The sequence below is a fragment of the Acipenser ruthenus genome, chromosome 15 (assembly GCF_902713425.1).
Source record: "Acipenser ruthenus chromosome 15, fAciRut3.2 maternal haplotype, whole genome shotgun sequence".
Lineage (NCBI taxonomy): Eukaryota > Metazoa > Chordata > Actinopteri > Acipenseriformes > Acipenseridae > Acipenser > Acipenser ruthenus.
The window spans coordinates 8,655,840-8,727,928 of record NC_081203.1 but is presented as its reverse complement, the minus strand read 5'-3'; the positions used below and the strand labels follow the sequence as shown (position 1 = coordinate 8,727,928).

The window sequence follows — 72,089 nt, the reverse complement described above, 5'->3', positions numbered from 1 at the left end:
ATTATACACTATGTCAACAGTGATTTTACCTGTAAAGATCCCATAAATAGGGTTGTTACCTGCCTCCCTGGAGAAAAAGTAAAGGATATTGAATCAAGAGTGATTCACAAAAGAGAGTCTGTGGTCATTGTACATGCTGGTACAAATGGCAGGATACTTTAACCTGAATTTTTCACACCTCTTTAGATTCCCTCCCCTCCCCAGTTCCTAGTTAAAATACCCTGCAAGGTGATGTTTGATGTTATCAGCTAGCCTGCTTGCTCCTGACCTATTTAGGTGCAGTCCATCTTTCCAATAATATCTATTTCTTTTCCAAAAACAAATTGTTTAATTGTTTGCCAATTTGGGGATGGCCACATGTATAAAAGAGGAGCTGGGAGACAGCTGCCTGGGTTAGTTAAGCCCCTCACACTGGCACTCCTACCGGGTCCAGACTCGGGTTCTGGCTACCCGGGTTGCAATCCTGTATAGTGTAAAACCATGTACCTTGATGTGGTCGACCCGCTTTGACCCGGTCGAGCGAGAGAAAATGCATGATGGGCGGACGAAGTAACAAACAGCCACGCCTGCGTGACAGTTTCACTTCCACAAGGAACATTTCTGTTTTTTCTGTTCAGCCATATTTCTGTTGATTGAGACACATCAAGAAACCTTGGCTGTAATCAACATTTGGGCAAACGATTTAATCCAGAGAAGGTTGGATGGACGCGTCCCTAACAAGCTGCTTCAGTGGCATTGCGTACGCTTTCATCTGTCACCCAGGTCAACCCTGCTTCTTCAAAAAGAAGTGTGAAATTGCATAGCCGACTCACATAACATGACCCAGGTAGAGCATGCCAGTGTGAAAGAGGCTTTAGTTTAGGGAAAGGACTGGGAGCAGCAGGTTGTGTTCCCTGTCTCTGCACTGTGATAGCACAGCTTGGATGCTGTTTTGTATTGGATTTGTTTGTTTAAATGTTCGTTTTGTTTACTTTGTTGTTTAATAGAAGTCTGTGAGAAGCACTTACACTGCAGTCTTCTGCCTCCGTGTTTGCTATTCCTGCCGCTACAGCCTTGACCACAACACTACCCTGGCAATGCTGTACAACACTTTTAGAAGGTGCTGTAAATGGTGCGTTTCCTGTTTTTAGCTTTGGTTTCTGGTTTAGGGTTCATAATTGTTATTACCGGTGCGTCACTTTTAAAAACACGCACTTGACACTGATTGTCTAGTGTTTCCTGTCAGATTTATATCTAATCACAGAGATGTGTAGCTCATCAACAATTGGGGAGGTGCGCAGTAAAAAAAAACTGATACATTGACAAAATAAAGATTGACCGCACTCTCAGACAAAGTCTAAAAATGTATTTGATCATTTCAGCTTTAGAAAACAAAACAATGACATTCTGACCGCTTGTTTTGTTTTCTAAAGCTGAAATAATCAAATACATTTCTGGACTTTGTCTGATATTTATATCTAATCAAATAATTATATTCTAGTGCTTGTTTAAAACTGCACGTTAGACCAATGTAGCAAATGGAAGCACACAGCTGATCAAGTTTATGGAATTAATTAATTAGCTAGAAACACCTTTAAGACCACACCCATGCTTGCATTGCTGTTTTCTGGACCAGAGTCTGCTGAGGTAATTTTTCAATGTTGAACATATGACTGTCCTGCATGTCTTGATGCAATGGGGAAACAGTGTATGTCTCTGCAGTACTGCTGGTCTTGTTATCCCCCAATGGGGATGAAATCCTGGGTGAAGGGGATATAGTGGAGGCGATCATATGCATGTGTATCACACGTCACATGTTTCCATACATCAGGAGAACCACTTATCCAATTAAGGGAATAACATTTTATCATATGTTATTGATAGTATCAGATTCAGGGGATAGATCAGAGTGTTTTTCTATACATCTGTATGTCACATGTACATTTCTGCTTTTTATACTGAAGAACCACTTATCCAATTGTCATGAAACTTGGGAATAACATTATTTATCATGTGTTATTGAGACTATCAGATTCAGGGGATAATGGAGGTGTCTGTCTGTCCGTTTACTCACCTGTTTGCATGTTTTTAGATTTTTACATCTGGAAAATCACTTGTTAAATTGTATTAAACATTGTATTGCTTATTTTCATTCTATACTATTCTGTACATATTGTTGATATATGTCATGGCCATCAACTTTTTCATCATTGTCACAAGATGGCTTGGTGGTGACGTCAGACCAGGAAATAGACAGACACAGTACTGTGGGATCAAGCATTGGTGCGCTGATTTATTAATAAATAAACAGTTTGCACAAAACACAATGACCCAAAACAAAAGGCACGATGGCCAAAATAAAACAGACAATAAAAAAACAAGTACCGTGCTGATCGAAATCCAGCATTCATAGCAACTGTAGTTATTTAAATCTATTTTTCACTCATGTCTCTCTCCAGTTGATCCTCCCTGAACACCCAACCAAGACTGAGAGATTCTTGCCTCTTTTATACAGCTGTGCCTGAGCTCTATTGCTTGTTAATCATTCAATAGGGACCAGGCACATTCTACAGTGAAGTGGGAGCCGAACCTCGGGAGGCGACAGTGGTAGCCGACCCTCGGGAGCCGACTCTCGGGAGGTGACCCTCTGGAGGTGACGGCGGTAGCCGACCCTTGGGAGGCGACTCTCGGGAGACGACGGCGGGATCCGACCCTCGGTAGATGACGGCGGGATCTGACCCTAGGGAGGCGACCCTCAGTAGACGACGGCGGGAGCCGACCCTCGGTAGACGATGGCGGGAGCCGACCCTCAGGAGGCGATGGCGGGTGCCGACCCTCGGGAGGTGACCCTCGGGAGACGATGTCGGGAGGCTACCCTTGGGAGTATAAACAGTATAAACACAAAATACACACAGGGGCGTGGTGTACCCCGCCACAATCATACTGATGTTGAATTTACTACTGTGGCAGGGGATTTGTATTTTTTTTAAATAGATGCCAACAGGAGAAAGGAATCCAGGGAAAAGATATTTAATCAAAAACATTTGTTTTGTTTGGCAAAAACAGATTTATTTAGCTAGGGTTCCCATTTTGAAGAAGTGGTTTACCTGCTGTTTGTCTTTAATTTTCACACCCACCTTTTTCTTTTTTCTCAATCCATCCTTGTCAATGCCATCTCAGGGCATGTGTGTTATTTCTGCTTACAACTATATAAAATACAATATTATGACAGTGGAAACAGTACTTTTCAGTTCTGGTACATTGGTTTCCCATTAAATTGAACATTAACTTTGCATACAGAGTTGAAGTATCTGCAAGGAGTGTTTCATACATATTGTTCTCTAACAGCTTCAAATAAATTACCATTAAAAAAAATCACTCACCTATCTGAGACCTACAAAATATTGGTAATAAATGATAGGCAACATGTACTGGAATTATTTAGTCAGCTCCATGTATTTTAACTACTAAACACTGCTGCTGTCTGTCAGATGTTAATGGACATATTGGTTAAATAGCAAAAGGAGACACTATAAAGCAAGCAGCTTCAAATGGCATTATTTTTAACCTTCCCTGACCTTTTTATAACAGTTGCAATTGTTTTGATTAGTTCCGAGAGCTGTTGGTCAAATATTAAGTTTCATTAATTCAACCTTAGAAGTATGACCTTCTGTGACAGAGAGCGAATGATTCATGGTGTTAGCTCTCCCTCCCGACAATGCGGGGATGCTGTGTAAAGGGAACAGAGTACCCTGGACTAAATGGCACGAGAGTTTATTCCCAGGGTTAGGTGGAAGTCGGCCATCTAGAAAGGGGGCGGAGCTACGGTACATGGAACCAATGACCCGGATGGGAAACGGCGTGGCATCCGCGGATTGGAGGAGCGGATGCGCTCATTGACCAAGGGGTCATGGGTGACGTTATAAAAAGGGGACGTAGTGATGTGAACCAGAAAGAACCTTATTGTCTATCGTGAGTGTTTTGTTTGTTTTGTCGTGTCTAATTATACTTGTTTGTTATTAGATGGCTAGCACGATCTGGAGCTGTAACTACAGGTCAGCACAAAATCCGGACAACACTGCACTTGTTTCATGATAAATTATATTTACACCACGAGCACTACAGCATTCACTTTGGACTTGTGACTGTGTTTATATATTGTGTGTGTCTTAAATACCGTGTTTATTATTTCGGGACTGAAACCGGTGGGTTTTTACTGAGCAATACACATCGCTGTGTATTGCCAGTTAACATTATTGTTTACTGTTGTCAAGTAACTTTGGATTACAAATAAACCATAATTTCACCAATAACGTTGTTGTTGTCATTCTCTTAAGCACTGCATCACTTCTACACCTGCACACTGCAAACCACTTTGCCACATAGGGCCTCTCGAGTTCTTATCTATAAATTGTAATGAACTACTGAAGCAAGGGAACATTTTAGTTAGAGAGAGAAGCCAAGTCTGTTGAGCACACAATTATAAATGAAATGAGTTTATTAAAACACACTGAGAAGTATGCTTTTACTGTTGATAAGGAAATAGATTTTAGACCAAGGCTGGAATAATTAAAAAGAGCTGGTGTTATATATTAAAATCATCTCTCTCTTGATATATATAATTGTATTTTAATAAGTTATAATAACTTTGTGACACTGGGAAATATGTTATCAGTCTGAAGATTACCTCATATATTTTAGAGATTAGAGAGGTAGAGAACATGAGATTATATACAATTAATTTTAAAGGAGTTGCTGGGACTTTTAAAATATATTATTCACTTAAAGATAAGAGCTGCCAAAATAGACCAAATGTCTAGTTTTAATGAAGTCTTCTGAAGCACAAAGTGGAGGAAAAGTTCTATAAAAGCCGAGGCAAGACTACAGTCAAGTATCATTCAGCTTGGTAACACAAGCTGTTTGGTCCATTCTCTGAAGATCTCTGAAAAAGCTGGTTGCTGTTTGGCCGTAATCAAGAAGCCTCTGTGTTCGAAGACAGCTCTTATCCTTACTTATAATCTACACACAACATCCATATGTTCAGTTGACAGCTCCAGCCACATTCCCACGTGTGTTTGCAGGGGGGATTTTAACTCCCTTTGCCACCCAAGACCCCCCACACAACACACACACACATGCTCTGGCAGGGTTTTCACCCTGCCATGCTGCCATGTAATTATATAGGTAATTATGGAAAATCTATGGAAAACTAAAGAAATCTACAGAAGCTAAACATGTATAATGTATAGAAATCCATTCCTCATATAAAAAATATATATTTATAGAAATCTCCAGAAATATGTCTGTCATAGAATTCTATAGAAATGTTGACTGCATAAAGCTATAAAAATATGCTAATTGTAGAAATACTTTCCTATATATTTGTGTGGAACAATAAAGATATGTTCATAGATTTAGAGTAATATATACATTCCAATAGATTTCTACTGGGATGTGCCGATACTCATGTTTTCAGAGTAATGAAGTTGTTAGTATAAATGGAATAAAACCTGTTAATTACTCAACACAAAACAATGAAGCTGCTTCCAATCTGCTTTTAAAACACTCAGTGTAGAAGTTAATTGCCATTGATTTTGGTACTCAGTTGTAAAGGTCATGGAAGCTTAAATTCAATTTGAATTAGCCAAACACAACAGCACATTTTCAAATACTCTTCAGTTCGCTCTTTTTTGGCTGCAGTTTTGCCCAATGTGCCGGCTTCTCTCATCTTTTTCAATGAAATCTTCCTTTAATAACATGTCATCACTGAAAGTCTTTTTTATGCAAATAAATGTAACTCCAGGTGGTTTTCATTAACAATACATATGGAATTTTATATTTCCTTTTTCAATATTTACAAAAAGGTTGAATTATAAATATTTACTTTTGGCTTTTTCATCCTCTGATAAAACAGATCTATTCCTACAGTTGAAACCTGAAATGAAGACAAAGTTGTTAAAGTCAAACAGGTTTGTATTTGTTTTGCCCTCATTTTATCAGAGGTTTCAAGACAACACAAATGACAACATGTATAAATTTATTTCATTTAGTTCCACAAGATTGGAAACACTTAAAAATAATATTAAAGCACTGTGGCAATGTGCCCCACCCCTGTGTGTATTTTTGTGTTTTATGTTGTATGTTGCGTGTGTTAATGTTGGTGTATTGTAGTTGGTACACGGGATATAATGTGGATAATGAGCACGAGTGTTTAAAATATATAGTTGTATTTAGGCACGGGGGATTGCACAATCACTTCACGTGCATTTAAAGTATTTAATAATATGTGGACACAGGGTTGCACAAATTAGTTCACGTGCTGGGATTCAAGTGAATAATTAATTAGTAATTGAATCCCGGCACAACAGTATATATAGATGCACGTTTTACTCACTCGGGGTTGTGTGTTCGGTGAGTGGAGAACGGGTGTGGAGAAGGAGAAAATAAAAAGTAAAATAAAGTAAATATAAGTTGCTTAGACTCATCGTGTTTGTTTGTCTGTTCATTCACTGTCTGTTTACTGTTTTGTCGTTTTGTTCGTGTATTTATTTTGGCCCAAAGTGCCATGTTCTGACTTGTTCAACCTTTTATTTTTGTTTGTTTAATAAACATACTGAGTGCTGCCATTGCGTCTCAGTTTCAACCAGAGTACTGCCTGCTTGTGTGATTCTTTCTGGCCTGATGTCACCCCTACAGCTAGCCTGTTCACAAGCACAAATAGTTTTTGTCAGTGTATTCTTGCAAAAATCAAAATGCAATCAAAACTGAAGTTGTTCTTTCTGTGGTACAATTTAACAGTTGCCGATATGCTGGGTGCTGGTAATGCTTTCCAGAAATGAAGTCATCTTTGTCGTGTTCTGTCTCACTTTGACCGCACATCACATGAAAAAAAAAAATGCTTTCTGGGTGGACTGGTTTTAGTTTTACTGCCACAGAAAGATAAAACATATTGTATGTCTCTTTTGTTTTTAAAAAATCAAGAATACATTGAAGGTTTTTGTATTACAACATGCTTACAGTTTCATATAACCTATAAAGGTTTTGAATGTTGATTTCAAGTAATTTTACTTCCAATTAACCTGTTATGTTTAATGTTGCATTACAGCAGTGGTTCTGAACTGCTATCACTTTGAGAACTGTCGCATCAGAAAACACTGCAGCTTAAAGTCTAACAGCTGCGTGTCTTTTTCTGATAACAAGCTGAACTTGGAACAGCTGATTCAAATTTGCTGCCGTTCGGAGCCAGCAGCAAACAGAAAACAAACAAAAGCCAGCCAGTGTTCACTGCGACACTTTTCACAATATATCCAAGCATCTTGTTGGCCTTTTTTTATAGCTTCCCCACATTGTCTAGATGAAGATATTTCTGAGCTTATTGATCCCAGAATCTCATCAAGCAGCTTCTTGAAGGATCCCAGGGTGTCAGCTTCAACAACATTACTGGGGAGTTGGTTCCAGACCCTCATAATTCTCTGTGTAAAAAAGTGCCTCCTATTTTCTCTTCTGAATGCCCCTTTATCTAATCTCCATTTGTGACCCCTGGTCCTTGTTTCTTTTTTTCAGGTCAAAAAAGTCCCCTGGGTCAACATTGTCTATACCTTTTAGGATTTTGAATGCTTGAATCAGATCACAGCGTAGTCTTCTTTGTTCAAGACTGAATAGATTCAATAGCTTCCCCACATTGTCTAGATGAAGATATTTCTGAGTCAACATAAACTCCTAGGTCTTTTTCATAGATTCCTTCTTCAATTTCAGTATCTGCCATATGATATTTATAATGCACATTTGTATTGCCTGCGTGCAGTAACTTACACTTTTCTTTATTAAATGTAATTTGCCATGTGTCTGCCCAGTTCTGAATTATGTCTACATCATTTTGAATTGCCTTTGCTGCTGCAACAGTGTTTGCCACTCCTATTTTTGTGTCGTCTGCAAATTTAACAAGTTTGCTTACTATACCAGAATCTAAATCATTAATGTAGATTAGGAATAGCAGAGGACCTAATACTGATCCCTGTGGTACACCACTGGTTACCTCGCTCCATTTTGAGGTTTCTCCTCTAATCAATAATTTCCGTTTTCTACATGTTAACCACTCCCTAATCCATGTGCATGCATTTCCTTGAATCCCTACTGCATTCAGTTTGAGAATTAATCTTTTATGCGGGACTTTATCAGAAACTTTCTGGAAATCTAAATAAACCATGTCATATGCTTTGCAATTATTCATTGTCTATGTTGCATCCTCAAAAAAATCAAGCAGGTTAGTTAGACACGATATAGGTAATTTTCCATTTTGGATCTTATTATTGTTTACATATAAATGTAAATTTAAAATTGCTGCTTTTGTATTATGTGTATACTGTTATTTTTTAAATGGGTTATTTAAATGGTCTGACTGTGGCAGTTGTATATGTGACATACTATGCAAATGTATTGTGGTTTGTTATTTTTTCTGTTATGTACTGTACAGTGCTTTGCGATACTTTTGTATAAAAAGCGCTATATAAATGCAATAAATAAATACATAAATAAATAAACAAATAAATAAAAAGAAACCCGTAGGAGAAACCAATCTCCACTTATCAGTCCGTGTTTCTTTGACGTTTCCAGCATAATTTATCTTTTGCTTGTTACAGTATCTGCATTATACAGCATCATACTCAACATGAACCGGAACCTGAACTTGAACAAACAGCAGCTTGAACTTGAATTACAATATACGGCATCATACTCAACATGAACCAGAACAGGAACTTGAACTTGAAAGCAAGATGTGAATGTGTTGAAACGAAAAGTGTACATTACTGTAAATTACAGTTAAAGCCAAAAGAGTCAACATGGAAGCGAAAAATAAAAAAAGTAAACCCAAAATGTTTCTTACCCTGGAGCAACGTGCTAAAGCAGTATCACAGATAGAAGCCGGGACCAGCTTCTGTCAAGTTGCTGAACAGTTCGGAGTTAGAAAAACACAAATCCAAACCCTGTTACGGCAGAAGGCAGAAATCCTTGCCGATTGTGAGTCAAATTAAAATGATTCAATGAAAATTAAACGTGCCAAAACTGGAAACGAAGAAGTCAACTTGCTCACTTCCGAGTGGTTTAAATCCACTGTCGCTCATCATGTAAATGCCTCTGGTCCAATGTTAAAAGCACAAACCATGAATTTAACATAAATACTACTGCATTAATAAACCCACCAAGGGATATATGTATGTAACTGTGATGTATTTTGCAAATGGCACTGAATTTAATTTATAGAAGGATAATACCAGAGTGTGCCTGCAGGTGGTGCTAATAGTCATACCTGCCTTTCTTTTTTAAAAGAACAATACAACAATCAAAAAGCAAGGCTGTGTTTTTATTCACAAACCCAAAATAAAGTAAATAATAAAAGGGTTAAAGAAACGAGGATGGGATTACTAAAGGCTTTTAATCCAGCTATAGTGGACTTTGTGGTTTATATTGAACAAATGGAACAGTTTTTCATAGCGAATGAAATTAAAGAAGAAAAGCAGGCCTCCGTGTTCCTGACTGTCTTTGGAATGAAAAACTACACTCTACTGAGAACCCCAGAACAGTCAGCAGATAAAAGCTTTACAGATCTTATGGAGATTTTGAGAAAATATTTCAATCCGAGACCAGCAGTCATTGCAGAAAGATTAGAGTTTCACCGAAGTTTCAACCAGCTGGAGTTGGTTTCCCGGTTGAGGAAATTAGTGGAGCATTGTGATTTTACTTGAATGAAGCGCTGCAGGATCGTTAAGTGTGTGGTTTAAGAAACAAAATAATTCAGCGCAAACTGTTAGCAGAGCAAGAGCTGACAATTAAAAGGGTGTTTAATATTGCTCAAGGAATTGAGGCCGAGGAGAAACAGGCTGGAGATATGCAGAAGTTAACTTAATGAATATTCTGTGTCAAACCTGATACCATTGCAATGGAAAAGGGCATAGTTCAGAAAACTGCATGTGGAAAACAGCTGATTGTCGCAATAGTGGAAAAGGGGACACAGAGCGAGCGTGCAGATCAAAGACTGGTCAAAGTAAAGGGTCGTTCAGAAGCACACACAGACAGGCCACATATGAAAGCTTACCACAGTCAGCAGAACAAGACGCACTACTTAGAAACAAAATGCAAAAACAATGCGATACTTGGGCATCTGTCTCCATTGCTTCAGAGAATACATGGGAGAGAATGTTCAAGAAACCCCCATTAGAGAAAACCTTCCTTCAGCTGAGCACCTACACTAGTGAGTGTCAAAATACTGGGCAAGATGTCAGTTCAGGCTAAATATGAAGATCAGACTGCACAGCTACCCCTGATCATTGTAAAAGTGGATCACCCATCTCTAATGGGTAGAAACTGGCTAAAAGTCATTCGACTGGACTGTAACAAAATAAATAAAGTGCATGGCAACCATAGTTTGCAGTCGCTGGTAGACAAGCATGCTGAAGTCTTCAAGGATGGTCTAGGAGCAATCAAAATCATTGAAGCAAACTTTGCTGTAAGACTGATGCCTCTCCAAGATTTTACAAACCATGCTCAGTCCCCTACTCAATGCGACAAAGAAGAGAGAACAGGAGTTAGAACGCCTTGAAAAGTTCCAGATAATTAAAAAAGTTGATTATACAGATTGGGCAGCTCCCATTGTCCCATGTCACAAAGACGGCCAGAGTGGGTGGCGTCAGACCAGAAGCAGGAAGGAATACAGAGACAGTGGTTGTGATGAGCTGAGTGCAATGGCTGCACTCAGCGTTTATTAACAAATAAAAAGGTTTTAAACGGTACACAAAACAGGACACGGCACTTGCGCCAAAATAAAGAGACAGACAAAACGGACTAACACTAAACAAACGGTGCACGGAGACAAACAAACACGGTGAGAACAAACAACTATTATATTTACTTCTAATGATTTTAACTCTCCTCTCTCTCACCCGTTCTCCTCTTCCGAACACCCAACCCCCAGTGAGTGAAAACATGCAGCTTTTATGCAGTTGTACCGAGATTCGATTGCTAGTCAATCATTCAATTGGAATCTCGGTACAACTGCACGTGAATTAATTAAAGTGCAATTCCCCGTGCTCACATATTACTTTTTACTTGCACGTGATGTGATGTGCCATCCCCGTGCCTAACTACAAATATACAATTTACACACACGTGAAACACAGACCGCTTATATCCCGTGTACCAATGCCTATACACCAACATTTACACACAACACGTAACATATAACATACACAGGGGGGGCACTTTGCCACACCCAGTAGTGGTGACTACAAAGTCACAATTAACCTCTTCTTGGAAGTGCATCGTATGTGTTACCAAGAATTGAAGATTTGTTTGCAGCTTTGAATGGAGGTGAATTATTGTAACAGGGCGAGGTGCCCTGTACATTGTTTTGTTTATTTTATTTTAGATCGGAGTCCCCCTCCGCCCCTGTGCAGTGGATTTTGTATTTATTTTGTATTATGATTTAGTATTGTATTTTATATGACGGCAAGGCGCCGCAGGTTTTGTTTTTGTATTTATTATTATTATTATTATTATTATTATTATTATTATGTGTAGATGACGGCGTAGCTGTTTGTTTATTATTTGGTGACGTGGATGGGAAGCCCCATACACATAGTAATTAATAAACTTGTGCAGATTGTGGCCGAGGGGTAATAGGATAATTACTAACTAGTTAAACCCCTCGGCCACGATATAAAAAGCCTGCAGCACTCTCAGTTCATGGTGGGTGTTAGAAAGGAGAGAGCGAGCAGAGAGACGGCGATTAAAAAGAGAAACAAAACATAAATAACATAGGAACAGTGAAGGCAATCTGCCCAGCCTGACCAGTGTTGTATTATTATTTATTTCTGTGTTCGAGTTTCTTTTTGTTTAAATATTTTATTTATTTTATTTACTTAATAAAAACGGCAAACGCCACCTTAACTGCAGTACTTCCCTGGTGTCAGTTTCCTTCCTGCTTCTGCCTGACGTCAGACCACCAGTCACCCTGTCACAATTATTCACAAAGCTTGACCTCTCCCAGGCATTTTTGCAAATGCAGCTGAGTGCAGATTCCAGATTTGGAATCGCGTCATCACCAGCTTTGTTTCAGCAGACCATGGACAAAATCCTGCCTCTCAGGTTTAATCTGTTTTCAAGCTGACATGCTCATTACTGGAAAAGACCTCCCAAGTCATTTAGAGAACCTAACCAGAGTTCTGGGAAGACTGAAACAGTATGGCATTCTCTGTAAGAAATCCAAATGCTCATTCCTGAAGCTCTCAGTAGAATAGCTAGGACACATTGCTGACAAAACTGGCCTCTCAATCTCACCCAGTAAGATAGAAGCAGTAGTCAATGCACCAGAGTCTAGAAATGTAAAAGAGCTTTGTTCATTTTTATGACTTGTAAATTACAACGGCAAGCTTAGCCACCCTGGCAGCACCACTGAACAGTCTCCTGAGGAAAGACGTACAATGGAACTGGTCTCCAGCCTGTCAGGAGAGGTTCAAGAAGCTCAAGCAAGAGCTCACTTCTGCTAAATTCCTGGCACATTTCAATGAAAACTTGCCCATCAGTCTGGCATGTGACGCATCTGGATACAGCATTGGAGCCATCATCTCACAGACATTTCCTGATGGTAGCGAAAGGCCCATAGCTTACGCATCACACACATTGTCCAGGGCAGAGCAGAATTATGCCCACATAGAAAAGGAAGCCCTTGGACTCATATAAGGAGTTGAAAAGTTTCATCAGTATCTTTATGGGTGTACATTCACACTGATTACAGACCACAAGCAGCTGACTTGGTCGCTGAGCCCAAAGTCTCAAGTCCCGACACTTGCCGCTGCATGCCTTCAAAGGTGGGCACTGATCTTATCTGTTTATCAGTATGAAATAGAGTTTCGTTCTACAGACAACCACGGAAATGCAGATGCACTTTCACGGCTGCCATTAGAACACAGTTCCACAGCCGATGTGAAGTCACTACCAGGGCTGGATTAAAGGACATGGGGGTCGTACGCTAATGCATATTTTGAGGGCCCTATGCCCTATGCATATTATGGCGAATGGTGTTATTGGCATATTTGTTAATCCGGGGGGCCACCTATACTCGTCCACAACAACCAGGGTACTCAAGGTATGATCATTTTAATTTACGTTCAAACATCTGTGGGAACATATAACACAAAATGATGCAATGTGTATCACAGACAAAAAAAAGCTTCAGTCCCAGGCAGTAAAGTACAAAAGCATTAGCAAGTGCATAATATAACATCCACTGAGGTTAATGGGGCAGTAGTTTTGTTGGTTTACCAGAAAGTCCAGCAGCTATTATTAAGGCCCTGTAAAAATCGTGGATTAAAAACAGAAAAAAAATGTAATTCACGTCAGTGTCACAGGTAAAATATCATTATTCGCAGATTGTGCATTATTTTATAAATTATGTGTAAAGATTTACTAGAATCGACTTGCTGGATCCAGACTTGAAAGGAAAGATTGGCTCTAAGCAACTGGATCAGCAAATGTCACATGACTCAAATAAACCAGCTCGTGAGTTTGATCTGGATCAGTCTGTCTGGGTCAGGAACTACAGTGGAAACCCAAAGTGACTCCTGGGAAGAATAATCAAGCATTGAGAACCACTGACTTATGATGTTGAGACCTCCAGTGGAATCTGGAAAAGAGACACTGACCAGATTAGAGATGCCAAAAATAAAGAACCAAACTTCCAGCACTTTTCAAACACGGAAGACGATTTTTGGGAGATGACTCCCAGTTGGAAGAGAACCCTAATCTGATACTACCCAAGAACCTGAACCTGAAGCTGTTGAGCCAGAAAATAAGCTGCTAAAACATCAGAACAGTACTCTTCAAAGTCAGCTAGCCAAAGCCAGCACTCCTTCTAGCCAAAACAAAACCACTCCTGACTGATTTGTTCCTGACTAAAGGGGAGAAGATGTGATGTATTTTGCATATAGCACTGAATTTCATTTATTAAGGACAATACTGGAGTTTGCCTGTAGGTGGCGCTAATAGTCATAGCTACCTTTTTTGTAAAAGAACAATAAAACAATCAGGGTAGTTTCCTGTTTCAAAGAGCAAGGCTGTGTTTTTATTCATGAATCCAAAATAAAGTAAATAATAAAAAGGATAAAGAAACACCACAGCGTTCATTTAAAAGCCGAATAAATGAAACACCGGTAACAATAGTAGCCTTTCTGTGCATCCTAAAAATGTCCATTTTACAGATGACCTTTGAAGACAGACCACCTCTTACAAGTGACCTCTTTTGCTAACTCCTTGAGTGGTCACTCTTAGCAGGTTTTAGTGTACTTTCAATCTTCAGTCGCAATTGTTTCTCTTTTTGATGCTTGAGTGTCATTGATTATTTGTGTTTGGAAACTGTAAGGTGGCTGGCTTTTTATTCATGCATTTTTTTTATGATGCTCCAACTTGAAGCATTCATACATAAAGACACAACAAAACAATAAAAGGGAATTCCCATGGCTTAATCTTTCAAAATACAGAGGAACAAAACTGGGGGAATATTACAAGTGCCCACGCAAATGTAATTTGGCACAGAACAGGTTAAACAGATAGTGCCAAAACCCTATCAAACAACAGCATTCTTTACCCATGGATTTCCAACAAACTTTCATTTTTTCTTCACTAGTAAAGGAGTTTTTGTTGCATCTCCACCCACTACGTGGTGTCTAAACAAAGAGTATCTGTACTGGCATTGAACTGATAAAAAAGTGTTTGTCAAAATTAGTTTCAGCTTGTTGAGGCTGCCATTGCATAACTTACCTTTCCTGGAAAATAACAATTTTCACCAGCAAGTATTTGGACAAACAAAAATAGATTATAAAGGCGACATTGGTTGATATTTTCACAAACAAATAATTCAGGCCAAAAGGCAGTAAAGAGATTGTGGGTACAAGCACATTTATTTTAGTAGTCAAATGCTTCAGACCATACATAGCCTAGTTCCACAGTTCCATTTTATAGCAGACATGTCACAGAGTCAGGTATTATTGAGCCCCTAGTTAACCCGCTTGTTACTCCAGATGCATCCGAGGCACGTCTACACAGCTCTCTGCCCTCCACGCAACTGAGAGATACTCCACAGTACAACCCAGTAGGGTATACGTTACCAAAGAGTAAAGGGTCATTATATACCAGTGGTGGCCAATACGTGGATCTCGATCCACTAGTGGATCTGGAGAGATTTTTGGTGGATCTTGGGGCAAATCTGAACAAGTACATCAACACATAAGCAGGGCATAATTTTAACAGGGTTGATTGTGTATTTAAAAATATAATTCCTGACAATGAACACATACAAAGAAAAATGACAGTAGATCCAAACAGTAGATGGCACTAATAACTGTACTCTGGCGTCCATACCTCAGTAACCTGAGCAACAAGCTTCCTCAATGCGTTTCGTAGTGTATAGTTGTGAGTTTGTGTTTGGTGGCAATGGATTGCTTTATGGTGTGAGTTATAAAGGGGGAGGGGGAGCCTTCTTTGCCTTCCAGTAGTACATTTAGATGAAAATATCCCAGTTTCAGAAGGCAAAGCTGCCCCCAACGCGCAACATTAACGAAAGGTGGGAGCTGGAATTTGCAATTATTTTTGGCTCCACGTGCAGCTGTGGGAGACTACGTTTTCAGCACTGACCGACCTGCACTCAAAAAAGCATGGAAAGCTTTCTGATCAGATTCTCGAGGATCAGCTTTGTTGTGCTGTAACATCTTTTGAGCCTGAGCTGGAAAAATGGTCAAAACCAAAGCATGCAAAAGTTCACACTAAACTTTAGGCAATTGTGCTTTTTTATTCCACCGTGTTTAGTTTTCACAGAAAACTAAAATGGGGCACATTTGGACAATTTCAGAGTTTTTTTGTTCTGCAAACTCCACAAAGTCTCCTCTACAGTGCTGTAGAAATGATAAAGATGGAATATGACTGATACTGCAATGGATACTGAGGTGGTTAATGTCCAATTCTGTAATCAGGCTTTATGCACTATCACACTGTCAGGGTCTGGTACTGTGTTTAGCTGCTTCTGTTTCCCCCCAGAACAAACTCTGAGCAACTGGTCACGTGGCCTGAGCATGCTTGTCCAATAAAAAGTGTCAACTTACCATTTTAATGTATCCTTGACTGTTTGTGAGAGAATGTTTATAGACCTGTAAAGTTTTGCATGTGTGGGACTGGGCGCTCTATTTAAATATTTTGTAAGAATGAGACTTTTAATTGTTTACTGAAGTAATAGATTTGACATCCATCCACTGCAATAGCGTTAGACATTAGGTTTAGGGACTTAGCTGGGTTAACATACAGTAGGTGTATTGTAAGACATATGTAGAACAAATATTGAGAGAAAAAAAGGATATACACCCGGGGATCATTCAAGAAGCTGCTTGATGAGATTCTGGGATCAATAAGCTACTAACAACCAAACGAGCAAGATGGGCCGAATGGCCTCCTCTTGTTTGTAAACTTTCTTATGTTCTTATGTTCTTATGTTCTTATCCCTGAACAATTCATATACACTATATATAGTATATAACAGAAAACAAAAGTCTTCCGAATACTACTCTTCTTGAGCATGTGAATTATAAATTTGTTATCTGTATATGTACCCAACTTGCGCTGCACAGTAAACAGAAAGTTCATCATTAAATTCCATAACTGCAAATTCCTGCTCCCAACTTTCATTAATGTTGATCTTCCGGGCCAGCTTTACATTCTTTGGCACTGCCAGGATATTTTAATCTTATATTGGGTAATTCACACACTAGGCGTGGTTGCCAAAGGTTTTTCTGATTAGCTCACTGTAGGTTAGGACACACAGTGTGTAGCATTAACTGCATCTATTGCTTGGAGTTCATAACCTTTGTAAGAATTTCACTTATATTAACGGGAGTAATTTCTAGAATGAACAACCTCTCCATTAACAACTATTCTGTTGTAGTAGCTAACTGATGTTTTTTTTTTACAGTATTCATGCCTCATCATGCACCTTACTGGTCTAACAAGAGCTGTAACGCCCTCAGATTTTACAACATTTTTCACTGTTCTCTTGGGTTTGGCAAGTAATTCAAACAGGTCTCTACACTTGTGAAATGCATTGGTAATCGTGTCTTTTGCATAATATGGTAAAGCTCTCTGCACCCACAATGTTTTACATATTTGTAAAGCAACACTCTGAGTGCTTCTGACCATATTAATCAATTCTGAATGGTATGCCTCGAATACAAAGGCTGAGTGTGAATATTGTAGGTTACATAACACAATCCATAGAATGATTCACATTGGGACAGTGCATCCACTCCCTCTACAATCTGATGTAGAGTTATGCTATCACCTAATAAGAGTGACACACCTTTAACAAGTTTGGCCCAGTGAATCAAGTATTTGTTAGGCAAAACTCCTTTTAATACTGGTAAGCTGTAGTACAGCAGCCACATATACCATTCATGGGCTTTCCAGTACCTCCTTTGTGTTACTGATCAAGGAAATCTAGAGGCACTGCATGGAGGTTTATGCTGAGTAAATCTTTGTCAATGTCTTCTACTGATCTACCAATGTACCATGCCATTTGATGGTATCACTACCAAACCACAATGCAGCCAGACTTTGCAGCCACGACCCTTCTCAACTACTGTGCCACTATGTAGGCAATAGGAACAGTCAAACTCACCATTAAACTGTTTAAAGTTCTGTAAAAGAGGTCTGGCAACAGAATCACTGACCAAAACCAAGGGAAAAACTTTGCTTGTCATGGTGGCATTGTTTCCTGGGTTCTTCCATGTAAACCCATGCTCTTTTATTATTAAGTTTATTACATTCCTCAACAAAGGGTGCCAGTATGTATTCATATCCAAACCACAATGCAGCAAGCAATACATGCTTTGCTCTCATGTTTGGGGGTAGCTCATTCACAGTGCAAAGAACAGGCCAAATACTAAATGAGGATGATTTAAACAAGGGCACCCCATCACAGCTAAAACTCAGAGAACATTTTTCAGATAATTGAAATGGACAACCAGGAGTGCTAGCCATTTTCTCATACATCTGACCATCATAAATATCATCAACTGTGTTGGAATACGGTTTATGTCTGTTAAATCTGTAAAGAAGATGTTTATTAACATTGTGATATTCCATCAAATTTCTTAACTGCTCTTCAAGTGGAAGGTATGTAAAAAATGGCTGTTTTTCAGGTTCTCTTATGCATTGTAAGTTATGTCACATTTTACAGGACATTTCCCCTTCACATGCTAATCCCATGGAAAGATCATACTTTTCACAAACATGGCGAAATTGTATATGTTCTTGTGGTAAAGTGGTTTGCAGTGTGCAGGTGTAGGGGTGATGCAGTGCTCAAGATAAGGACAAAAAACAGAGTGCTGGTGAAATGATGGGTTATTTATTTGTAATCCAGTCTGATGACAACAGTAAATAATACATAATAACAGGCACTACACAGCGTGGTGTATTGCTCCGTTTAATCCACGGGTTCAGTCCTGAAATAATAGTCCCAATATTTAATCACCCACAATAAACACAAACACGATCACAAGTCCGTAGTGAGTGCTGTAGTGCTCGTGGTGCAAATACAATTAATCGCGACACAGGTGCAATGCTGCCTGGGTTTGGCGCTGGCCTTTAGCGACAGCTCCGGAATGTGTTAGCCATCTAATAACAACAAACAAGTATTTTTAGACATGACAAAACAAACAAAACACTCACGATAACAATACAGGTTCTCCTTCCGGTTCAGCATTAACCACAACAAAGGAACAGATCACCTCACTACATCCCTCTATATACCGTCAATCACGCCCCCTTGGTTAACGATTGTAACCGCTCCTCCAGTCCGCGGCTGCCACATCATTTCCCTTCTGGGTTAATGATCTCCTTTCTAGATGGCCGACTTCCACCTAACCCTGGGAATGAATTGTCTGGCCATCCAGTCCAGGGCACTCTGTTCCCTTTACACAGGGCCCTCACAGGTCGCGAGGGAGATTTATCACCAAGAATCATTCTGTCTCTGTCACAGTTCTTTAACATCTGCAAAATCCTTGTAAAACAAGATACTTTGAGGAAGACACATTTTGCTTTCCACCAATTACATTTACAACCTTTATGATATCTTCAAGAGCATCATCTGTAAAGCCATGTTTAAGTCTCAATGCAGGAAGTACTAGTTTGTTTTGTTTTTTGGTTTGCTCTGCAGTTGTTTCCTGTTCATTGTTGTCTTCCTCCCTGACGTCATACTCACTATGGTGTTCATCAATGTCTTCCTCCTTGTCATCATATTCTCTATGCTGTTCATTTTTGTGTTCCTGCAAAGAATTTGAGGACACACTCAATTAAACCATATGAAAATATGTATTAATTATGCAACATTAGAGTCTTTTCTTGTATTTAAACATAACTTAGGCAACTGTAACAAAACAAAACTTAACTTTTTTCAGCAAAAACAGCCTTTGTCAAGAGTAAACATACAATCACGAAGAGCATGTATTCAGTGGTTTAGCACAGGTGAACTAATTACAATCAATTGTTATATAATGCAAATGCATGTTTCTCACACAATTCACCACATTGTATTCTGTAATTAGTTATATTGAGATGTCAAAAATAAAAGTCATAATTGAGTATTTAGTATAATTGTATACTTCTCACATAGTCAACCTAATTTTAGATTAAATCAAGGGATATCTATGTAAAAAAAGTCAGCATCTAATAAATAACCAAACCATTTACCTTCTCTTGGACCATCGCTGTCTTCCTCCCTGCCTTCAAATTCACCGTCCTGTTCCTCGCTGTCTTCCTCTCTGCGTTCATATTCACTGTCCTGTTCATCGCTGTCTTCCTCTCTGCGTTCATATTCACCATCCTGTTCATCGCTGTCTTCCTCTCTGCATTCATATTCACTGTCCTGTTCATCACTGTCTTCCTCTCTGCGTTCATATTCACCATCCTGTTCATTGCTGTCTTCCTCTCTGCGTTCATATTCACTGTCCTGTTCATCGCCGTCTTCCTCTCTGCATTCATATTCACTGTCATGTTCATCGCTGTCTTCCTCTCTGCGTTCATATTCACCGTCCTGTTCATCGCTGTCTTCCTCTCTGCGTTCATATTCACTGTCATGTTCATCGCTGTCTTCCTCTCTGCGTTCATATTCACTGTCATGTTCATCGCTGTCTTCCTCTCTGCGTTCATATTCACTGTCCTGTTCATCGCCGTCTTCCTCTCTGCGTTCATATTCACCGTCCTTTTCATCGCTGTCTTCCTCTCTGCGTTCATATTCACTGTCATGTTCATCGCTGTCTTCCTCTCTGCGTTCATATTCACTGTCCTGCTCATCGCTGTCTTCCTCTCTGCGTTCATATTCACTGTCCTGTTCATCGCTGTCTTCCTCTCTGCGTTCATATTCACTGTCCTGCTCATCGCTGTCTTCCTCTCTGCGTTCATATTCACTGTCATGTTCATCGCTGTCTTCCTCTCTGCGTTCATATTCACTGTCCTGCTCATCGCTGTCTTCCTCTCTGCGTTCATATTCACTGTCATGTTCATCGCTGTCTTCCTCTCTGCGTTCATATTCACTGTCCTGCTCATCGCTGTCTTCCTCTCTGCGTTCATATTCACTGTCATGTTCATCGCTGTCTTCCTCTCTGCGTTCATATTCACTGTCCTGCTCATCGCCGTCTTCCTCTCTGCGTTCATATTCACTGTCATGTTCATCGCTGTCTTCCTCTCTGTCGGCATCTTCTTTGGTAGTCTCACAGCATAACATAACATAAAATTTGAATATATTAATATTGGGGGGAAAAAAGGACATTTTCTTCATTATGAATGCTACACAAATTCTGTGGGTATATAAATGAAGAGCAAACACGGCTTTTTACAATTTATATGGGATAACTGATTTACTATTTGTATGTTTAATAGTTAAAAAATAAGGATTAAAAAGTTAAAATAAAACAATGTATTCATATACAGTTTAGGAAATGAAAAGTAATAATAACAATAATGTTGAAAAATAATACAATACATGATGCAGATATAGAAGTTGGACTAGAGACTGGTAGTCATGTACAGGGCTGCTCTTGTATGTGTAGCAGTATGTATTTATATGCAACACAATACCTGCAACTCTTTCCTTTCACATGCATTCTCACTTTCATATTTCCTAAAAGAAAAGATGTAAAGCAACATAAACTTGGAATCACCTTATTAACAAACAGACAAACAAAAACCATTGTTTAAAGACTTGTGTTAGCTGATTTTAGCATGTAATGTATTAACTTATTTAATATTCAATATCAAGAGATTAGATGTATTAAGTTATGATTGATTGCTAAAAGAGGGTAAACACTCTCTGTGCAAAAAAAAGCAGGAAACAAAACTCTGAAAGGCCAAAATTATAAAAATCCAATTATCTTTTAATTGTCACAGACAGCTGCTCAGACTAAAGTGCATAGTGCAAAAGTAAAAAAAAATTGTTTCAGTCACATCTTGACTTCAGTGCTACCAAATAGACAGTTTAGTGTAACTCCCTTTAAATGGAAGTGTTTTTTTACTGTATATACTGAGCCCAAACAATTACAAATGTCATAAAATTTGAATGAGGAGAAAATGCTAAAGTCATTGCCACTAATTATATTACTATACACTTCTGTATGCCTCCATAGATAATAATGATAAACTTTCCAAAAACAAGTCCATGGTTCACTCCAGTCTGGTTTCCGTCCTGCTCCTGATACAGAAAGTGCTCTTGTCTCTGTCACTAACTCTCTACTTTGTGCTTGTGCTGCCTCTCCTCTCTCTTAATTCTACTTGACCTTTCAGCTGCCTTTGACACTGTTGACCATTCCATTCTTCTCTCTTCTCTCTCAGACTTGGGTATCTCGGGCACTGCTCTTGCCTGGTTCTCCTCCTATCTCTTTGACCACTCCTTCCAGGTCTCCTGGTGTGGCCCTCTCTCTTCATCTCATCCTCTCTCTACAGGTGTCCCTCAAGGATCGGTACTGGGACCCCTTCTCTCTATACACCCGCTCTTTAGGTTCTGTTATCTCCTCTAATGGATTCTCTTACCATTTATATGCTGATGATGCTCAGCTCTATCTCTCTTTTCCTTCCTTTGACTCTAATATTTTGAATCTCCAACTGCCTCTCAGCCATCCCACACACATGGTACAGCCGCTCATGTTGTTTTGGCTAAACTTGTCTTTCAGAAGAATAAATAACAATTCATTACAGTAATACTGTACAGTACTACAGTACTATAATTCACATATACTAAATAGAGATAGTAGAGTGATAATGCATTTTGTATGATTAAAATGTTTTGTCACATCAAAAAAACTGAAAGTCTGATTGGGTTTATCAGTATTAAAATCTTTGAAATGGTTTCCCTTAAATAAATGAAGGGTTTTACACACTATGCAATAGCCAATAAGTAATAATGCTGGCCAGTATTTGTTGCATAAATAAATGAAAGTGTACGAATATCAGTATTGGACATCGCAAAAACATATCTGTCCAAATTAATTGCATATTTTTCTAAAAACACGATGTTCAAATGTATTCACACCCTGTAAATTAAAATGCAATTATTTTGGACAGACATGTATTTGCGATATCCAATACTGATAGTCTTACAATGTTTCATGCTTTCATTTATTTATAAAACAAATACTGAATGTACACTTGCATTTTTTGCTAAAACCAACTTTCAGTTACATTGTATCAAGGGTGTGAATAATTCTGGAGGCTACTGTATTTATTTTTAAATATTAAATCCCTTTAGTTTTTTTTGTGTGATGAACGTCATACCCAATAACCAAGAAGTGTAGCAGTAAGGTACACATTGACTTATCTGTTGTACAATTTGTCTTTTAGGTGGAAATCTAGAACGGCTCAAATGTCTTTTGTGACAGAAAGGGGTGGAGGATAGCCATTCATGTCAATTCTGTGACAGCAATGGCTAAAAACTTGCTGTTGACATGCAAGCCTGTGGCGGAGTGTCCCACCCATTTGATTGTTATTTATTTATATTATGATTTATGTTTATATATTATGGCAAAAGCCGATTTGTTATTTTTTATTGTTTTTGTATTTTAAAAACCTTGTGAGGATGCATGACTGATCAGCTTAACTAGCTGACAGTCGCGTATCCTTACTAAACTCGTGCAGACTATGGCCGAGGGGTAACAATTAATTAATAGCTAGTTAACCCCTCGGTCAGAATATAAAAGCCTGCAGCTATCTGCGCAAAGCGAAGAGTGTCAGAGGAGAGATGTAAGGCTGTGAGAGATTTAAAACCAAAACAATTGCTAGACGTGCTGGCTAAAAACCAGCACAATACTTGTTTGTTTGGCCAACACGCCTTTTTGTTTTGTTGTTTGTTTAAATCTTTTGTTTATTTTATTATTTAATAAAATAGCTGAGCGCCGTAGCGCTGCAGTTTCACCACCGCCATTCTTTGTTTTGGTTTCTGTTTCTGGTCCGTGACGTCACCACCCACAGGCCACTCAACAGCTCGGTCACAATGCCCTATTGAAGAGCAACCTTAAAAGTGGAAAAACCAAAAGGACCCATGATGGAGCGCAAAAGGAAGGATTGGATCCTGCCAAGCTTGAAGCAATTTATAGTAAGTATTATAACATTGTTTTTGTGGAAAATAAGTAGTTTTATATGAAGTCATCATAAATGTTAAAAATTAAACAGTGTGTGCAAATGATTTGCTTAAAATGTAATGTCAAAATATATCAGTAGAGATACACTTTAAAAAGGCCATTTTACTCTCATTTGAAGGTAAATGTTTAAGATGGTCAGCTGATATTAAAGGGGTCCATATCGTTTATTTACTTCTTGCATTCTGGAGCTCAATTTTCAAAGAATAATACATATACAAATGATGCCTGGTCCAGACAGAGGCTAAAAGCTTGTGATCACTAGGATGGCTGTTTGTTGTTAGAGCTCTGCTACCACTTCACGATTTTCATTTATAATCAAACAATTTACACTCCTTATATTATTTTTGAGTATTTTCTATATAAACATTATCTACCTAACACTTACCATGATGCGGCTTTGTGGCCTGTGATTCAAAGCGTAACCGAAACAGCTACTATCCTCAGCACTCTCAAACAGGAGGCTGCTGAGACAGCTAACTGCCTGGAAGGATATCACCAGAGATGATCTTCGCCAACGAAAAGATTAAATGAATCAATACAATGCTCGTATTGATGCCATGCAAGATAATATGGCGGACCTTGAGGACAGAAATCGTCGCTGTAACGTCAGACTGGTGGGGCTTCCTGAAGGGGCTGAAGGTGATGGCCTCATCCACTTTCTTCAGCAGAAAATTCCACACTGGTATCCGACCCTGAAACCCTCCAATGACCACCCTTTTCTGGAGTTAAATAAAGCACATCGCGTATAAGCAGGTGGCACTCGGGATTCCGATGAACCACACACCATGATATTTCAAAGCCTTCGTTAAACTGATCGACAATGAGGCTCTGAGCATCGTGCGAGGACAAAAGCTCTCTTTTTATGTGGATTACTCTGCTATCACCACCGCGAAGAGGAGGGCCTTTGGTGAAGTGAGAGCGAAGCTTCGCTCCCAGGGAGTGGACAACGTCTTGGTGTATCCAGCTGTACTTTAAAAACCTCTTACGCCCTCTAGTCCCGCGGGCGGAACACGGAACTGCACGTAAACATTATATTTCATAACCCATTTGTAATATTATTACAAAAGCAAAAGAGACAAAAAGCTGATGAATATCAAAATCGTTGTTTTCCTACCGTCAAACCGCGAAGGAATTTTTCGAATCCGTCATTTCACCGCTGAGATATCCCATTCGCAATGTGTCTAGTACCCCCATACTTCCAAAACAAATGCGATCGACTAGCTTGCGTTTTGCTGCTCTGGTCTTACAACCTTGATGACGGTGAAGTCTCCCTGATCACGTTGTAGGGGAGGTCACAAGCTTTCCATTCATACCTTTACTTTGTTTGTAGCCCAATCCATTACAGAGTAATCGATGTGCAAACAAACACGCCCACCTCTTGAATGAGATAAGGGGAAAAAAAAAAAAGCCTTACAAAGGCTAATGCATGTGGCAATGGATAGCATGTGAGGTGCCAGAAGATAACATCCCTTTTAGAACTTAGTGTATCACTGGACATAAAGATTTACACAATGTTTATTTTTGGAGAGGTTTGGGGACCCTTGGGCTTAGCTTTGTAAAAACTCCTGTAGAATTTGATCCCTTTGTTCAAACAGTTCCAAATTTTTACCCAGTATAGTAGACATGTTGGTGAAGCACTGGAAAAAAATCTGGCTCTTCATATGCTACAAGTTGAAAAAATGACTATAGAACATAAAAAAATGAAAAGCGTTTGTTGTTTTTTTATGTATTTTTTCTGGATATCTCCTTCCAGTGTGGTACTGAGTAAGACTTTTATCACACCTGAGGTTTTAGTCTTGATGCCCAAGGGGTTACCTTGAATTCAAGCCCTGAACCATGCCTGTGCTGTCTATACTTTGGAAGATATTGTGATTTATTTAAGGGCACAGCCCCCCAGGCGGAAATTGCCTGTGAGGGGCTGGGGTTTTGACAGGTTAAGTCAATTATGAAGCGGAGTGTCTGTCTTCCACTACTCCTGAAGAGATCCATTATTTCTTTGTGCAATGTTTTCAGGATACAATGGGGTCTACTGATCCCTCTATGCGTAGGGCCCTGCGCTTCTCATCCCTTAATCCAGATGAAACGTCGGTATTGATGAACTATTACTATTTTTCGTATGTCACGGTATGGAAGTGGAAACATTTTGCTTCTTCTATGACTGACAGTGACCCGTCAGGTTTGCGCATTTCCACTTGTTGTCTAGACTGCAGTGGGTATGATAACCCTATTAAGAATACTACTGCTGTTCACTATTAATAATATGGATACGTGACTGTGTTAATTTCCATGCTCTTTGTTAATATCTGTGGCGTTAATGTTATAGTTGGTGGCAATCTGTACTCTAATTAGTTCCCTAAACATTGAATACATGGGCTACTACATTACATGCATGTTTACAGTTGTTCAATTTGCAGTTCATTTTTCCTATTCGTGAGGTGGTTTAGCTCACAGCAAGCCCCCTAAGGGTAGTCTGGTTCACGATGACAGTTGATGGATTGGGTGGGGAGGGAGGCTGGGGAGGTGGAAGTAGGGAAGGCGATACGGGGATTTGGGGGTAGATAAGGAGCGGAATCAGCGAGTGAGAGGGAGTGCAGATGTTAACTGAGGCTTGAGATTTATGATATGCAGTGTGCTCCCTCTGACTCTCTTCTTTATCATCCTATATTTTTATGATATGCAGTGTGCTCCCCTCTCAATTTATTTTATGGTGTTTTTGTCATTACTACGCTACTGTCCTATAGGATATTGCTATATGATGAGTGTCGAGCGGGTGATCTTTCTCCATGTCACATATCTTTGTTTTCTGAGTGCTACATCTCTTACTTGTTCACTCTCCCTGATCTTTAATTCCTATCTGTGACCATGGCTAGTGTTGTTAACTCCTGGAATTTACGAGGGGCAAATCATCCTATAAAGAGAGCACAGTGCTTATATTACCTCAAGAAAAAAGACTGATATTGCATGTTTGCAGGAAAATTATTTGGTTTCAAATGATGTTGATCGTTTTCAAAATAAACATTGCAAGGTAAATGCACATTCCTCTGCTCAGAATTAACACAGGGGTGTCCTTATTCTTGCCAAGAGACAGTTGTACCTTAAAATTAATCTTCAAGTTAATGACTCGGAGGGGAGATTTTGAATGCGACTACGCTGTTGAATAACGTAGAGGTCTGTATTGTCGTTATCTATGCACCAAATATCTTAGATGCACAGTTTTTCGACTAGATGAAACATATACTGAGCATCAAAAGAAACTTATCACTTAGATTTGGATCAAATTCACTAGATGTGATCGAAAAATGATAAAACTCTGTTTTAGAGCAGGTGCAATGACTTTTTATTGTGCTGATTAACAACTGACATCACAAAGATGCTGCAAAATGATCTGTCGATCTTGGGCAGGTGTTGTGACTCTTGGTCTCCCAGTTCATGGCCTGTCATTGACAGAGTGTGTCTGGTTATACCGTCTTGCCAGGTTTGAAACTGCTGGCTGTGAGCACCCAAGATGGCGAGCCACAGTACGCTGCCCTAGTCCAGCCTCCAACATGAATGCGCTGCTCTCTTGACAGACGTGGTTATTTTTTCTGTGATTTTCTTTGTTGCTTTTATTCAAGCTTGCAATTCAACAGCTAAAATCACTCCATATCCAGCGTCCAATCAACTGACTCACTAATTAGGTGATTAAGTGCATATGCTTCAGTCATAGTCACTCAAGTGTGTCATGGTCAAGGATGAATGATCGAGTGATTAAAAAGAAACCAAAAACATTTCGTCAATGACCATCATTTATATACCTTATTTTTTTTCGAAAATAAATGTGTTATAGTAGTGATAAGTTTCTTTTGATGCTCGGTATACATTGGCCTCATTGGGGAATATCCCTGTTATATTGGCGGGAGATTTCAATCAGCTATTCAATCCAGTGTTAGACACATCTCACCCTTCAGCCACACATTCTCCTAAAATTACTTAATTTCTATTCTTCGGTTTGGTTAGACTATTTACACAATATTATTTCATTGGAAAGGTCTATGGCTCGGCTACACTTATTCTTGTTTTGGGAAAAGAAAGGAAAAAAAATAATACAAATAATTGTTCACAAAAAAAAAACCATAAAAAGTTCTGCAAATGTTCGTGATATTCTTTGAGCCCTGGATGCGGAAGCAGCTATCTTGTTTGTTTATGGCCGTGCTATCTCTGTGGTGCCGGGGCTATGTGTATTGCTCAGATCCCCCTCTTTTTTCGGCTTTTCTCGGCTCCTGTCGGTCTCACTCGGCCATTGAATGGTTTTCACATCTTTTTCCAGAGAAAAAACGACTAGAGACCTGTGCTTTACGTCTTTTTGATGATGTCAGACCCCGTCCGACATGTTGGACTGGAAAGGGAAAATTGTAATGTCGGACCTGGTCCGCCATAGGACCGCAAAGGATTAACAGATGTATCTCAGGCCTCTAGTCACAATTAATGCAAGTGATGCCAGGATACAACAGCATACTGTTCTCAGCTACTAACAAAGTGTAACTTGGTCTCTTTTTTTAAACTTACGCTTTATTTAGGTAAAATACAATGTCGGAAGAAGGGTCTTGCAGACAATAAGAACAGTCACAGACATGGTAGACTATGGTGCTTTCAACCGTCTTTTGTCACTATGAAACCTGCCTTCCTGCACAGCAGATGATAACATGCACAGATGACAGATCTTGCAGTAGATTTGCTAGTGTGCATATGAGTTTAATTCAAGCCTGGTCCACCTGTCCTGCTCGTCTGAGATTAAAGGCATCTGGATTGGAGTTTTTTTTTGTATCGCATTTGCTGTTTTTGGATGTAATTATTAAGTTGACGGTTTTGTGCTAATTAATCAACCGCATGACCTTGTGGCAAGTCATGTAACCTCTTTGCATTGTATTCTTTAAACGTTGTTACAAATGTAAAATTTCAAGCAATCTCAGGTGGGCTATGATTTTTAAGTAAATCAACAAAATGAGAATGACAGTTACTGCATATGTCCCGCATAAGATAATTTCTCAAACTGAACGCAGCAGTGTGGTCCAATGGTTAAAGAAAAGGGCTTGTAACCAGGAGGTTCCCAGTTCAAATCCCACCTCAACCACTGACTCATTGTGTGACCCTGAGCAAGTCACTTAACCTCCTTGTGCTCCTTCTTTCTGGTGAGACGTAGTTGTAAGTGACTCTGCAGCTGATGCATAGTTCACACACCCTAGTCTCTGTAAGTCGCCTTGGATGAAGGCGTCTGCTAAATAAACAAATAATAATTCAAGGAAATGCATGCACATGGATTAGGGAGTGGTTAAACATGTAGAAAACAGAAAGTACTGATTAGAGGAGAAACCTCACAATGGAGCGAGGTAACCAGTGGTGTACCACAGGGATCAGTATTAGGTCCTCTGCTATTCCTAATCTACATTAATGATTTAGATTCTGGTATAGTAAGCAAATTTACTACAAAAGGCTCTGAAAACATGGTATGTGCCTGTCGACCATACATATGATGATGTACAAAGAAAAATGAGGAAACTGTGGGCGTTAAATCCCACTAAAGACAAAGTGACCACTGTAGACCACACAGTGGATGAAAATCAGAAAATTGAAAAACCTGTTACTTGGAAAAATTGTCCATCTTCATTCAATCTGCAGCACCCCCTGCCTTAAATCCGGCCCCAGTCCCAAACAGAGGGAGAGCAAGGGGCAGTAACCGATTCGATAATCGATCAGGAGGTGGCCATGGCAATAACTGGCAACTGCGCCACGGACCCACCTAGAGACCTCATAAAAGAGACTGAGGAGCTTAAACAAATAGAAAGGACAAGTAGCAGCTCATTCAGACCTAGTGATGACCTATGAAGGTCAGAGGCTCCATGGGATTCGTTGCTACCTTGTGGACAGATAGTTGGGGTAGACCTACAGTCTCAGTGCGGGTAGAAGGCCATCATTATTATTATTTATTTCTTAGCAGACGCCCTTATCCAGGGCGACTTACAATTGTTACAAGATATCACATTATTTTTACATACAATTACCCATTTATACAGTTGGATTTTTACTGGAGCAATCTAGGTAAAGTACCTTGCTCAAGGGTACAGGAGCAGTGTCCCCCACCTGGGATTGAACCCACGACCCTCCTCTGTAGATTCTGAATTGTTCGACGCTATAAATGCTGATGAAAACGCTTTTGCAAAGCATAAGCACGATTTTGGTAGAATGTCTGTGTGTGTTAAAACACAGGGAAATTATCCTCCACCACAAAAACAATATTGTTTTCCCACTGAAAGCAATATCGCAGCTGTAACCGATCACTGGTGACACAAGGAGTCCTGTGCTCCTGTGCCTCCACAAATAATTCTTCAATTTGGTCAGTCAGAAAGCCAGACAACTCCTGCATTTGACCATCAATTATCGAAAATTAAATGAGGCCATACCGGTTCATAAATCAAGGTTGTTATATAGGCAAATGGTTTACCAGGAATCTATTTTAAAATGAGGGAATTTAGAAACAGGTAATCAATGTACAGTAAAAAATAAAAAAAATTAAAAATTACATGTTGTGACAGGGTCTCATGTCACGTGTGTGGGTAGCCGCTGTTTAAACAATACAGAGAGACATTGGGGGGTGTGGTTGGTAAAAGTAAAAGGTGGTCATGTGACGTTATCAGCCATGGTAACACACAGAGGACACATACAGCAAGCTGTACAAAAGGCAAAATAAAACACAGTACAAAAACTACAAATAAAAGGTGCCCCAGAGGGTGAGCGCTAGCCTTAAAACGAGGCATCCCGCTCCAGGAACTGGCTACACTACGTAACCCTTGCTATACATCACATGGGATCACAATCCCCTAACTAACCTATTGATGAGCCGGTATTCATACAACGACTCGTGATGCTTCATACGGCCTTGGCTGGGCATTGCCTTCACAAGCACCGCTTGCAGTCTCAGGGTTGCGTAGCGGTCGTTCCTGCAGAGCGGACCCTCTCCTCCCGAGTATACATCGCTCCCCTCTGGCATGGCGTTGCAGTCGCCCCGAGCCATCTCCCGCGGATGTTTTTGAACTGACAGACACTTGGTCAAGACCCGCCCACCTGCTGATTAAGGTCCAGCACAGCCAATCACTTGCTGCCCTTCCCCTCAACCAAGCCTAGCAGGCAGCAAGTCTCAACCGAGCGCCCATCTGTAAACAATAATGTAATTAAACAAATCAACTCCGAAACAACACACAATAAACCCAATTTCCCCATACAAATTATACCAACACTAATTTACACACATGCAGGGCAATCGCCCTGCTACACATGTACTGTCACTATTATTATGCCAAAACTATAAAAACAGAGGTGTTAGGCAAAGCCTAATTCCTTAAACAATAATGATACATTTCACACAGCAGGGCAAAACAAATAATAATATCATAATATTGTGGTAATAAGTCAAAACAGCTTCTATAAATAAGCTATGGATCCTTTCAGAATCGATTAGCTTGAACCGTAAGTTGCATGCAATCACAAATGGAGACTCTTTACTAGTACACCATAACAATAATGATACAAAACAAACCTTACATTGTAGTTCTTAAAAGGGGACGCTTCATCCTTTTGAGAAGTAACTTAAGATATTATCTAGAAGTAATTCTCTAGAATGAGTATCATAAGTTAAAAATTACAACTAAAGACAGATCACAATCATACTGCGTTCAGACTAATAAAGGAACTACACTAATCATTTCTAGACAGCTTCTTAAACTACATATATGGTAAGATACCTGTTATCTAATCACATACACATACTGTATGAGCATTAGCTTGATACTTGTGTGTACGTTCTGTTCGTACAGTTCTGTTCTAGGTAAAGCATGCAGACATCTTAAGGGAGGGAGACCAGAGTGTGTGGCACACCAACTCGACAGCTTGGCAGCCATTTTGAAGGGACTCAGAGCAGTGGTACACCTTACTACACCTTGGCAGTCATCTTGAAGGGAACCATTTTGTGTTGTTAAAACTCTTGTCTTTAAAGGGTCAGGAACAAAGAGATCAGAGAGAGTTTGTGATTGGCTGGTCACATCAGAGCCTAGACACGGTGTCAAGCACCGATTCATGTGTCAACCAAGCTCTGATTAAATTACCATGGTTAATTGCTGAGAATCTAGTCAGTGTAGACTTGAGTAAATTATTTTGATTAACTGGTGATGGCCAGTGTCTTCAATTTGTAGACTTAAACTCATTACTGAGAATACCCATCTGTCTGCAATAGGATCTACAGCTGCAAACAGCTACTAGGGAAACACACATAAAACTGCTGGGTGAGCTATTCGACATACTAGAGTGACAGGACTAAAAGTCAATCCTAAGAAAGCTCAATTGTGCACATCAGAGGTAACTTTTCTAGGGGTCACTATCGGAAGAGAAGGTCGCGCCTCTGACCAAACAAGGTTAAGACTGTACAGAGTTTGCCTTTGCCCACCTCAGTAACTGCCTTACGATCATTCCTGGGAGTGGTGGGTTACTGTTGTGATTTTATTGAGGGATTCTCAACCATCAGTGCCCCCCTATATCATCTCCTCAAGAAGGATGCACTATGGGAATGGGAACCGCAACACACCAAGGCCATTGAGGCACTTAAAACAGCACTGCTCGCAGCACCAGTACTGATTAGCCCAGACCACTCATCCATTTAAAAGTGGCAGCTGCAGAAGCCTCGCTCTCTGCTGTACTCATGCAAAAGAGGCACTCCGAGCTGTGTCTAGTCACCTCCATATCCAAAATGCTCACCCCTCAAAAGCAAAGTCTGGCTTCTCTGATGCTGTACCAGACTACTGGTACTGGCCTAGCCCGTTTGTGCCAAGGAAACGAGGTACATAGCATACAGTGGAAAAGACCCAAATATCTTTAGTATATATAACAATATGTTCATGTTTTTCTTATGCCGAGCCAGTCAATAATTCATTAAAACAACTCATGATGTCTCTGATTGTGCTGTGATTGTGAATATGAATTTTCATTTTATTATGGAGTATGGTACACATTAAACATTTGTCCTGTTTTTGTGATTAATTTTCATTCATCGAGTCATGAAATCCATTGTTCCTTGGTTGTCTTGCCCAATAAATTAAAAAAAAAAAAAAAATACAGTTCACAAAATCACAGAGAAACAACACTTATTTATTTTGAGTTTTTCTTTATTTTTTAATTATTTATAAAACAATAGGTAATGCAAATTTTGCATTTTTAACAAGTTTAGTGCAAAATAAATATGCCATTTTATCAAATAGTACAGCTTTAAACAAACTCCAGAATTACAAATAATTACACATAATTATTAAATAACAAAAAGGAATCAACATAAACTATGAAGCTTCCACAAACACATTACAAAAGTGCACATGCTTATTGCCTTCCTTTGAACCTTGAGCACTATGGCCTGACGTTTATAGCATCGCCATATCTATAATTTATAATGTCAGTTAGTACGTTGTGTGTAGGGTGTCTCTCATTGTATAAGAGATGTCGTCTCATGCAGTTTAGACGAGAGGACTGAAAGCAAAGCCGAGCGCTTCTGGCTGCTCAAACGGTGTGAAATGAGGTCTCTATACAATAAGAGTCCCCCTACACACGACGTATTAACATTATAAATCATACAAATGAAGATTGTACTCAGGAATGGCTTTAAAAATAATCATGTTTTTATTTTTGTAAAACCGAACTTTTATACTGTCACAAATAAGTTTATCACACACAAAAAAGTTTATATATCACAAATAAGTTTATTACACCATAGCTGCGTTTTAACTGCTCAGATTCAAGCTCATAAAGTTAAATAAGAATCTTTTCAACTGAAAAGAGATTGCTGGATAGAAATCCTCTTAAATATGTAAGCACATCTTGTGTTCGGCTTTATATTTTATAAAAATGTTGCAGTACATGTATATAATAATATATATATATATATATATATATATATATATATATATATATATATATATATATATATATATATTTAACCCTACAATCAGTAAGCCACAGAGAAGCTAACCCACAATCTGCCAGGGGTCTGTTTCTCAACATAATTACAGTGACAATATGTCATATCTGCCCTAGCACATCTTATGCAAGCCTACCAAACAAAGTATTGCATATTCATAAAATGTAATAGACTGGTCTAACTGTGGCATCCGATTGGGAATGCTGTGACTTTGTTTAGTGCATGCTGCTTTCAAACTATAAAGAACTATAAAGTATACTGTGGAACCCCTATATCAACAGTTACATTTTTATTTTGTAAATCATTCACCCCTACAGTATGACAATAGACATTTTAGGATTGAGAATGCCAGATTAAGAACACATCAATGAAGTTAATGTGGGTTTAGCCATGTGTTCCTCACATTGTTTGGTAGACTGGATATTCATTTCCTCTTTTTGATATACCTTTTTTATCACAAAATAAATATAGTTAAGTGAGAATTCACATCCAAAGCTTATAGATAATTTAACTAGTTAGAAGAGAACAAATTACAAGGATTCAAATGTCTTCATGATTTTTTTTTTAATATATAAAAAGATCAGAAAATTTATGATATGGGCATGACGCCCATCGATGCTTGACCAGTTCCTAGCGGACTGCCCTCACAGCTTTGTCAAGTTGGGTGTTAAAGGGCCAGTGATGGCTAGGTAACCCGTTCCATACCCTCAGGCTGCAGTGCTGAACATTCCAGACATTCACTAATCTAAATGCTGCTTTAAAACAAGAAGCACTTTGTAATCATTTGGGATTCGGATCTGTAAGCCATTTGTTGTTTTTACATACCATACAAATAGTGTTTTTGTTCTATCCAAATGAATTGGTAAAGAATAAATGTAGTACACTACATACTTGTTGTATAACAGTAAATTGAATATACTTATGTAATATTGATATACTTCTGCATGGTCATATCCTCTTTATAAACTTGAGCTTCATAAGAACCAAGTACAGCTTGGGAGCAATTTACTGAAAGTGTCATTATCTGAACAACCACGTTTAAAATAAAGTTTGAGCTGAAATTTTGAAATAGGGAAGAGGCAGTTTAAAGATTTTTTTAATTACCATTTAATCAAGCTGCCTACTTTGCAGTAAATGCGCACCAAAGAATGTTTTTTTCTCACTAGTTAAATCTACCAAGCTAATGTTACTGACATTAACTTTCAGCCTATCTCCTTTATCAAGTTGAAAAATTGCACCAACATAGATGGTCTTTACCCACATGCCAGTCTCGCACACAGTCTGGCTGGCAGTCGCAAGCTCTGTGGGTACTGGGTACTTATCAGTCACCTTGGTGATGGTCTGCTTCAGCATCCTAGGTTCACATTTTTCTTTCTTGTAAATCTCACGAAATGTGACTTGAGCGTAAACAAAGTAATCTCCACTTATGGGGAAGACCAGTGCATTGTCCTGGTAATCCAAGCCATTCTTTAGGAAAGCCTGTCCATGTTGGTGTTCCCATGGTAGAAATTGGTTTTCAGCGTCTTCAGAACTTGTTAAATTGTGTGCCATCGCTGTAATGAAAGCAAAAAGAGTTTGTTTGCATACAGTCAATTTAAAAGAAACTATTAGTGACACTTTTGAGTCACTTTTCAGCCTTTGTCCGGAATTAGTTTAGAATCGCCAGGACAGTTTGAAAAATAAGAGTTTAGTAATGTACATGGGCTTTAAATAGAACAGTGTGTTTAAAATAAATGCACTTGCTCCCATGTTCGTAAGGATTTATTACTGTAGAATCTCTCTATGAAACAATCTCCAAAATTGCTCTGAGATCTTAATGGTGAGCTGGGTTTGAACTCTTTCAGCACTGCAGGCATGTCAGCTACTGAAAAGGGCAGAATAGCAAGTAAACAATGGCTTGTTTCTTCAATTATAGACTATTAAGAAAGCTCGGACAATGGACTCCAAGCCATCTATTATCAGAATATATTTGTATATGTGATGATCTAAAATGTTCCTATAACCTGCAGTCCCCTTTAAGGAAATGACAGTCTTCAGTCACAATAAAGTGAACATTACTTCAATTACTATTACTAGTAATAGAATTAATAATTATAATAAAAAAGACTAATGTAGTCTGTCAGTACATAATAAGCCTTCAATTCCTTCGAGGGTTTCTGATGACATATAGGTACATACATGATTTATCAATGTCATCTGAAACCTGATATGGGATTACAGACTTGTGTACAGTTTTGGTATATTTATTTGTTATAATACATGGCAACATAAATTGAAAGTATCAAATTGTATTGTTCTGCTCCACAAATTTCTTCCTGTCTTCCTCAGATAAAACTTTAAATCTGCAGGCTATTGTCTGTTTTGGTAGCAAGTACTGGTTTTCATGTACTGGTACTAATAGAATTAGTTTTGAAAAGCTGACGTCAGACAACTGGACATTTGCAATTTTATTAACTACAATTATAGTTGAGCACATATTATAATACTATAACTGAAATGTACACCAAACTGTGCATAATAAGGTTGCAATTATATTAAGGGTTGCTGATGACATAAAAACCTGAGATGGAATTACAGCCTTAAATATGTGTAGTTTTGGTGTATATTACTTGTTATAATACATGGTGACAGAAACATGAAGTTTACAGGAAAATTATCATTCACCATATATTTTAAAAATATTACAGAAATGGTCTGTTGAGAAAACAATGAGCAAAAACTTGTAGCCTCTGGGAGATTCATATATATATATATATATATATATATATTTTATAACCATACACAATTGTCTGTAAAAGACAGTCAGCTCCAGGGATAGTCCCAGTCTTTATTTTGCCCTTTCATTTACCTCTTGCTTCACTTTTCTTACATTGGCTTATTCATCTATCTAGGTCTGTAGGATATAAGGGGAATTTCTCATCCCCAAGAGACCTTTCAGGAAACAATACACCCTGCCTAATTACTTGCTGCTATTTTGAGAAAAAAAAGGGTTTAGAATTAAGCCCCAAAATCAGCTGGCCTGCACAATATGTCTCAACTGTTATCAATATCACTAATACTGCTCATTTTACAAACACATTTAAATTACTCAATTCATATTGAAAATAAGCTTTAAGAATATATTTTAATAAAGCAGAACATTAACCTAAGAGGACTTTGAAGCGTGCAGTAAGTGCTGATACATGCTTTCTTTAATTTGAGCTTCCTTCATACCAGTGAGATGAGCTTTGGGTACCGGTATCTCGCGAGGCTGGGAAATCCTGGAACTGACTGCACCTAATTGAAGACAAACAGAAGCAATGAATGACGCGATGAACATAAACAATCCGATACCATAAGTTCCTATGTGCCATTTAATGTATAGAACAATATTTAAAGCAGCATGATTTTATATAATGAGTTCAATATAAAATAAGTGTTTTTAACCAGAGCCATACTGGTTATTTACCTCTTGAAATAATAGCTATTATTTCTAGTTTTTCTACACATTTTCCTTTCCATCGTATATTATTTTTACTATTACTTTGGCCAAAAAAAATTGGTAAAAACCATTAATTTAGAATTAAGAATTTACAACGAAGAATGAAAAAACTTACCGTTTTCATCAACATTTAAAGGAATCTGTTAAAAAAAATAAAAAATCACCCATTTAATCCACACACATCAAGTATCGGGAATATTTACAGTATGGGATTAAGAAAGCTTCAGTTTTACAACATGCCAGCTACCTATAACCCCTCTGAAAATAGGATAATGCAATTCTCTCTAAACAGAGAAGATGCACACTTGCTACAAACATCCTTTCTGCGACAGTGCAGAAATACTACCACCTACACATACCACCCAGCTAGAACAACAACTTGTTATATTGGTCTGAACTGCCGCTAATGCCAAACTTAACTGTTGACAATGTTGTTTCCACGACAAATAACATCTCTTCACCCTTATAGTTAATTAAACACATCATACCAAAGCTGACCCAGCTGCATCCAGTTTGATGAAAAAAAACAAATAAAACGGCAGGGTGGTCAGCATCACAACTGCAACCATGCTGCAAGCAACACAATAAAATATCTTCTTGTTTTCACTCCTGTCCCGTATAATCAGCGCCGTTAACAGTCCCTGTTCTGTCATCGTGGCGCTCTCCTCCTCCGGCATACAATCAAGTCTGAATCCCATGCCTTATGTCTGTTGGCGTAACATGTACAATACAGTACGATTAATGCGGGAATGATTGAACATGTCCCCCTCATTAAGACCCTTAATATAGAGTTTCTATCCCCGCCACCCCCACGTCTTTTAAAATGCGCCGCCTACGAACTGAAACCAGATGCGTCTAATTTTGTTTTCACAATGGCAGGGGAGATTTGGAAAGTCCCGAGGCCGACCCTGAATGCATTTCAGATTACATCCTGAAACTTCATGCAGGACCTCAGACAGGATTGGCAGGGTTGAATTGCGCCCACGCGCCACGTCAGTGAAAGTCACTTTACAATAAATATAAATAAGAATTCCATACTGTAATAGAGAGTTGCAGCTGCGTGGGGGAGGGACTGGATACAGCACTGGATTCAGACAAAACATCCCAATTGGGAGGAGTTCCAAATTGACGTGTAACATTAACAGACAAGTCAAGTCAAGTCGAACTTATTTTTGCAATTGGAGTAAAGTAATATTATTGAATATTGATACTATATATATATATATATATATATATATATATATATATATATATATATATATATATAGTTTAACTGTCCTCCTGGTTTTGCCATCTCACCATGCACCTTCAACATTGACAACCCCTTTGGAAAAAGTCCCGCTCTTTGAGCTCATCAAACCTTGACCTCTCTGCATTAATCCGTATTTCACTGAGTATTTATATAGGCCTACTCATGCAGAAAAATAGCAATAGCCACGTTCTGTTTACAGGTGTAATTGTTTAAAAACACATTTCCATTTCCACTTCTGCAAAAGGCTCTGTATCTACACTGAAGAATAAACACTAAACTTAATTAAATACAATACTGGAGAAACCATTTTTAAACCAAAAATCAACACTTATTGACACAAACAAATCTTAACACAAATTAAGGGGGTCATTTACTACTGTTTTTGACTCACTTTTGAATTATTATTATTATTATTATTATTATTATTATTATTATTATTATTATTATTATTATTATTATTATTATTATTATTAATAATAATAATAATAATTCAAATGGAGGGCAGTAGTGTGGAGTAGTGGTCAGGGCTCTGGACTCTTGACTGGAGGGTTGTGGGTTCAATCTCCAGTGGGGGACACTGCTGTTGTACCCTTGAGCAATGTACTTTACCTAGATTGCTCCAGTAAAAACCCCACTGTATAAATGGGTAATTGTATGTAGAAATAATGTATAATGTGATATCTTGTAACAATTGTAAATCGCCCTGGATAAGGGCGTCTGCTAAGAAATAAATAATTATTATTATTATTATTATTATTATTATTATTATTATTATTATTATTATTATTATTATTATTATTATTATTATGCATGGAATTTACATCAACGTTATTGTGCTACGTTCAGAATTCCAGCTGATCCCATTGAATGTAAAGATCGTTTATATCAGGATTTCTTTGTTTCTGTTTTTTCATGTGCAATGTGCTCAGTTTCTGTTACCATTGCAACAGACCCTTAGAAAAAATAGATCTTCATACGTAAGAACGTGACTAATATTTTTTGTCATACTCCTTCTTACATCATCACCTTCTTCAGTATGCAGTCAGTGCTGCTTAATGTTTCACAATAATTACATTCAAAGACCTGGACATACACCTTTCGAATTTCATCTTGCCAGTAAAAAAAAGAAAAGAAAAGGGGAACAACTTTGAACCAAGTTCTCTCCGAAGCATTCTGCATTCACCCTGGGTCTGTTTCAAACAGACTCGGCGTGGTTCGTTTAGTTTGAAACAGTGTATCAATGTGCTTGCTGTTCACACTTATCTGGGAGCAAAGAGACCGAGTTTGTTTGCAGTGAGCTAAAGTTCTTTTTTTTTGGTCCCTTTCCTTTTTTTTTCAGGACCGAGTTCGTTTGTGTTCACAATGCCGTTTACAAGTGCACTCGTCTCGTTATATGGTGTGTGAACCAGATGTTTACAATATCCTGCGAGGCATAAGTTGGCAGCTATTTGATGTACTGCTCCGGTTGTTAATATATCATGTTTTAGATTCTTTTATATTGCTGAGGAAGAAAGTACTAGAGGAGCACTTTGCTAATTTAATGAATACATTTCTTGAATGCCTACAGTAGGAGAATGCAGTTTACACAATTTTGCATGGTTCTCCTAATGTCAGTGTTCTGAAAATTTGAGCTACCCCCTCAGATGAAGAGGCCAGCCAGTACGACCTGGTCAAACAGGCCATCCTCTGGCGTCTGAACATCACGGGGGAAACGCATCGGGTGCGCTTCAGGGAGTACCTACGGACGCTGGAGACACACCCCAGGGTGGTTGCCCAGCAGTTGTGTGACCACATGGTGCATTGGCTCTGCCCCCGTGAGAAAACAGGGATACAGATGGGCAAAGCGATCGCTTTAGAGCAATTTTGCCATGTTGTCGGCGCCAAGACCCAAGCTTAGATATGGTGCCACAACCTGGCCACCCTTGAAGCCACGATCCGACTGGCAGAGGACTTCGAGGACTCCCTGATCTCCTCCCCGATCAGTCTACGGAACCCTCCCTCACCACTGAGCAGCAGGGGGCTGGCTCCACCTCCACCATCACCCCTCATCATAAGGGAATCCAGTCCTCCCAGATCACCGAACCCAATGGGCAGCCCAACCTCCCTACCATGGAGGCAATGGCTGGCCCCCAGCTGGGGTAGATTCAATGCCCCTGACCCGTTGCCTTATCAACAGCGGGACAGGTATGTAACCCCAGTGTCTTCTGCCCCTCCTGTCTATTCCAGGTGCCATCTCACAGGACATGCCTCCCGGCTGCATCCCCCGCAATAAAGTGTAACGAGGCGGCGGGTAAGAGATGGGGAAATGGTCAGAAGGAGTCTTGTATTATTGATGTGGTTGTCGTTAAAGTGAGTACCCATGCATTAGTGGACTCAGGGTGTGGGCAGACCTTAATTCGGACAGCTCTCTTAGGTGTGTTGTGGCAGCCACAAGGCAAGGTGGTGATCTCCTGTATCCATGGAGACACGGTGACATACCCCACACTAAAAACATACATATCAGTAGGACTGATACAGTACCACCTCATAGTGGGGGAGGTGGAAAGGCTGCCGCACCCTGTAATTCTGGGCCAGGACTGGACATAGTATAGACAACTAATTAAAAAGGCAGTCCCCACCGCACACGTAACCGTGGCAGACACAGCAGGGGAAAACGATTGGTGAGATTTTCCCCCTCCAAGCTGACTTGTTTTCTTCCCTTTTTCATCCTAAAAAAACAAAGAAAGAGAGACGGATTGAAAAATGGGAAGGTGTATCATTGAAACGAGTCTTGGGGCTGGTTGGAGAGAGCTCGGATGGTACTCAAACGACACTCAAAGGGAGTCAGTACGCAGTGTGACCGAGAGGGCGAGGTTACAGGGCAGCTGTTACTCTGGCCCCTCTCAATATACTGGACATGTGGGACTCAACCGCGGACCTAGTGTGGGACCAGAAAAACGACCCCACACTGGTGCACGCTTGGGGACAGGTCCGGTCTACTGAAGGTAAGGATGTTGAAGGTGCTGGGGCGCTAGTATATCCGCACATCATTATCAAGGGGCAATTACTGTATAGGGTAAACCCTGCCCCGGGCACAGGACAGCCTGTAACACAATTGATGGTGCCCCCGTCTTGTCGGCCCGAGGTCATGAGGTTGACGCATGATATCCCTTTTGCAGGGCACCTCGGAGCTGATAAAACAAGGGAATGCATATTGGCTTGATTTTATTGGGTAGGTCTTCATAATGAAGTGTCGAAATATGTAGCCACACGCCCAGACTACTTGTTGAAGCTGACACCCTGGGATCCTTCAAGAAGCTGCTTGATGAGATTCTGGGATCAATAAGCTACTAACAACCAAATGAGCAAGATGGGCTGAATGGCCTCATCTCGTTTGTAAACTTTCTTATGTTCTTCTTATGAATGCCTTCAAGATATATATATATATATATATATATATATATATATATATATATATATATATATATATATATATATTGTGGCAATGTGCCCCGCCCCTGTGTGCATTTGTGTGTTATGTGTTGCGTGCGTGTGTTAATGTTGGTGTATAGTCATTGGTACACGGGATATAAATGGGTGTGTGCAGCACGAGTATTTAAATTGTATAATTATATTTAGACACGGGATTGCACTATCACATCACATGCAAGTAAAAAGTAATAGTATGTGAGCACGGGGTTGCACAGAATTAATTCACGTGCTGGGATTCAAGTGAATAATTAATTAGTAATTGAATCCCAGCACAACAGTATATATAGACACATTTTCTTTCACTGGGGGTTGTTGTGTGTTTGGTGAGTGGAGAACGGGATTGGAGACGGAGGTAATAATAATAATAATAGTTAAAATCTGCTCACCGTGTTTGTCTGTGTAGTACGTTTTGTTTGTCTTTTTATTTTGGCGTATAGTGCCGTGTCCTGTTTTGTGTTTGTTTGTTAAAACCTTTTATTTTCTGTGCTGTTTATTAAATGCTGAGCGAAACCATTCGCTCAGCTCCACCAAACCACATCTCTCTGTTTATTTATTTCCTGGCTCTGGTCTGACGCCACCCACTCCGGCCGTTTTTGTGACTATATATATATATATATATATATATAGACACACACACACACACACACTGTTGTGCAAAAGTCTTACACACATTCAGGAGTTACAATATATATCAGTGTTATGAGCATCAACAATTTACTCAAAGCCTCCACTAGTGTTTTCCACTATTATAACAACTTTGACTGTTATTAATACTGCTTAGTTTTAGTTTTTCTATATATTCTGGGTCCCACTACTGCATCAACTATTTTCATTTTAGCTCCTATATAAAAACAAAGTCTGCTGTAAAATCTTTAAAAAAATACATTATTAATAATAATAATAATAATAATAATAATAATAATAATAATAATATAGCGGCAAGCAGCAATAACCGGGGGCCAAGTGCCAGACCATGTGACCTATGACCGTATTTCCCCTGTGGCATAGCAACTTTTATGCAACTTTTAATGTTTTGTTGCTGGAAAGTAAAATAATAATAATAATAATAATAATCTTAACAATAACAATAGGGTGCCAGCAATTTTGTTGCTTGGCCCCCAAATAATAATACTTTACCTTTTCTGTCTCACTCATTTTACACATTTCTTTGCAAACTCAAACCTTTGAAAATATTAATAATTTCTGTAACAAATCTAACATTTGAGAACATAGTAGGCACATTGTCATTACTTTTGCGGTATAAGAAATGTGTTCTGTCTCTACTGTCAGCCCTCACTGTCTGTCAGATTGGGAGTCTTGCCCATTTCAAGGTAGAACATGTCCACTGGGCTGGTGATAAAGTCCCATGCTTCAATATTGTGAGTCCCCGATTCCCTAGTTAACTCCATACATAGAGCCCCGTGAAATTATTTATATATTTTTTTATATCATTTTTCATTCTATTTTTCACAAATTTTGTTGTTTTATTTTGTTTAATTACATATACACATTCATCAAATATATAAATAAAAACAAAGTATACATCATGTTTTAACTACATACATATTTTTTATTAAACATTATTATTATTATTATTTGTTTATTTAGCAGACGCCTTTATCCAAGGCGACTTACAGAGACTATCCGCTGTTTTATTTTGCATTTTGACATAAACAGATTTATCACAGAAAAATAATTTAGTTACCTTAATTTCTCATTAGTGGCAGTAATGGTACAATATGTGAAATCCCTCACTATTTTTAATTAACTGCCTATTTACAGTAAATACTGCCCATGCTCTCTATAAAAAATACAATAAGATGAAATAAAATGTTATATTTATACTGCTCTACTATTGTGGGTCTATCATTATAATTGCACATACAGCAATCTACCCATTTCAAAAACAGATGGAATTGTATTTCAATCCCATTGCACAAGCAGGGCTCCAGTAGACAAGAAGCTTGGGGTTTCTCAGTATTTAAACACTAAGCAAAGCAGATTCATTTGTTCAAATTCATTCAAAACCAAAACAGCATTTGCTCCAGTTGAAATAAAACAAATAATTAGCATACTAATACAAAATACAAGCAAACAAGCTATATATTCTCCAAAAGGAATAAACAGCTAATGCTTAACGACGGTATAGTTTGACTCCCATTCCAGCCGACAGTTGCAAAATCTGCACATCATTATTTTGTCACCGTCAGCTGCATACATCCCCTCATGCTCAAATTCTTTGCAGCATTGTTTAAGTGTTATACGTGGTTTAGGCATTTAGAAACAAACGTCTCTTCTCTTCCATCACAACTCGCTCCAAATTATACATCTGTGCAAGTGCTAGTCAGAGCTTCCTTTTCCCTTCAGACCGTGTCTATGGTAATGGCTGAGCCTTGACAACTACGATTGCAAGTATTTATTTAAAGTATTTTTTGTACAAACCTCCCAATTTAAAAATGTAATTCTATGTTTGCTTTATAATGATTTTTTGTTTTATTTCGTTTTATATGTTGATATTTCGTTTAATTTTGTGTTATTTTGTATTTGCGATAAACATGGGGCTCTATCCATACATAAAGATTTCTGATAATGCATACATGCTGATAATACATAAATCTCCAACATTTCCACATCACTCATAGGGCAGGATTTCAAAAGATCCTAAATGATGACTCCAGTGTTAAGCAACAAATCAATATGTAGCATTGAGTTTGGCATTTTCTAGCGTTGTTACGCCTATTTAGTTATTAAATAATCATGCTAATGTGATTTCCAAAATTATGTTGATTTATGAAATAATGTTAATATCTTAACGAGCAGGGCTTCTTGCGACTATTTCTTTTGTTTGCGTGGGAATTTAAAAGCAAATCTGTGTTAATTGTCACAATTTATCAGCAGTTAATTTGCACTTGGAAAAGGAAGGTTTTAATTAACTAAAGAGTTTATAACTCAATTTGAAACAGAAATTTTACAGAGAATGTACAGGACCAGTTAATTTCTTACAGACTACCTGGATAATTCAATATTTGTAGTTATGAAAACATTTGACCTTTTCTATACTTGTGGTTATGAGTAAGATTTGTTCACTTGTTTTAAACATTTGTAACCTTACTGGACATTTGTTGTATTGCTAAAATGATATACCATTTTTTGCACCCAGTGTAATGTTATTCCCAAGAAATGATCAATTAACTGTAGCCTATCGGCTTCCAGTGGAGTTCAGTGCAATTTAAAATCCTACTATTAACTTTTAAGGCTCTGCATGGGTTAACACCAAACTACATCTGTGACCTTCTTTCGCCATATACTCCTGTGCGTAGCCTTTGATCTTTTGACTGGCCTACTATCAGTACCTAGACCTAAGCAGCGTTCTTGTGGTGACGAAGCATTTTCTTGTATAGCACCTAGGAATGACCTTCCGAAGGTCATAAGGGACAGTGATACTGTTAGTATTTTTAAATCTGAACTGAAAACCCACTTTTATACTTTGACTTTTATTGTCTGACCTGTTATGTGTTGTTGTATGTATTTATTGTTTCTCTTGTTTTATTGGACATTATGTCAATTGTTTGAATTGCTTTTTTATTCTTGTCAAGTGCCTTGAGATGTGCACATGAAAGGTGCTATATAAAATATATACTATCTGGATGCGTACATTACATGACAGCTGACCTCTACTGAAGATTTTATTTGAATTATACAACTAAAAGTCTAATTGTAAATAATTAAATTTTGGTATAGAAAACTGCTTTTTAGATATTACAATAAAGTTTCCTTAGGTGATTGTGGATTTGCAATGCGACCTACAAGAACACACAGATCCACTAGGAATGAGATCATTGACATGGATTTTGCCTAAACGTATTTGTAATGTTGTCAGACTTCCCCCACACTTTATGTACAGTGTACACTTTCACCTTCACACGTTTGTATGCATATAAAATGTTCTTATAATACTGTAAGTGTTCGGTGGCTACTTCCTTTATTTATCATGGAGGCGAGCAAAAAGTACCAGAGAAAATGCATGATTAGAGGAATTCACTGAACGATTAATTATAAATAAATTGTGCATTGGGTTAGGGTTCTATCGTAATTTTAAAATCTTAATCAATATATAATGAAGTGTTACACACATGGTATACATGTATGATATAACTAACAACTACAAACACAAATGGCACTTCAGAGTATTTATTTATAGCCTACATTTGTATATACATACATACACCCCCGCCACCCCTATCGTCATCACAATCCTCTTGTAGAGTACCCTGCCTTTGTTAAACTAAACTTATTTTATGTTGTCTTTTCCAATTTTGTTAATCATTCTTTGAAATGTGTCTGTGATTCCCTGATAATTCCTGTTACCTTGTTTACTGTTTTCAGTTTCATTTTCCAGATTATTCGATGACATATCTTTACTTGCATAATAATTTCCTGCTTCAAAAAAGGTCTGCTCTTGCTGAACTTGTAATGTTAGTCTTTTTTCCAACTATGCAATATCTTCCTTTATTTCCTCTTTAGTGGTATTCATGGTATCGACTAACCTTACTCCCTGTATCTTTATTATGTCTGCCAAGTTTAATCTCATCACCACTTTGATAACATTTTACTTAGAATATCCCTTTCTGAAGAGGTTGAGGGTGAGCTAGTGACTGCTTCCAGTGCAGCAGTCTATTGGGATTCCTCTTAGAATATCCCTTTCTGAAGAGGTTGAGGGTGAGCTAGTGACTGCTCCCAGTGCAGCAGTCTATTGGGATTCCTCTTAGAATATCCCTTTCTGAAGAGGTTGAGGGTGAGCTAGCGACTGCTCCCAGTGCAGCAGTCTATTGGGATTCCTCTTAGAATATCCATTTTTGAAGAGGTTGAGGGTGAGCTAGTGACTGCTCCCAGTGCAGCACTCTATTGGGATTCCTCTTAGAATATCCCTTTCTGAAGGGAGGGAGGGGGGGGGGGCTTTTTGTTATAAAACCTCCAGAATTATGGAATGATTTGCCTATTTTTGTCAGGGAAGCTGGGACTTTAACTGCATTTGAATCTAGATTATAAACTAATTTTTTATCAATTAGCTTTTTTAACCTAAAGGTGTTTCTACACTGGAGGCGAGCGACATGAGCGATTGAAGAAAATTTTGTATCGACATCAAAGGCAAACATTTTAAGTTCAGAAACTTTCACGTGAACCTATCCGTATATATTTCCCATATTTTGTATTGACAGCTAGTACAAACATGGACTGACAGACGCAGTGCTGCTGAAATACTTCTCCTGCATTGTAGACGCCAAAGAAGACAAAGAAGGCTTGGGTACATGACATAAATAAAAAAAAAAAGAGCAAGGGGAATATTATCACCTAGTGAATGAGTTTCTCTGGACAGTCAGCGGTTCAAGAGATACTTCCGTATGGATTCTAGATGGAGCCTCAGTCTAATGGGAGTTGATATCACAAGGAGAACCAACTTCAGGGAACCCATCAAAGCAAAACAGAGGCTGGCTGTCACATTGAGGTAATTTTACAAACATTATTTCATTTCATGAATTAAATTTGTTTGGCGCTGACAAGTCTTCAGCAATCTATGCTCAAAATGATAAATCATGAAATTGAGAAGGAATAAATTAAGAATGATAACTCAAGGCAGAAATTAGTTTCCACAAGCTGCTTTATTTATCAATCTACACACCTTTAACACACACATACGCTAATTCACTGGGCACCTACGAAAGTGTGAGAGTAAAGAAAGGCATTGAGGGGCTGTGAGCTTGAAGCATGTGAGTGCTTGAGTGACAATAGGGTTAGAACATAGGACAAGACACATAACATAAAAACAAATCTGACTCTCACTCCCGACGGGTCAGGCAGCATCTTCTGGCTGCTGGGCGTTTAGTGGAGCAAGAGACAGGAAGGGGACGTACAGGACAAAAGGACAGATCCTTTGCAACTCAGTGCAGCATCCTCAGGCAGCTAAGTTGGCAACTGGGCAGCGTGGAGAAATTAGGAAAAGTGTCTCGGGTCTGTTTAAGAGAGACGAAAACAGAGAACCCCCCTCGGTCGGGGCCCACTCGGCCTGCTGCAAGAGGGGGCTGAAATGGTCCTGGACCTGAAATGGAAGAGAGGAGATGGGACAGCAAGGTTGAGGCCTGGAAGGCTTAGTGCAGAAGCAGCAGAAGAATAGGATGTGGCCGGGGGTCCTCTCAGGCCGACGAGGAACAGCCGGGCGGCAGTGGTTGAGACAAGAGGCCGACCCGGACAGCCGGAGCAGTGAGACTCACTTCCCCCCCAAAAGAGGACCCCCGGTTCCCTGCAAAAACCGCACCGTGGGATAGAAAAGAGATCACAGAGCCGTACACATAGACAAAAGCTAGAAGAAAAGAGAAAAGACAAGAGATGTTAGTAGATAACCTATGCCTATAAGCCGTCCGCACTGTGGAGAGGAACCCCCCCCCCCCTACTGGGAGGAAACCTCTGGTGGGCCTGGAGGAAAGGGCGCTCCCCCACTCCGGGCAAGCTAACAAGTGCTTGGTGAGCTGTGGTGATGTCTGCAGAGGATGATCTAATACAAAGTTGAACAGCTGAAGAGGTCCAGCGCCCCATAGTCTTAATCAAGTGTTGATTGATTCCTGCCCTGGCTGCGGAGGTGGCTACTCCGATCCGGAATAAACGGGGAGAGAAAAAGTTCGAAGAGAGTCCGATCCGTGACAAGAGGATGGATAGACAGGATGAGAACCAGAGTCTCTTGTAACTATAGATCTGGAGCTGTCGATGAAGAGGGGATCCGACGGATCCTGCAGGCAATGTATCTGGACAGAGCAGAACTGGGACACAGAGGAGAGTTAATTTTAGAGAATTGTACAAACTGACCTTGGCTTAATTGGTCAGTTTTTGAAGATCTGATGTGGAGGATAAAGTGGTTTCCGGGGATTTGAGAGAGACCAGAGCGCTTGAGACCTAGAGCTGGGAAGCTGGAAGTTTATGGAGTTGAGAATTCGGAACAGCGGAGAAATACGAAGAAGGCGGTCAGGCACAGGGTTTCCATGACGACGTTGTCAAATGGGTTGAACATCCTTGCCGGAGAGCGGTGATGAGACGAAGGAGAAGGTCTGTTGAGATTGGTTGTCTTGATAGAGAGTAGGGGGGCATGCTTTTCTCCATGCCTCTGAGCGTTAGGCGGATTTCTGGAATGGAGGAGAGGAGATATAGTGAAGGAAAAATTGATACTGAATGCCCGCTAGGTAGCATCTAATAGAGGAGGGGGCTAAATGTAGAGACAGCCTGAGGTGAGTGATGAAGGCGAGGAGGTGCTGTAGGTTGTAAGAGGTATGAGAGATCCAATTTTGCTCGCAAAAGTGAGTAAATGAAGACCAGGCAGTCGAGTAGGAGGAACGGGTAGATGGGGCAAGAGCGTTCTCCATGAATCCACGTGCTGATTGAATGAGGCCGGAGAGAGAGTCATTCAGTTGAATATTGTCTTGCTGAAGGGTGGTATGAGTCGAGGGTTGGGGTCTGCTCCTGGGATCAGGCTGCAGAACTTCTGGATCTGCAGATGAGAGAGAGCATCGGCAGCGTTATTAAGAGACCCTGGGAAATGGCGCACTTGAATAATGACATTATTGGATACTGATGTCCAAACTAAACGATGGAGGAGCTGCATGATGATAGGAGAAGATGAACAGCCTTTGTTAATAATGTGAACTGTAGTGGAATTGTTGCTGAGGAAGAGAACAGATTTCCGTGGTCAATCGTGGCTGCAGAGTAGGGCGGCTATCACAATGGGGTACAGTTCCAGCAAAGTGGAGGATTTTAGTTGCAGAAGAAGAGAACCGATTTCATTGGGCCAGGTGCTATAGAACCACTGGGACCCAAATATACCGCCGAAGCCTAGATGGGAGGCATCGGTGAATATGTGTAAATCGGGGGCGGAGTTGAGGTCATCATAGAAGAGGGAAAGGCTATTCCAGTTGTTTAAGAGTAAAGTCCACATCTCGATATCCTTCTTAGCTTCATCTGGGATGATGACTGAGGCACCGAGGGAGTTAGATGTAGAAGACAAGGCAAGAAGACAAAAGATGAAGGTGCGCCCTTGAGGGATGATGCGAATGGCGAAATTGAAGTGGCCGAGGAGCGAAAGAAGGTTGCACTTTGATATTGATTTTGAGACTTGGAATGAGGAGATCAGTTGGTGAATGCGATTGAGCTTTGAGGGAGGATATATTGATGAGGCCATATCCAGGATGCAATCTCCCGCATGATAAGAAGATTTTCAGCTAGTGCTTGTCAAGGATTGTTGAAAATGCCTTTGGCATACTTGCTGCCCGGTGGTGCATATTCCATTGGAGGATTAACATGCTACCACAGAAAGAGGACACAGTTATTGAGGCAGCATGTCTTCTCCACAACGATCTCCAGAAGCCAGGTGAAATGAATCAAATATGGTTGAATGAGGCAGAAGAGAAATGGCATGGAAATCTGCAATCGGTATCACACCTGGGAGGAAACTGGGCATCACAGGAAGCTTTTGCTTTGCGAGATCGCTTCTGTGCCTATTTCCAAAGTGAGCAACATCATGTGCCATGGCAAGATGCCACGATAAATGCCACATATATACCAATTCAAACTGTCACAGTCCCACCACATATAGCATGCATAAAAAGGCTGTTTGCGTTTTCAGCAATCTATGCTCAAAATGATAAATCATGAAATTGAGAAGGAATACATTCAGAAAGATAACTCAAGGCAGAAACTAGTTTCCACAAGCTGCTTTATTTATCAATCTGCACACCTTTAACACACACACATACGCTAAATAAATAAATACATACCTAAATAAATAAATAAATACATAAATACATCAATCATAAGTTTAACAAATGCATCTTATATTCAGAAACAGTTAAAGCTCTTAAAGCTGCTGCTGGTGGGGCTTAACCTGGAACTGGGAAGGAAATAGGGTTGAATCTGAGGCTGGATGTGGTTTTGTGGCTGATGGGTCAGGAACTGATCTGGCTGGTTCTGATAGATCAGGTGCTGTGACTGCTGTTGTTGTTGCTGTTCCTCCAAGTTCTGCAGATCTTCATTCATGTTTAAAATGCGAATTTCAGCCCGCATCTGATTGCGTGGATTGAGTCTGCGCAGAGGTGGCCCTAAACTCAGAAGGAAGAGGCCGATGTCATCGCATACAGGTGCAGGTGCTGCTGGTGTTGCCTGCTGTAATATTTTGAGCAGTTTAGCGTCTACTTCATCCATACTTTTTTGGGGCTGTCTTCCTTTTTGGGGCCATCTCCTCACCCTATTCCTTTTGTCCCTCTTACTCTGGTTGCTCATCCTCCAGAAATGACCCTGCGCTGCCGTCATCATCCACATACAATGTTGCTTCTGGGTCTAAAATACGCAAAAGGAAATCAAGGGTAATAATTATGGCCTGTGTTTTTCCCGGAGTTGTTTCCTGTCCTTTAAGAATTCCATTGATATCTGTTCAGCCATTCCTGTATCTCAAAAGTGTTATAAAATTATAAAATTGCCAGCCATAAGTGACTGGTGATTGAGCACACCTTGCTTCACCGATCTGGTGAAGACAGGAAGAGAAGAAAAGATGAAAGAAAGGTAAAAGGGAATAATACAACGCATAGTACTAACTCTTAACACAACATGGAAAGAGAAGCAGTAACAACATAAATCACGCACTGATCTCCACAAGTGGGGGTTAGGGGTGAGGTTATTTATGTATTTATTTATTTATTGTAATGGTAGCTACGGTTCAGCAATGGTAATACATTAATATATAAAAATAACATTTTGAGAATATACTTTTATTTTGACCAAACATCTCTCGAAATAAAACTGTAAAATAAACTCCAGATTAGACCCACAGAGGCAGATGAGAAAATCAACAGCAAGCCTGTCATTTGTGTTTTAACCAGTTAGTGAAAAAAGAGAAAAGCGTACAACAGCAACACACAGAGGACATTTAAAAAAAAACAATTATAGATAGCTTTATTTTGGCAGCTTAACCCCCCCGCCCCCTCCGGATATTCCTTAGATTCACTCACCAGGTATACTAGTAATACTGCCCCGAAATGTTCTGCCAGGAATTGTCCTTTTTACTGTTGTCTTTGTATGAATTTAATGAATAATCGTAGAGCACAGGATACAGCTGCACTTCCTAAATCAATTTCTCATCTTCCATATTTATCGCATATTTGTGTTATGACCTGTGTCAAGTTAACTGATATTACTGACATTACTTCTGATTGGTCCGTTTCACTGTAGTCGCCTGTAGTGGATTTATTCTCCACTATCCAAAGAGACTCAGGATTCAGGTTTATTGTCAGCTCTAGATATTTTAATCAATGTATACAAGGGAAGAGTCTACAAGAGACTTAACACAAGTGGGTTAACAGTTGATATTTATACAGTTTGTACAAGCTGGAAAAGTAGGGTGTGACTGGTGTCTGTGTTACCAGAAAGTTCAGAAGAACAATGGGATGGCCAGTAGCACAAGATAGGATCAAAACAGAGCCGATGTTTATCAGGAAGTCCAGTAGGACAGGGGGATAGGGAGAGGTACAAGATAAGATCAAAACAGAGAGAGACAGTCTCAGAGATATCAAGGGTGGTGTCCTGGGGATGGGGGAACACTGTTGTTCACAAGCCCGAAGGACCAGCTGCAGCTGATGCAATCACTACTTGCTACAGTCTCAAAGGCACCTCACATTATATAGAAATACAAGATACACACATAACACATAATATATAAAGTTAGTTAGAATTCAATAATTTTCCCCTTCATGCCCATAATGCTCGGAAAACAAAACAAAACACAGTTTTATATATATATATATATATATATATATATATATATATATATATATATATATATATATATATAATAATAGATGGGCTTCAGTGAGTTACAGGAAAATAATTCCATCTCGGGTTTCTGTGATATCATAAATTACGAGACCGAAGGTCAAGTAATTTATACACTGTCACAGAAACACTATTTCAAAAGTGTTTCAACACTATTTCAAAGCAAGATATTTCAGTTTTTTATTTTTCTTAAAAATATTTCTCAACATAAAACCAATGTCACCTACAATAATTGATTTTGAGTTTCAGTGTTTTAAAATTAAATATCAAACAGAATGAAATTTCAATGTACCATTTGTAATTCATTAATATGAGAGAATTGGTCAGGGGTCTGAATACTTTTGCAAGGCACTGTATATATATATATATATATATATATATATATATATATATATATATATATATATATATATTTTATATATATATATATATATATATATATATATATATATATACAGTATATATATATATATATATATATATATATATATATATATATATACAGACGTGCTCAAATTTGTTGGTACCCCTCCACAAAAAACAAAGAATGCACAATTTTCTCTGAAATAACTTGAAACTGACAAAAGTAATTGGCATCCACCATTGTTTATTCCATATTTAATAGAAATCAGACTTTGCTTTTGATTTTTTATTCAACATAATATTGTAAATAATAAAACAAATGAAAATGGCATGGACAAAAATGATGGGACCACTAACCTAATATTTTGTTGCACAACCTTTAGAGGCAATCACTGCAATCAAACGTTTTCTGTAGCTCTCAGTGAGACTTCTGCACCTGTTAACAGGTAGTTTGGCCCACTCTTCCTGAGCAAACTGCTCCAGCTGTCTCAGGTTTGATGGGTGCCTTCTCCAGACTGCAAGTTTCAGCTCTTTCCATAGATGCTCGATAGGATTCAGATCAGGACTCATAGAAGGCCACTTCAGAATAGTCCAATGTTTTGTTCTTATCCATTCTTGGGTGCTTTTAGCTGTGTGTTTTGGGTCATTATCCTGTTGGAGGACCCATGACCTGCGACTGAGACAGAGCTTTCTGACACTGGGCAGTACGTTTCGCTCCAGAATGCCTTGATAGTCTTGAGATTTCATTGTGCCCTGCACAGATTCAAGGCACCCTGTGCCAGGCGCAGCAAAGCAGCCCCAAAACATAACCGAGCCTCCTCCATGTTTCACTGTAGGTATGGTGTTCTTTTCTTTGAAAGCTTCATTTTTTCGTCTGTGAACATAGAGCTGATGTGACTTGCCAAAAAGCTCCAGTTTTGACTCATCTGTCCAAAGGACATTCTCCCAGAAGGATTGTGGCTTGTCAATATGCATTTTAGCAAATTCCAGTCTGGCTTTTTTATGTTTTTCTTTCAAAAGTGGAGTCCTCCTGGGTCTTCTTCCATGGAGCCCACTTTGCTCAAAAAGCGACGGATGGTGCGATCAGAAACTGACGTACCTTCACCTTGGAGTTCAGCTTGTATCTCTTTGGCAGTTATCCTTGGTTCTTTTTCTACCATTCGCACTATCCTTCTGTTCAATCTGGGGTCGATTTTACTCTTGCAGCCGCGCCCAGGGATGTTGGCTACAGTTCAATGGACCTTAAACTTCTTAATAATATTTGCAACTGTTGCAACAGGAACATCAAGCTGCTTGGAGATGGTCTTGTAGCCTTTACCTTTACCATGCTTGCCTATTATTTTCTTTCTGATCTCTTCAGACAACTCTCTCCTTTGCTTTCTCTGGTCCATGTTCAGTGTGGTGCACACAATGATACCAAACAGCACAGTGACTACTTTTCTCCATTTAAATAGGTCGAATGACTGATTACAAGATTGGAGACGTGTGTGATACTAATTAAAGAAACTAATTAGTTTGAAATATCACTATAATCCAATTATCATTTTAGAATATCTTTGTAGAATAAGCAATAATTCATCTCTTTTCACAGCTTCTTTGCTTTATTCTATGACATACCAAAGGCATGCAAGTATACATGATAAAATAGCTTTTAATTTCATCACTTTTCAGGAGGAATGAAGCATTATTTCAATGAGCTGTAAGGGTACCAACAAATTTGAGCATGTCTGTATATATTGTAACACAGCAGGGAGGGGGTTAAAATCCATTTTGGTGGATCTCAATGGGCTCCGCGATTCACCAGCAGTAAAGTGAACAAGAGTACAAAAAAGTAAAACCCTTTTGACCAATTGTGATTAACTGGCTTTTCGCCAGTGGTGACCAATACGTTAGCTAGAAATTCTGCTTGTTAGCTAGAAATTCTTTGATCTGAGGTAATGAAGCACTGAATAACTTTTCCCCTACTCAACCAGCATGTCAATTTTCTCCAGAAACTAAACAAACTGTCTCTGAAGCAATGCATTAGCTTGGATTCTGTTGACAATGCTAACAACAGTATGCATGGCTGACAAAAGCTGCAGATCTGTAGCCTTAGCTCACAGTGGTTCTTGGTTGATAATGTTATGAAAACTCAGGTAGATTTTGGCGCATTAAAGCTACAAAACCAATGGAACTACCAATCATGGTAGGTACAAGCTTTTCATTCTCCATCAGAACTTTATTCACCTTATCAAAAATATCCACGTCTCTGGTGCGATTTTGTAGCCCTCGCAGAGCCAACATATCTTCAAAAAGCTCCAAGCTTTCCTGATCCACACCTCGAACCCACACACAAAAGGGGGCGGTATCACAAATGTTAGTGCTTTCATCGAGCACAAGGCTGAAGGCAGCAGAGTTGATCATACAAACTTTATCAGATATTTCATTTATTCTGCGCACCATTGTGTTACGGCTTAGCTACATGACTGTGTCGAGCTTACGCTTATCAGCTGTAAGGATCTTCATTGATTCAAAAATACAATCTTTCACTAATTCTGCATCAGCAAATGGTCATTTTTCCTTTGCCAACAGCCAAGCAATCTTAAGCTTGCCAACGTGTTACAGCTCGTTCAGCAGATCGAAGTGGAAATGTATCTGCAAAACAAGCATGATTCATGTTTGTATGGCGTTTCAGGTTACCAGCATGAGCCATACTCAAACTTGTGTTTTGCTCAGTAAAAAGGTTTATCATTCAGTTCTATAACAGAAACTTCCAGCTCCCGCCTTTCACTAACGTTACACTTTGGTGCCAGCTTCGCCTTCTTTGAAACCAGCTGGGATATTTTCATCCAAATCTGTACGACATGAAGGCACTGAAGGCTCTCCCTGTCTTTTGTAACTCACACCACAAAGCGATCCATTGAAACCACCAAACACAACCTCGCAACTGTGCACTATGAACCATGCTTGGTGCTAGGGTTACTGAGGTATGGAAGCCACATACAGTTTTTAGTGCCATCTACTGTTTGAATGAATGTCATTTTTCATTGTATGTATTCATTGTCAGGAATTTTATTTTTAAATACGCAATCAACCCTGTTAACTATTCTATGCTTATGTGTTGATGCTCCATGCTCCACGTATTAGCTACCACTGCCTTATACCATACGACAGAAATCACATGCGAGTGATAATAATTAAATCTCACTGTTGTTAATGAGATTTTTAATATACATTCAAACATCTGTGGGAACATAGAACATAAAATAATGCAATATGGATCACAGACATAAAAAAAAGCTTCATTCCCAGTCAGTAAAGTACAAATGCATTAGCAAGTGCATAATATAGCATCCAGTGGGGTTAATGGGTCAGTGGTTTTGTTAGTTTACCAGAAAGTTCAGCAGCTATTATGTACTGTATGCACAATAGCAGCAGGATTATATATATATATACTGTATAGCAAAACACACACCAAACCTATTCGAAGATCCCTTCTATGGATTTACTTCTGAGAGAAACAAACGCTATGGACTTAAACCCTTCAAAACCATCCACATTTGAATTTCCTTCAGCCTCCCGCATTGTACACATTTACCTTTACCTGCCTTTTTTCCCTAAAATTCCACCCCCGTATAAAGGAAAGTTGCTAAAAGTTAAAGGGACATACTGTGCACATTTGAGACAGGACAGGTTTTTAAATTGGCCCTAAAACTGAAATAAATGAATGCGTACATTGAGCATGATTCATACATTCTATTCTGCAGACTGATGCCTCTGACGTAGGACTAGGGACGGATCTCTCCCAGGAGGTAGAGGGCATGGGGCATTTGGTATTGTACTTTATTAGCAGGAAGCTGCATGCGTGAGAGACTCAGAGACAAGGTATGCTGTAATCGAGGAAGAAATGCCTAGCCGTCATAAAAGAAAAAAATTAACCAAAAGCGAGCTTCTGTGTGCCACTCTTCCTCTGTGTGTGTGGGCCCGTCTGCCCACATGCAATTTTTGTTAAATGTCCCAAGCAAACGACGACCTCGCGTGGGCCCAAGTTCTGCTACACTATAACGTAATTTGTGTATAAATTAATCCAGCCCTGGCGGTCTGTCCCGCAAGTGCTGTGATCCCCCAATATGCTTACTACCAATGCGGAATGACTGGGTATAACATTTCTTCTTCATTTTACCCTCAGAAATAGGTTTCGGGCTCAGGACTGCCCAGGACAGCACTGCATTGAATACTGTACCAGTCTTAAGGACTTCCCAGGACAGCACTGCATTGAATACTGAACCAGTCCTGGCACTCACCATTCAGGAAAAACATTTTTTTGGTAAAATAGAGAACAAATGCTACACCCAGTCATTCAGCATTGGTAGCAAATGGATCATATTTAATGGATCATATTTTGAGGTGTATCCGATAGTTTGTCTTTCATTTTAATATTGGTGTAACTGTCATAATGATTGCCGGCGGCGGTTTTGGGTATGAGTATAACCGTGGCGGTTCTAGTATTAAGTCAGTGATCTGCCCTACTGTTTTTTTGGATCACAGTATTGTGATTTTAGATGTGGTTATTCTCTCTTTCTCTCTCCAAGGTGTTATTCTTCTTGTACCACTGAACCTGTAAGATGGATTGCTAGTTAAAATCTTTAGCATATTTTTAAAGAGGAGACAGTGATCTATTCAGAAATACCAAGGTATTTAGTGAGCAAGTAGTCTGAGTGAAGTTATCCGGCAACAAACTCCCCATCCTCGGTTTTACTGCTATTCCTAGAAAAAAGATAACATTTTGGGGCACCATTCTACTTGTGAGATGTCTTGCTCAATAAAATATTTAGCATATTTTTAAAGAAAAGAAATTTAGTAAGTAATGGGGCTGATTGAGGAAACAATGGGCAATACAATCCCCCCTTGTCTTGCTGTAAATCATTTGTTGTTTCCAAACTTTTGTACACTACTGTCTATCTATCTATCTATCTATCTATCTATTGCGCTGTCTCATCTATCTACCTATCGCACTGTCTCATCGATCTATCTATATCTATCTATCCATCTATCGCGCTTTCTCATCGATCTGTCTGTTGGTGCTGTCTGTCACTGTGTTTGCTGGGAGTGAGGAAGCTGTGTGTGTGGGCAGTGAGTGGAGTTCTGAGTAAGGAAGTCTTTTTTCTTTTTCCTTACATTTTGTTTTTATTTTTATTTTTCTCTTTCTATGGTTGTTTTGTTTGACTGTTACATCTGATCTATATTTTATGGAAGCAGAGATGGCCGTTATGGCCACAGCAGGGGGAGTCCCAAGAGGGCATGACTCCTGTTTTGACAACATCACACGCAGACATGGCATTAAAATCATAGTTAATTCTATTGAGTGTTGAGAAATGTGCAATTGAGCTTGGAAAAGTAGTAGGATGTAAAAATATACAATCGACTTCTCGAATGAATAAGACAGTGGTGGTGTTTTTGAACAGTAAAGAGTTAGTTCAAAGAGCTGTTCAGGAGGGTTTAGTAATCAATGATGTTTTGGTCTCTGTTTTGCCTCTCGCTGTTCCAGTAAGAAAAGTTAGTATTTCGAATGTCCCGCCATTTATAAAGAATTAATTATTAATCGGAGAGCTGCCATGGCCAGATAATGTCGGAGATCACTATGATTCCATTGGGCTGTAAAGCGCAAGAGTTCAAACATGTAGTGTCATTTAGGAGACAGCTGTATATGCTGCTAAATGACACAAACTGTGAATTAAATATCACTTTCAGGTTTCGGGTAGAGGGCAGTGACTATGTAGTCTTTGCCACCTCAGAATTACTGAAGTGTTTTGCTTGTGGTCATGTAGGGCATATAGCAAAAAATTGTAAAAGATCTGGGGGAAAAGCATGCAGAGGATATCGTAGAAGAGAGGTTTTAGAGGTTATTAAGGGTAAACGAGGGATTAGTGTAATAGAACACTTTCCTGATTTGCAACTGTTTTTAAGTTCTGTTCAGCAGGTGATGCGGGATGCTACAGTACTGGGGATTGGAAAAAAAGAATGTGACATATTAAAGAATTTGCTCAGTAAAGTTCACAGTTCCCTTAAAGAGAATACAAATGTATAAGTTTAATCAGACCTGGGCTAAATATAGTTGTATTTGATATTTTATTTGTAAACACCAACTATTTGAAATAGTTGAAATATTTAAATATATATGCTCGAATAAATCAATTTTGTTTTTAAATATTCAAATATTAATTGCACAAAGTCGGATATTATTTGAAAATATATTTTTTTAAATTGCAGTAAACAAATACTATTTGAAAATATTTAAATAGCTATTTGAAAAAAATAAAAATAAAAATAATATATATATATATATATATATATATATATATATATATATATATATATATATATATATATATATATATTCAACTATTCCAAATAGTTAATGCATAATCAAATCACAGCAGTCATTTTGATGGTTTTCACTTTTAAAATTTAAATTACTCTGTGTGTGTGAAAGATAGGCAGTTGTCCATTCTTGACTTTTCCTAAATACATGTATTAAATACCCTGATGGCGTTTGAAAGGCAGGATCGCAAAAATATAAGTGTTATAATCCCCTCTACCTAGAACCGCCAGAGCAGTCATTTTGACTGCCTTTTACAATACATGTTTTTATAACCTACAATATTCTATTTTACTTTTATATACAAGCCTGTTGTTATCTCTACTGGACCTGGCAGCCATCAGTTCTTTCGTTTTGTATAAGGAATGCACCGGGGAAAATATCAGTAGGAGAGAGTTCATCTTGAAGCTAGCCACAGCGCTTTCGCAGAAACATTTTGATCAGAAAACTGCAAAGCAGCAGGCTGCAGCAGCTCAACCTGGATTCTGTGCTGCACTGAGTGACACACACGCAAGAGAAAACATATGTTACTTTCATTTTAAATTAAAAACTTCTTTCGTTTTTACAGTTTTGTATGTACATATACCTGTTTACACCCTAGTTTCTTTTGAAATGTTTATTATAGGTTTTCATTTTTTGAAGTAGTGCTTTATATGTGGTAAGTTATAAAATAAACCATTTTATGTTTAATTGTTCAATTAAATGGAGCGTGTCTGCTGTGCAGATGTTTGATATGACATGCTTGAATAAAACTTCTGAGGTGTATCCGATAGTTTGTCTTTCATTTTAATATTGATGTACAGTGGCTCTCAAAAGTATTCACCCCCCTTGGACTTTTCCACATTTTATTGTGTTACAACATGGAATCAAAATGGATTTAAGTTTTTGCCACTGATCAACACAAAAAAGTCCATAATGTCAAAGTGAAAAATAAAATCTACAAATTGTTCTAAATTAATTACAAATACAAAACATAAAATAATTGATTGCATAAGTATTCACCCCCTTGAGTCAATATTTGGTAGAGGCACCTTTGGCAGCAATTATAGCCATGAGTCTATTTGGATAAGTCTCTACCAGCTTTGCACATCTGGACACTGCAATTTTTTCCCATTCTTCTTTGCAAAATTGCTCAAGCTCCGTCAAGTTGGATGGGGACCTTTGGTGAACAACAATTTTCAACTCTTTCCACATATTCTCAATTGGATTGAGGTCCGGGCTTTGACTGGGCCACTCCAGGACATTGACCTTTTTGTTTTTAAGCCACTCCAGTGTGGCTTTGGCTGTATGTTTGGGGTCATTGTCCTGCTGGAAGATAAATCTTCTCCCAAGTCCCTGGTCTCTTGCAGACTTCAGCAGGTTTTCCTCCAGGATTTCTCTTTACTTTGCTGCATCCATTTTGCACTCTATCTTCACGAGCTTTCCCTGATGCAGAGAAGCATCCCCATAGAATGATGCTGCCACCACCATGCTTCACGGTAGGGATGGTATTCTCAGGATGATGTGCGGTGTTAGGCTTGCACCAAACATAGCGCTTTACATTGAGGCCAAAAAGCTCTATTTTGGTCTCATCAGACCATAGAATCTTCTTCCACTTGGTCTCAGAGTCTCCCATATGCCTTCTGGCAAACTCTAGCTGAGATTTGATGTGAGCTTTTTTCAACAATGGCTTTCTTTTTGCCACTCTTCCATAAAGGCCAGCTTTGTGAAGCACCGTGGCTATTGTTGCCATATGCACAATGTTTTCCAGCTCAGCTGTGGAAGACTGTAACTCCTTTAGAGTTGCCATAGGCTCTTGGTGGCCTCCCTGACTAGTGCCCTTCTCACCCGGATACTCAGTTTTTGAGGACGGTCTGTTCTAGACAGATTCACAGTTGTGCCATATTCTCTCCATTTCTTAATAAGGGACTTTACTGTGCTCCGGGGGATATTCAGTGCCTTGGAAATGTTCTTATATCCTATCCCTGATTGGTGCTTTTGAAGAACCATATTCCGGATTTGCTTTGAATGTTCCTTCGTCTTCATGATGTAGTTTGTGTTAGGAAATGTACTAACCAACTGTGGGACCTCCCAGAGACAGGTGTATTTAACCTGAAATCATGTGAAACACCTTAATTGCGCACAGGTGAACTCCATTCAACTAATTATGTGACTTCTAAAGACAATTGGTTGCAATTGGTAGAGCTTATTTAGGTGTGTCATAGCAAAGGGGGTGAATGCTTATGCAATCAATTATTTTCTGTTTTATATTTGTAATTAATTTAGAACAATTTGTAGATTTTATTTTTCACTTTGACATTATGGACTTTTTTGTGTTGATCAGTGGCAAAAACTCCTAATTAAATCCATTTTGATTCCATGTTGTAACACAATAAAATTTGGAAAAGTCCAAGGGGGGTGAATACTTTGAGAGCCACTGTAACTGTCATAATGATTGCCGGTGACAGTTTTAGGTATGAGTATAACCGTGGCGGTTCTAGTATTAAATCAGTGATCTGCCCTACTGTTTTTTTGGATCACAGTATTGTGATTTTAGATGTGGTTATTCTCTCTTTCTCTCTCCAAGGTGTTATTCTTCCTATTGGCATTTTAATACAAGATTACTACAGAATGCTCACTTAGTGAAATGTTTTTTGGAAAGGTGGAAAAGGCAAAAATGTGCCTTTTTGTCCCTGAGTCAGTAGTGGGATATAGCCAGGTACAAATAAAAACTTTGTCAACAGTACACTAAAAGCGCATTACAAAAGTACTAGCGAAGTAATGAAAGAGCTGGAGGCAGACATTACTGCGCTCCATAGAACTCTAGTCTAGCTATGATAAAAGTTTTTAGGACCTAAAGACTAAGAAGAGGAGACTGGCTGACCTGTTAGATACACGGTACTAGGTACACTGGTACAATCAAGGTTTCAGAGCCTGACAACAGATGGATGCACCAACAAAAAATGAGTTTGCTTTGGGGGTAAAAAAAAGACAGCTCAGAGCAAAGTAATCCACTTTCTTTGTACAGCAGCTGGACAGTCTCTGATTGAGCCTGGAGGGATCCGGAGTTTTGCTGCAGACTTCTACACGGGTGTGTTCATGGCAGAGGCTGTGGACGAATCTGAGGGAGCCCAGGGTTTCTTTGATCTGACCCAGGTACCTGAAGAGGGGAAAGAGAGGCTCAAGGGAGAGCTGACATTGCGAGAGCTCTGAAGCTCTGGGCGGTCTGAATACAGGAAAGGCACCAGGGATTGATGGCCTGCCTGTGGAATTTATAAGACTTTTGGACACTGATTGGAGAAGACTGTTTCGGTGTTTCTTCTGAAAGCATACGGGAGAACTCACTGCCTTTGAGCTGCAGGCGAGCAGTACTGACTCTGTTGCCAAAATAAAGGAGACCTGTGCAACATTAACCCTTAGCAGTCCATTTATTCAGTGCATCTCAGGCGCGTCAGGTCCAATTTATTTTCACACGTGCAGTTTTTTTTAGATGTTGAAAAGTTTTTCACAGTAAAACAGGTTTAAAAGGCACTGCATATCAACAGGACACTCAGTACTGCATCTCCAGCCCTGCCCCACCCCTTTAATGTCGGACCGGAAAGGGAAAATTGTAATTGAAACACTGCAGCGTACTATGGAGAAGCATCCGGATATAGAGCCGAATTGGATTTTTTTTTTTTTTTAGAAAACATTGAAAGTTTGCCGTCTATACTTAACTTGAAATTAATTACATACATATATATATATATATACACACACACACACACACACATACAGGCTAACTTCACTATAATGAACCCTTCTTATAAACCCTTTTTTTTTTTTATAAATTTAATCGTTGCCAATTATTTTTTTTTATTTTCTCCCAATATGGAACGGCCAATAATTTTGTTATGCTCAGCTCACCGCTACCACCCCTGCGCTGACTAGGGAGGGCGAAGACGAACACACGCTGTCCTCCAAAGCGTGTACCGTCAGCCGACCGCTTTTTTCACACTGCGGACTCACCATGCAGCCACCCAAGAGCTAAAGCGTCGGAGGACAACGCAGCTCTCGGGCAGCTTATAGGCAAGCCCGCAGGCGCCCGGCCAGACTACAGGGGTCGCTGGTGCGCGGTGAGCCGAGGACACCCTGGCCGACCTAACCCTCCTTCCCCCCGGGAGGCGCGCGGCTAATTGAGCACCGCCCCCTGGAAGCTCCCATCCTCGGTCGGCAAAGGAATAGCCTGGGCTCGACCTCGCGACGTCCAGACTATAGGGCACATCCTGCACTCCACGCGGAACGCCTTTACTGGATGTGCCACTCGGGAGCCCGTGGAACACCCGTTTTTAACAATCCCAACAGCAAGAACCGTTACAACAAGCCAAAAATAGACCACATTCCAGACTGTTCAAAGTTCATAAATCGTGTTTGTTCAACATGAGTGAATGACTCAGTGCTCGGAATCTTAGAAAGATGGTATTTATTAAAATCACACAAAACAGTTACACAATTAATGTCACATTAAAAGCATTACAATGAGGTCTAAGGTTTTAAACAACAATTTACCAAATAAATAGTAGTACATACTGACACAACAACAAGGGGTCACACAATACCTGAATAGATATTTAAGAGTATTGTTACCTAGCCTGGAAAGCAGTCACTTTCAGCATTCTGTTACCTTGTTGTGGCGGAGTGTCCCGCCCCTTTGTTTATTATTTATTTATTATAATTTATGTTTATCACCGCGAAAGCCAATTTGTTATTTGTTATTGTTTTTGTGTTTAAAAACCTCGTGAGGATGCGTGACTGATCAGCTAGTGATTTATTTAACTAGCTGACAGTCATGCATCCTCCTAAACTTGTGCAGACTGTGCCGAGGGGTAATAATTAATTGATGGCTAGTTAACCCCTCGGCCAGAATATAAAAGCCACCAGCTGTTTTTTGTTTGTTGTTTGTTTAAATCTTTCGTTTGTTTTGTTTATTTAATACAACACTAAGCGCCGTTGCGTTCAGTTTCACCTGCCCATTCATTGTTTATGTGTTGTTCCATCCTGGTCCGTGACGTCATCGCAGCAACAACTCGGCCACACTTGTGTTTCTCCGAGTGTCAGGGCCCCTGACCTAGATGGATAGATACTGAGCTGAGGGCTCCAGGTACAGGCTTGTAGTTTCTTTGAATCTGAGCGAGCAGGGATCAGAGGAGGAGATCAGGGGGCAAGGTATCCAGCGATGAGAGGGGCTCAGCGGAGCGGTCAGGAGATCAGAGGGGCAGGTATCCAGCGATCAGAGGGGCGCTGGTCAGGAGATGAGAGGGGCTCAGCGGAGCGGTTAGGAGATCAGAGGGGCAGGTATCCTGCGATCAGAGGGGCGCAGGTCAAGAGATGAGAGGGGCTCAGCGGAGTTATCAGGAGATCAGAGGGGCAGGTATCCAGCGATTAGAGGGGCTCTGCAGAACCGAGGGACAAGGAGCTTATGTTTACAGTCGGCTTTTATACTTTTCAAACAAAGAGATGGTTTGAATTTCCCGCCACATGCTCCGGTTGTCTAGTTTGTCCCTGAATGGGCTTGTAACCTTGATTGATTCCCCACCCCCCACCCCACCCCACCCCACCCCCCCCCCCGCTCTCCTTCCTCTGTCTGATTAGTTCATTATCATAATCTGGAAAGGGGAAACTTTTAAAACGTGCATAACTTTTGCTAAATAATTCAGATTATATTCTGAATTCCCGTTATTTATACCATAAGAAATGACATTCCTTTAGACATTGCAAACATTTGAATTCTCTTGGGGATTTATTACCTGGGTTATTCTATGCTTGTTAGGCAATTTAAGAATAAAAACGCTTGCATCTTGTACTCCTAGTGGTATTAAATCAATATGATGTGAAATTTGTCTTAAATCTCTTGTTTTCTTTAAGCTAATTTAAAGTGGTCATTTTTCTCTTTCTTTCATGCTCTGTGTTAAACCGCCTTTCTCTTACTATACTGGGTAATTAACTTTTTGTTTTCTGAGTGCCTGATGCATTCAAGGTGTTAGATTGATTGTTATCGCTAGGCAAAGCTAGACACATTAGATTAAAATTAATTAAATTTAGCTTTCTGTTAAAATATACAATATCCTCGACATTTGCAATATATTTCTGATGACAAGGACTGTATGATCTACATGACACTGAACTTTCTCCAGTGTCAAGTGTGTTATTCTCTCAGTGAAAACAAAGACCCTGGTTGACTAATTCAAAGATTACCTATTGTGGTACGAATCATGCATGACGAATGCAATCTTTGGAGCGAGGCGTGAGGAGCAATCTACGCTGGATAGTTTTTTCAAGAGAAAGGGCGTGTAATTACTGTATTCAACATGTAAGTGTACATTCTTTCCTTTTTCATTTATTTACTGTTTTCTTTTAAACATACCACAGGGGGAATTAGTGTTAGTATAATTTATATGTGTTTTGTGTAGTTTTTGTAGTTATGTTTGATCAAATGATTGTTTACAGACAGGCGCTTGATTGAGACGTGCTGTCTGCCTGTCTTGTATGTGTTCTTGTGCATTACCATCATTGGTAGCGTCACATGACCTGTTTGTTTACTTTCTGTTTTGTGTTTAATAAATCCTGCAGGCCTGTGCCGGCGTGGTGGGATCAGTGGAGGCAAGGGGAGATGAGGAGAGGAGAAGCAACAGGACAGACAGACTCCCCGGGAACCTTTTGCTGGATTTTTGAGTTCAATGATGTCCAGCGAGAGGGAAAATACAGTCAGCAAGTGAGTAACTAAATTGATAATCTTCCAAGGGGGAATAAAAAGCAGGGGATAAAAGTTTCCCATAGCAAAGCACAACAAAGAGCAACAAAGCGTAACACACAGCGAAGCATAGGCAAGCACATTAAAGCAGAGAGGGTGTATGGCAAAGCACACTAAAAACAAACCAGGGCAAACCAATCCCTATAAATGTTTCCCACAGCAAAAGCACAGAAAAGTGTAATAATGTAAAGTGAAAGCCTGGTAAAGCATAGGGAAGCACAGACAGCGGAAAATGGAAATGAAAAGTAGGGATCTGCAGAGCTGCGTGACGAAACACAAATGAAAAAGCAAGACAGAGAATAGGGTGCATTCCAGGGTTTAAATGGAGTGACCTACTGGAGGTGGAGCCCTAGTTCCTTCCCCCCGAATCACACTTGTGTTACAATATGTGTTACAAATCAAATATTGTGTTTCTGTTCAAACTTCAGGTTGATGGCACAGCATCTGCTGATTCATCCAGGCATCAGTAATATGTAATTCCAATCAGTCTTGCAGTGAGCAAGTTAAGCAGTTTGATTCTTTAATCTGTCCCTCATTCTAGTGTCCAGGGCAGTGAGCAGGGTTATGAACAAGACCCACATGGGCGCATAGATGCGCCACCTTTGAAAGCAATAATGATTCTTCACACAGATAAAATATTGCAAAATGATTAAGATATAATATAATTCATTAACATAAATGCAATCTTTTCCATTTTATTTTACTGCAACACAAAGACAAAATGCAGTGTTTTCAGCCAGTAGCTTACTGTTTGGTGACATTCTATGACAGGTAAATAGGAGCTTTTTAAGTTACAGAATTGAAACCGTCAAATCCATAAATATCAACAGTTACATTCATAATAAATTACATTCATAAATTCCTGATCTACATTAGTCATTTGTGTATACCCCTAGTGAGCGAGCTTAATTTTTTTAACTTAAAAAATGAAGAAAGGCATGTATCAATTACCAGTACAAAGTATAATTTACAAAATCAAGCAGACAGACATGTAAACATTCTCATGTCAGAATTTGACATTTTTTTTATAAAACACCTTGGGGTCAAGGACACTCACTCTGGTTGTATTGTTTTCCAAAATGTAGCTCTGGTTGACACTTTAACCACAAGTGCGTAGTTTCTTGAGAATTGCAGGTTCTGACTAGAGTACCTTTGTTTTCAGTGTTTTTACCACATTAAAGTGGTAATTTCAGTTTTAACCACATTACTTTTTTCAGTTGGGTGAAAAATGTCACATTACTAGATGAGAATACATATTGGGGAACAAGTACGTCATAAAATATTAGCATTGATGATTAATTTGATCTGTTTATGTCAAATGAACAAAAAACACCACAGGAAGTTAACGATGATGGGGGCGTGGTCATGAGAGTGTTCTGGGATTCCAGCCTAGTTCATACTTCTGCCTGTACAGCTGAAGCATCTGTATGGAATGGACGTACGACCATGATATACGACATACGCGTACAGAAGTGTCATGTGTTGTGCCGCATGTGTGAGTCACTGGTGGGATGTTGAAATGTGATTGGGAAGAGAAGCTCATTAAACAGTTAAAGAAATAATAAAAGATTAAGGTAAATGCCAAAACACAAAAGGTTATACAAATAATAATTTAAATAAATAAGATACAGTGTTTAGAACATATGCCAGTTATTAATATTAATTGTATTTATATGTAATACAAGTAACATTAACAATAATAATAATAATAATAATAATACGTTTTTAGTAACTGTTTTACTTTTTTGTAATTGTAGCATATTTCAGCAAACTGATCAGTAATTTTTCATAAATTTCCATAAATTATATGTGAATAACTTTTTATTGCATTTTATTGCATTTTGTTATATCAGCAATGTAGGATAAGTAATAAACCTATCCTACCAATATTAAATTTAATTATATTTATATTTAATTATGTTCAGGGATAATCAATTGCATAGAAATGATCAGTACATAAGCAATTGCCTTTCCAGTCCAACATCACAGACATATACAAAATAGTATAATCAGAAATGTACATCCTTTGCAATGTACAGCTACATGCCATGTACGAATGAAGTATGAACCAGCTTTGATAGATCTACTTGAAATAGGGCTCAGATATCTAAAACTCCACCGTAACTTTTGAGAACCATTTATAGAAGCAAACAAAGATTTTATCAGTTAAGCCTGTCCTTGCCTAAACATGCATTGGGTCACTAGACTGGAACCCGAAGTGAGTGTCTTTCATATGGAAATGGCAATGGACAGGGAGTCTGGTGTGAAGACAATTTGCTGACGTGTCCGGGTGCAGAGGGCTTTCTGATACATTAAAGCAATGAAACACGAGCAGTGATTCGTCAGAGATACCACCACAACCCATGACCCTTTCTGTAAAACTAAATCTGGGGATGCATTTCAAATTTAGGATGTCATTATCTGAAAGGTAGTTACAAACATCCCCAGAGGAATACAGCTACAAGTAAATGGTTTGCAAGCATGAAGTTAAATGTATATGTGAAAAGCATGTGGTCTGTATCATTGATATAGACAGGCTAAAACAATGTACAGTATTGGACTTATAATGGAACTTTATGGATTGAATTAAAGAATACAGCTGTGTACCAAATGGGACAGACAATGTGTCAGTGGCAGCTATATTAAAATGCAGTTAAAAAAGAGTAGTATTTTGTTTTTGCCTGAGAAGTTTCTATAACATTGAAAATATGAAGTCAGCATATCAAATGGTTTATTAAATAAGACTAGTTGATATAACGTTGGCAGCAGATTTACTTAATGTTTAGTTACTTAATTAAGTAGCTGCTGGCCATTCGTTTAGAAATAGGATGTGCTGTAAAAATAAATAAATAAAATAATCACAAACGCCACTGTGACAAATGAGTTAATGACAATCTGGTGTAAAGATCTATAGTAATAACATGTTAATAAATAAAATACGAAGATGAGCTGCATTTCTGCAAGGTGCTTTTCAGAATGGCACTGAAGCCAGGCAAGTGAGACATGGCTGTCACTGTTAATAATACAGAGGACTAGACTACAGCCTTAGTCCAAACAAATCAAGAACTGTAATCACATTACTTTTACTTTCAGCAAAACTGTACATACTTTGCTATTTACAGGTCAAAACTGAGTCACATTTTATGCAAATAGATCCTGTAACTGTAAGCTCCAGATCCAATCAGCGTTTAATAAATCAAGCCCAATGTTTTTATAACTGCAAGAAAGCTCAGAATAATGTCCTGAGGTGTTACTGTCATAGGCAACTTACAGGTACACTGACAAATGGGTCTTTAAAAACTGCAAATACTGTCTGTAAGACCATAGCAGGGCAATAAATAAATGTGTGTCCTCACATTTTACACCACAATGAAAACAATTAAAAAGCAATGGGGGGTGTAGTTTTTTCCAATTTTCATATCCAGTGTTTTAGAAAAAATAGTCTTAACCTATAATTGAAGAGCTAAAAAAAGATTTTTCTCAAAAGGACTTCAGCACTATAGACCCATGCCTAGTGACTGATGAGATGGATGAACTTCATATATACAACATATGCCTGTGCTAACAGGCATTATCAATTATTTGGATTTGCTACTACAGTACTGCTTTATTTTGATTGAAATTCAAGTGAATAATGAATCTTTCACATTTTTTTTTTACATGTGTTACTGTAACTCCATCCATATACTTTAAGCAACCATGTCAGTTTAATCTTTTCTGCCTTTTTATATTAATTCCATTTCAATTTTTGTACTCTAAATATTTAGTCAACCCTTTTTCTAGATGGCACTGCATAACTGCCATAAAATAGGGGTTTAATAATTACTTTAATTTCTGTTTTACAGAATTAAGAGCGATCTCTGAGCAGTGCAGTGAATGTCACTCTGATTGGTGCTCTCTGAGCAGTGCAGGGAATGTCACTCTGATTGGTGCTCTCTGAGCAATGGAGTGAATGTCACCCTCTAATCAACGATCTATAAGCAGTGCAGTTAGAGATAATCCTCTCTGTTTCTTGCATAGTTAGCAAATATAAACAACAGATGTTTTGCCTGTCGACAAAAGCTGACAATAGCACTTCTCCTTGGGAGACAAAACCCAATATAGTAGGTGAGGCAGGTTTTTTTTAGCTGGCTAATACAATATAAAGGAATAAGAAGCAAATCTAAATAACTGGCAGACTCATACAATGTGATCACAATATTAGTTAAATTATAAAATAGAATTAGTATAAAAAGTATAAAATATGTATTGAAATGAGGTGCTGTGATTTATGAAAATTTTAACTTAAAAGGGCTTGATGATTATCACATCTAAATACCATAGCTGAACTTGCACGGCAGAAACATGCTATCCATGGGAAGACTTTTCTGTCAATCAGAATACTTAAAGACTGTGAGGAAAGTGGTTTTCGGATCATTTTGAAAAAGCACCAAGTGGTAGGGCTCAACTCTAACTATAATTTCATTTCCTTCAGCCAACCTAATGAGAATGGTATGGCTGATGGATTGGAGCCACTTTTCTTTCTCTCTTGTTGGGCACCCTTTCCCATAGGAGACTGTGTAGTTTTCAGTTCTCTCTGTATATTTTACATCCAAAAAGACCTTTAATTCACTGCAGTTTTTTCCACTAAATGATACCTGAAGGTGAACAAAGTAAACTCCTTTTTCCTGAACAACCAGTGATTCATTTATTTTGTTATCTGTGTTGTCCACGACATTCCAGTTTAGCATCTTCGATTCCAGCATCTCATTCAATTTCACCCCTGCAAGAACAATACAAAGAGTCTTAATGTCGCCAGACATTTTCAAGCTGGGTTATTCTTTCTAGTATTCATTTACACATTATTGGATTTTGCCATTGAAGGCACAAAATCAGAGAAATTGAATGGCCCAAGCAGGCTGAACCATGTGAGTGACTCAGCCTGCCTACAATGCTCCTACAGACCAGATGCGATGCGACAAAATGTATAGAACCTATACTTGTGAGAAGTATCTTTCACACCCGAGGCGACACATCAGGAGGCGCGGGGGCTTCAGGATATTGCGTAACAGGATAGGGGTTTAGGTAACGGAAGTAGAGTAACATGCGTAGCTGATGCATGCATGAAACACAAAACCTGCTGTACACAAAATGTGTAATCAGTTACAATATTATGGTGCCAGGATCTATTTTATATTACAGGGATGACACTTGAGGTATGCAAAATAAATAGGACTGAATACTACTTTTTTTGGGGTGCACCAATAATCGGTAGCCTATCGGCATGGCACCGATATAAGGGAAAAAAACACAATCGGCTATCGGCAGTTTTTGTTATTTTAGCCGATAATGTACACCAATATTCATGCTTGAATTTCTTCTAGCACAGAATTTAATGTTTGGTCAGGCGTGCTTATGACACAAGAACAGACACTCATTTTCCCAGTGCTGTGTAACGTGTGACCAAAATGCAGTAAATATGTTTCAAAAGAGCGGTGTTTGGATTTTTAAATACAAAAAGACAACAATAGGATAGTGAGCTGTGTGCAGCTGAACAGACATGATGCTACATTCAATCCAATGCTAAACTGCAAGTAGAATATTATTCAGATGCTTTAAAAAAAAAAAAGGTCAATGCTAAATAACATTGATTGTTGTTGTTGTTGTTGTTGTTGTTGTTGTTGTTGTTGTTATTAATTGTAGAGTTAATAATTTAGAGTACATATAGCCTATACAATTACCAGACTAATATTCACAAAACTGTATTAATATAGGGGTATTTATTATTTGTAAGAAAAGAGTATTAACCAGTATTAGCCAAAATAGTATTAGCCTGAGGCATTCTCAGTATTTTGTAGTTATT

The 72,089-nt window shown here is 39.0% G+C and overlaps 1 protein-coding gene across 2 annotated transcripts; it reads right to left on the bottom strand.

Moving 5' to 3' along the window:
• Nucleotides 1–33,681: 33,681 nt before the first annotated feature.
• On the bottom strand, nt 33,682–38,272 carry LOC117422166 (tumor necrosis factor ligand superfamily member 15-like). 2 transcript variants are annotated; one of them, XM_058987115.1, is made up of 5 exons: nt 38,210–38,272; nt 37,660–37,878; nt 37,287–37,311; nt 36,904–36,966; nt 33,682–35,243 (listed from the first exon to the last, which is right to left on the bottom strand). In XM_058987115.1, the coding sequence occupies exons 2-5, from the start codon at nt 37,867–37,869 to the stop codon at nt 34,798–34,800; spliced, it is 744 nt and encodes a 247-aa protein (XP_058843098.1). In that variant the 5' UTR covers nt 37,870–37,878; nt 38,210–38,272; the 3' UTR covers nt 33,682–34,797. The 2 variants fall into 2 exon arrangements, with proteins under 2 accessions (XP_058843098.1, XP_033892749.3); XM_034036858.3 differs by lacking the exon at nt 38,210–38,272 and having other exon boundaries at nt 37,660–38,168.
• Between the last annotated feature and the right edge of the window lie 33,817 nt (nt 38,273–72,089).

Coding starts and splice junctions, on each gene's coding strand:
- LOC117422166 (XM_058987115.1), bottom strand. CDS start 37,869: ATGGGATTCAGACTTGATTGTATGCCGGAGGAGGAGAGCGCCACGATG. Junction 37,312..37,659: donor ATGCAGCTGGGTCAGCTTTG/GTATGATGTGTT, acceptor TTTTTTTAACAG/ATTCCTTTAAATGTTGATGA. Junction 36,967..37,286: donor TTTAAATGTTGATGAAAACG/GTAAGTTTTTTC, acceptor GTCTTCAATTAG/GTGCAGTCAGTTCCAGGATT.